Below are 71,604 nucleotides of genomic sequence, written 5' to 3'. Positions count from 1 at the left end.
ATAAATATTTAACCACAATTGAAGGCATTAATACATATTACTTGCATTATCTTATCTTTGCAGAGGCTTAGCGACACAATTGGTGCGACAAATACCTAACACAGCCATAATGATGGCCACCTACGAAGCAGTCGTCTATGTGTTAACGCGACGATTCAATAATAAAAGCAATGAATTCTACGACTTCTAGATTTGTTTTCGTTTATGGCTTGTAGCGTGATTAATTTGAGCGGCTATAAGTACAAAAACGCCAACACACATGCACACAACGCTAAAGCGTAAATAAAATGTGTGTATATGTGTTTGTGTGCGAATTAATGTGTGCATATAGTACAGGCGCGTGTGGTCAAGGAGACGTTGTTATTTAAAACATCTTAGCTACAAAGTTACTATGCAACTTTGTTGCTAAACAAATTATATAATAAAAAGGTGTGACAGTTGCAGCGCACTTCTAGGCGCTTATGAGTAGACGTTAGAAGACTGCAGAACGCTGTTATAAGAATTGTTACAATGCCGTTACCAAGGCGTACAACGAATTGAAAACTATTTTGAAATAGCTTTAAATGCTAGCAATCACACTAATTAATAGAATAGCATGTTGCAAAATGTGCGCAAAATTTTATGATTTCTTTTGTTTTTGTGCAGCAATTAAACAATCAATCAGTCAGTTAATAAACTACTTTTAAGCGTTATGGCAGGCCAACACTTGTAAAACACTTAATTTGTGCTCATAAAGTGAACTTAATAGTCCACGGCCTGGAGTGCCGCAGACATTGCTTTTGTGCAGCAAATTTATATTTGCAATATTTAATTTTTTTAAATTTTTGTTTTTGTTTTTTTTTTACTTATTATATATTGTTTGAACACAATTTTTGAATTTGTTGTGTTTAATATATTTTTTTTCTTCAGATCTATAGTGTAGGTCATGCGGCTATAATATAAATTTATATATTTATATGTATTATGCAACAAAAAAATCGCTAAACACACACACACAGACTCACCTTAGTGCACATATAAAAACTAATTGTAAAACAATTAAAAAACAAAAATTACGAAACCTTATTTATGTGTGTAAAAGTATGTACTTTGTACGCTTTAATGGTTAAAAACGTTATTTTAGTGTTAAGTAATTTAATTATTCCACTTAAAATGTTAACTATAAATTATTATTTTTATACTAAGTATTGATTGAAATGAAGCAAAATAATTGGTTGAACGTTGGTACACATTTTAGGCGCAGACATATTTATGTACATATGTCGTCATATTTATAGATAAACACGATAAACACTTGAAGTGCTATATTTAATATTTCCTACACACTCGTCGTTAAGTTTATAAGTCATATGCACTACAATTAATGCAAACAACTGCATATGTACTTGCTCATGCCATAAACATTTTAATTTGTTAAGCACATTTTGGTTAGCAAAATATTTGCTTTAATGCTAAATAATATATACTTGAAATAAGCATTAACTTTTATTTTTTGCTTTAGTTATTTTACTTGTAGATGAAATTGACCACGAACAGAAACAAACAAAAAACACAAACAAACATATTTTAACCAAATTCGGAATCGAAACAATGAATAAGGCTGCTCTATAGTTAGACTGCAAAGTAGCTCATATAAAATTGTTAAAACAAATAAAAAAAAATCTTATTAACTACTGAGTATACTATAAATATTTAATTGGCACAAAATAGTTGTAAAAAATAAGTACTAAATATAAGTTGCTGTGTAAATAGTATGTAGTCGCAAAGAGGTGTGATAAAATTTATGTTAGTTTTTTCAAGATGTCACATGAGCTGTAAGACTGCGTGGTATAGCGCCTAAAAGTAGATATGCACTTTAAATATTTGGAAACAAATAAATTATATGATACACAGTTGATTTGGCAAACTTGAACAAAAAATTAATGAAATTGCATTAAATGGTTCTCACTTAATTTGGCAAACTTAAACAAAAAAATTACCAAACATAAAAAATAAAAATAAATAAACACGTCAACATATTTATTGCAAATTAGCATACTTTTAGGCGCATACATTCTACGTGTCTGCATTAGTTGTCTTGTAAACTCATCGTCGTCCAAAAAGTCATTTACTATATATATGTATGTACATAAACGCATAACAAAACGTTAGCAAATATCGCAATGCCTTGTATAAAGTTAAGTTATATAAACAACAACAAATATATAATTATAATGCAAACATTATTAATAAAATTATTACAAAGTCCTTGAAGCACAACACTAGTGTTTGAAAACTCAAACTGCAACTTGAATTTCATATAAAAACACATACAAAAACATATATGCATATAAACAGAAATTCATAGATTGAAGTAATAAATATGTATTTATGCAATTATTATATTTTTTTTGGAACAAAATTTTAAATATTGTAGCGAAAAGCAAACGCTTGAACATATGTAAATTCCTTTTTGATTCTAATTGTTCAAAGTCATTTTGCGTCACTTTGCCACCGTTAGCGTAAGAGGATGTTCACATCGTCACCTAAAATGCAAATCAATGTATCATCAAAAAAATTGACATTGCGTGATTTATTGCTTACGATTCATTGCATCATACATATGTAAGATATAACCAATATATAAACCATTTTATAACCAAACTCTATTTTTGTTTCTGTTCTAAAATTTTTTTTTTGCATTTTAAGTGACGATTAATATTCAAAATATAAAAAATAAATTGTTGTACGCCGACACTTTGTCGTTAAGCTTGCGAGATTGCGATTTTACGTTAATTCTATTTTTGTGCGATGAAAGTTTAATGTTTTTGTAGCTGTTTAGTACAGATTTCCATATGTAATTACATAACATTAAGTATAAAAATAATTTACACACATATACATATATTTAAAAATATACACGTAAATATATCCATGTTACTTGTTTTAGTGTAGTAAGAGTTTTTCGATTTTGCTTTAAAGTAAACTTGGCTTAAAAACTATGGTAAACTGAATGAAATACTTAAAAATTAATTAATTATGTAAAAACATAAGTAAATATATAAAAATGTGAACGAGAAACACGAAAAAATATCTGTGAATTAATTTGTGAAATTGTTTATTTTACAATACATTACAACAACTGAAATGAAATAAAAGTTTTGTTTAAATAAAAACCTTTGAACTTTTATATTTTATTATTGTAGTTGAGAAAGGTTTGTACTGAGAAAACTATTTGAATTTGTTTAGGTAACCTTTTCTTGGACTATAGATCGCTCCAAATGTTGTGAGGAATTCTCCTCAAATAAGAAATATTCCCTTAAAAGAACTTTTTTCCTTTAATCATTCCATTTACACGGCCACTATAACCTATAGTGGTCCGATATCGGCGATTTTGGCACACAAACAGCTTCTTGGAGAGAAAAGAAGAGGAAGAAAGATTTTCAGATCGATATCTGAAAAACTAAGCGAGAGTTGGCATATACACAATCTATACAGATCGTCCCTACTTATTTTGTAAGATCTCTAATCTATCTTTCTTGCTGTTAGAAACTTTATGGTTTCTTTGTTAAGGGTATACAACTAAGTAACAGTTCATTTATTAAATAATTTTAATGATTTCTATTAATACGTATAATATTTTTTCTTAACTCTAAAAAAATATTTTTGTGTTATTTACCGTAAAATAATAAAATAAAGTAATTTACTTAAAATACCTACAATTCATATACATTTGACATTTCAATCGACTATTGCTTCCAGTGTAGTTGTCATGACTTCTGTGTGCAACTCTGCTTTTCTCTCATCTCTGATCGTACACTAATCGGGCAGAAGCAACAATTCATTGTTGATTGTCAATTTGCGTGCAATTTTTTTTATTGTTATTAGTGTTTATATATTTATTTTTAAACAAAATAGCTGCGATATTGTTGTGCAATTTTGAGACTACTTTGTGATTTCGTGCTACATAGATACAAGTGTAAATAAATGGACTAAAACATAAAATTGCTTGAAATACCAATGCGCAGAAGCAACAGGTCTGCATAGTACAATGACTACACAACGTAGGCAAACTTGCGCATCCATACGATCAGTAGGGCAATAAAAGGCATGCAGTTAACAGCAGCACAACAAAAACAACGCAAACAACATTAACTACTAACTCAATAACAATAGCAACATATATCAACTAATATTATTGCAGCGTATAAATTAGCCAAATTCTTCGGGAATCTAGCGTTAACGCTGTGGTGACGACGGCCACGCTAACCGCGAGACATCAGCCGCATATAGAAATATACTTGTAGCGGCGTTTGTTCGCGATAAGTTTGGAATAACATTAGCACAAGTATGCTTAAAACGAGACCTGGAGTTGTGGTTTGTTAAATTCCCGTTGTGCATAAATTCATTAGGAAATTGCATGTGCAAAAAGTGTGGTAGTGCTTCAAATCGTCTAACGATAAATGATGTGAGAGTATTGCAAGCATAGAAAATTACAGAAATATATTCTTTTATATAATATAAACAAAAGTTATTGAAAGTCAACGGCTTAACATTTGCAACCACAAGCACTTGCAATGCTAACGCTCCTCGGTGAATGTCATCTGTGGAGTGTACGCGATGAGTTGCGCATTAAATCAACCGACCTGGGTGCCTTCCGTTACACACGCAATCGTGAGGCACAGCAACAGAACGCTGAGCTAACAGCAATCGCCAAGCGTGATTACACTGAACGGCGTAATGGTGTGACGGTGCTTAAGAATAGCCGCAAGGCACCTGGACGGTTGAAGGATAACATTAAACGCTTGGAGGAATTACTGCGTAGCTATAAAATTGTGCATACCGAATGGCGTGATGCAGCGCAAGTGTTGCTGCTATTCGCCAACGGTATTATCACACACATATCTGTGGATCCTGCGACAGGTGACATATTGCGCATGGTCTATGAGAAGTACTTTGTTGGCAAGCTGGCGTCGGAAGTTATCACCGACGGTAAGTGTAGATGTACATACCATAGGCATGGAAATAAATGTGACAAACAGTTGTGCGGCGAATGTTTATCTGTGTGTATATACATATATTCTCTAATGCTGATAGTGTGGAGAAATTTGCATTTGCGCATACCCATGAGCATGCTGCGCGCATTCACACAGTTTCACATGCAATTAATGTTAATTAATTTCGCTACAACTTTGCTGTGTTTTGTTTGTTTTGCCTACGGTATTTCTGCATTACACTAGTAATACGTTTTATTGTCTCATGTTTTATCTCTGGTTTAGCATTTTTCACACGTACCCACATCGTCTTAGCCTATAATACGAATCAGTTGACGGTGGTGCATTTACAAAAACCGAACACACGTCTGCAAGGACCTGAGAAAATTAGTAATATGGATCCACGCATATTTCATGTGATAATACCAGGACCGTCAGAGCGTAAATTATCACGTCATCTAATTGTGAACAGTAGCGCGGATCTTTTTGTTATATGGACGAAATCTTCTCAGAACGAAGTTTATCCCTGGCGTCCAACAATACGTGATCAAGATAGGGCGAATATACATGTTTTCAAATTAAAGGGGTGAGTGTTAGTATGCAAGAAAGTTTGAAAATGTCACTGGCAAGTGCCGACACCGACACAGCATCCTCCAAAATTATATAACTCTGCTAAGCAGCTTTTCAGTAACAGTTCTCTTTTTTTCTATAGCATGCAGATAGAGTCCGTTTCATATTGTTGGTCTGAGAATGATCCGCTCTCCGTGGATTTTCTACGCTCCGCCGAAAGTCAAATTTTGACAGTAGAGCAAAAAGTATCGCGAAAAGGCGAAATTTCTGCTGAAGTATGTACCTATGAAATAAATGCTGGTAAAATGCAACGCGCCACAGTGACGTCAATAACAATGGGAACGCAAATATGTTGTCACGCCTTCAGTCCAGATCAAGAGAAACTATTCTTGGGTTCAATCGATCGAAAAATTTGTCTCCATGATCTAGTGCAGCAAGTTACCAAAGTCACAACGCGTATAGACATCGTAAGTAAACAAATATAACATATATAATTAAATACAATAGTATTTCATATACATTGCAGATACCCACGCAATGTGCTTGGCACTCGGATAGCAGTATTGTTATGGTAGCTAATGAGCGTGCGCAATTTCAATGTTTTGACCTTGCCCTCACGCCGGTAGGCAACCAATTGCAAAGCGAAGATGTCACACCGCTGAATTTATTGGATCTTTCACACTACTTCACCATACAACCGACATTGTTGCACATTGCATTTAGTCACAAGCCGGATTTGACGCAACGCTCTTTACGATATGGCCAAACCGATTGTTTGCTCTTATTGCACTTCGAACAAGGTCCGTTGGGTTGTTTGCGTTTTTTCGCTGGCGCCGGCATGCGTGGTGACATACACAATTCAGGCCTGACCGCCGATGTTTTGGTTGACAAATATCTAGCGCTGCATCAGCTGGAGAAAGCAGTGAATTTGTTAATGGCGATCAACTGGGAAACCTACGGCGCCATGTGTTTGATATCATTACACAAAATAGCTAATTACGTTTTCTTTCGTGGAGAGGCGAAACGCGCACGTGTAGAGCTGTTGGGAAAAGCGCTGAAGACATTCACCGATGAACTTTCCGAAGAAACAAAAGACGAGTTTAGCGATCAGGTGTTTGATTTGAAGAGACGTTTCTTCTTCTATCTGCTGCGGTAAGCCAGCATTAATAATGCATTTTAATGTATATTTAATCCAATTAATTATATATTATTTAGAAAACAAATGTATGCAGAGGCCTTTGAAGTTGCTGAAGATATTGAAGATTATGATCTCTTCATGGATTTATTCAATGAGACCAAATCGAATGTAAACTTGTTGGAATTCGCCACCGCCGCTTTCAGTCAGGCAGCGACTATACTGCACGAAGAGGAGGGGCACGGTGGCGCTGTGAACGTTGTTGCGAACGGCAATTTATGTACGAATGCCGATTATCGCTCAGAATCGGCCTGCTCACAATCAACATATTCCGACTTGCAGGTTGTGCAGCGCAGCAAGCTACAACATAACAAATACACAAAAGAACATTTAAAGAACTATGTGCCACCATTGCCATCATTTAAATCGAAAGTATTTAGTGCCGAAATGATAAAAATTAATATTCCAAAACCCGAGTTGCGCACGGAGAGTACGCAAGATGCAATACGTACACGTCCGCCACCACCACCGCCACCTTTGCCTTCGCTGCGCAGCTTGAAACTCTTACAAAGCACAACCAACACACCAACTATAAACAGCACGCTTGCTGAGCTGTCTATAAAAAGTGGCAGTGATTTCAATAATGTGGGCATTGGTAAGTATGAAAAACATTATTGTTGTAATCGCACACATAAAAATATTTTACTAATAATTCTAACTTTCTTTTGTAGCGCTGACCGCTGCCCCATCCGTCACACTTTTGCCGTGGCAACAACAATTGCCAGCCGATGCAATGGCACCAAACAGTATAAACGCACCCGCCGCCACAATGCTGCCACGGCTTACCACCGCTGGCAACAGTAGCAGTGCACACACACTATTAACCGTAAATTCAACGCACCTGCATACCAACACAACCAATTCGAATGTGATGCATCATGCCACACCGGTTGTGATCACTGATAATTCCTTGCCATTACAACAAAAACATATGCAACCGTTGCCACCAAGCGCGCTTGCGCCCACTTCAATTGCGTCCGTATCCGCGTTGCAGCCTGGTAATTATAAGCCGAAATATTATCAACATCCATTAGTTTCGGGCACAATACCACCAACTTTGGTTGTGACCACAAATAGTGAGGAACATCAAAAGCGTTTGTTGCAAAAGAAGCCAACGGCGTCAATACTATCGAATAGTTCAACACAACAACATAACGGTGCTAATTTAGTGAATGGTGGCAGTGGTGCAACGTATGCAAATGGCTTGAATAAAGAGTTGCCAAGTGGTGGTGGAAATGCACGCAATGCTGCGGGCGAAAAGAATAAAGTGAAGTTCTCGGACACGGTGCAGGTCGCCGTAGTGCCGGTGAGTGGTTGATTTCACTTTCAAAATATGACAACTAAAAAAAAATATTAAACATTTTCCATTGCAGGAGATCCCACGTAAAGAAAAACCACAATTGCCGAAACGTAATGGCTATTCGCGTCCCTTACCACGTAACATTACAAATCCGAAAAAGGAATTAGCAGATAGCTTGCCGTTATGTCATCCACATGATGAATATTTAAAAGATTTTAATCCGTTATCAGCAGGTATTTATATTTTAATTATATATATTGCGTTTCTAAAGCTGCTTCCATTGATTTCAGCCGATGAGTTACCACGTCCGCCGATAAGGTCCTCAAATCGTGATGAAACCTCAAAGTCACGCAAATCGAATAATACAACTCAGCCGGCTATTAAAGTGGTGCACTTTGGTGTTGTTTAAGTAAGCACATTTTTGCCAAAATTCGCTTTGACGCTAACGGTGCTATTCAGCATTACTTTAATAGAAGCTGTGCAGTTTAAACGTCCATTTATTCTATAAATATGTATGTAGGTTTAAGCTCTACACTCTTTGTGCCTTCTTGTAATAATTTTTCGTATACAAACACTTTGCTATAGATTTTGTTTTCAGAACATTTCGTTGCAGCATTTATATTGCCGTCCAGTAGGGAAAGCTTTAAATAGTACATTCCATTTAGATATTAGGCAGAGAATTTAGTATTTTTATTCACTTTAGTTTGTATAAATTAAGTGTTTGCTACAAATATATGCAAGTACGTTGTACCCTCCGTGTACAATTAAAACAAAACGCAAACATTTTTACAATTATTTCTTTTTGGGTCCACCCGGTCCGCCTGCTTGCATGCGTTCCAATTCGGCTTTTAGGTCTAACAAATCACGATCAGGCACATAGCGGCGCTCCTCAAACTCATCAGAGTGTTCTTGTACACTCAATTGCACACCTTCGGGCAAAGCGGCTTGCGCTATGCGTAAAAATATGGGATACACAGGTGCGTTTACATCGTTTATTTGCAGATTGCGTTCATACATTGTTAGCCTGTATTCGGCATCTACAACGGCGGAGTTAGGACGCAATCTTTGTACTTGTGTGGTTTGTGGTGGCAAAGCGTAACTAAAAATAATAATGTAATTTAGTATATTGTAATTTTAAATATTTTTATGCTTGCTCACCAATCGGAAACATCAATATCAAGGTATTCCGCAACACTATGCACGTAACGCTGGTAGCTCTCAAGTATTGGGAAATCATAACCTTTCATTTGCACGTTGAGACAGGAATATTGCGGAAATTTGGGTTTCAAGGACTGCACAATAAGCAGTTGGCGTTGGTAGTTTTTTAATATAGTTTTCTATTATTTAGTACTTTCAATTATTTACCTCTAAATAGTCCGGTTCATATACACTTCGTCCATCACTGTATTGCTGTGTTGAAGTTTTATTTAAGGAAGTAACAGCATTATTGCATAGCAGACGCGGCACAATTGGACTAAGCTGTGTAATATTAATAAAAAATTTGCAAATTGAATAATGCAAAATAAAGTGGATTTACCTTTCTTAGCATCTTGTTTTCCTACCGATTTCCACTTAGTTTTTATGTGACTTATTAAAGAGGTTATGTCATACAAATACTGCCAATTCCATTTATTTTACCCTAAAAACATATGGTAGTTGTTTACATGACATAAAAGGGGACAATGTGGAACAGCTGTTTTGTTTATTAAACAATTATGTAAAAAACGCACTAATTTTAATAGAAATTTATAAACAACTATTAATGACATTTTATTTTATTATATTGCGCCGTATTTGTGTAATTGATTGCTTTAGCACATTTCTAACAAAACTATCAATATTTTTTTCTCAGTGCATTTATTGTTTGTTTTGTTTCAACGCTATTCCCAACAAATAGTCGGTATAAAAATTGACAATTAGCCCAACTAGAACTGTCAGAATTTTTATTTTTGCTTTATGCTCTTCCACTTTGCTGAGTTTGCTTGTTGACGTCGATTTTCCGTGAAAATTTGTTAGTTGCTACAATAAATTACAATTTACAAATATTTTAACAATTTGCATTATTTTTTAAACTGTTTAATTAAACATTTTAGCGTTTAAGTGCAAGTTTAATCAATAAATAAAACAATGTGGAAAAGAAAGCTATTAATATTGGTGAAGGTGTTTCTGCTGATGACAATGCTTGCCTCAGCAACGCAGGCAAATTCTGATGCTGGCAAAACTATTAAAACGCTAACACCGGTAAGTATGGAATATATTTGCACCCATAGGAATTAAAAGTTGTAAAATATATAATTTTTGTTTAACAATAATTTACATTTATTTCGCCTATAGAATGCCAACATTGCACGCGAGCAACGTCCCTTATTGGCCAATTCCAAAATAAAAGTTCATAGTAAGTGCATTTTGATGAGTCAATAATAATAATATTTATTGAATATTTGTCTTTTTGAAATCATTAGTCGAATGCGAGGGTCGTGATGGCTTAGATGTAAATATTGAGTGGCAATTATATGAGCGCCAATGTTGGACGGACAAGCGCATGGTAAACGTCTGCTTGGCATACAACTTACACTTTGGTTATTTATATCTTACTTAAATTCACAGTACGATATTCAAAAATACGATATAGAAGAAAATTTGCAAATGCAAAATAAATCGGAATTTGGTTTCATCACCATGGACTCAAAAACTACCGAATGTTCAACGCATCCCATTTTGTTGTCGGAAAAGCAATGGCCGGTGCAAGAAACGACAGCGTCTGGCATGGCAGCATTATCACCAGAGACAGCTGCTTTGGCATCGGTCAAGAAAGCGAACAATACCAAAAAACACCCCACAGCGGTAATAAGTAGTATTTTACATAAAAAATTGAAATAAGTGCACTAAACCGTTATCTCGACAATTTGTAGAAAGAGACTCGCATATTTACTGACAATATTACTTCGTCTGTTATGAAAACAAAGTTTTAGTATGATCATAAAATATGAAGTAATTATAGCAAGAATTAATTTCGCGCGTTAGTTGTCGCTGATAAGGTTATTTATTTTATTTTTTCTAATCATATTTGGCGTATTCGTAGAATTTTATCTTATGGTAATATTTTATGAGTCAGCATATGAGCGTCTATTTTTTTTGTAATTATCACGTAGGAAGAGGAAGTAAGGGAATGTTGATAAAACTTACTTTGTGTTCGTGAACATACAAAATTTGGTTTCTGATTTCCTGTGGAATGTTAAACTTAAAGTGCGTTTAATCAGCCATATTTTTGAAGAGGTTTCATGAAGTTTATTTTTAATTACTCTTCAATGTTATGAAAGCTTTTAAAATTGTCTGCTTTAGTATAAAATTGTTTATGCGTAATTATAAACCTTTCAAACCCCTTCGCTGTTTTTTTAATAATAGATATTTTTTTATTTTATCAGCCATTGGATAAAAACATCATCACCATTGGCAGAGATGGCATTTATGAATTGACATTGAAAATTGAAGCCGTCAAAAGTTCAGAGCCCGTAGATTTTTCCGCACATGTACAACTGGACATTGTTGGACCTGATGGCGGCTATCTTTCTGCGATTGATCATCCACTCTTGGCGGTAAGTCAAACACTATTCTATATATAATAATTTTATTATTTGAAAAATTATTATTTTTTCTATATTAACAGTTCTACGGCATAATGTGCGTCGTCTATGTAATTTTCGGTATTATCTGGCTCTTTGTGTCATTCATGCAATGGCGTGACCTTTTGCGCATACAATTCTGGATTGGCGGCGTCATATTGCTTGGCATGCTGGAGAAGGCTTTCTTCTATGCACAATACTATAGCCTGAATGCCACGGGTGTACCGGTTGAGGGCGCCGAATTGATGGCAGAATTTGTTTCCTGCGCCAAACGCACACTAGCACGCATGCTTGTCATCATAATGAGTCTGGGTTTTGGTATTGTCAAGTGAGTGCACATATACATATATGTTTATGTTATTTTCAAACTTAAACCAAATTTAAACACTTGGGCAAATATGCCTAAAAATTACGCTGTTCATCAAAACACTTGTGTTTAATTATCTAATCTCTTTAAGTTTATTTATTAATATATATTCAATTCCGTGTGTAGACCTCGTTTGGGTCCAATGCTCCATCGCGTGGTTGGCGTTGGCGCGCTGTACTTTGTCTTGGCTTGCGTTGAAAGCTACTTGCGTGTGACTAGCACGAAAACCGATGAACAGTTGGTGGCCGCCATACCGTTGGCTGTTCTGGACACAGGCATCTGTTGGTGGATATTCACATCGCTGGTGCAGACCACCAGAACGTTGCGCTTGAGAAGGTGTGTATGCGTGTAAATTAGCGCTTTGAAGTGTGTTAATTACCATAACTCATTTATTATGCTAATTTTTTTGTTTGTTTTTTATTTTGCAGAAACATGGTGAAGCTCTCGTTGTACAGACACTTCACAAACACACTGATATTTTCGGTGCTGGCATCAGTGATATTTATGTTATATGCACTGCATGTGCGCAAGTCACAGAACTGTACACCAGTGAGTGCTTAATGAAAATAACAAGAAAAACAAATTAAATATATATTTTTCTACAATAGATTTGGCGCAATATTTGGTTCGATGCCGCTTTCTGGCATATACTGTTTTCGGTATTATTGTTGGTTATTATGATTTTGTGGCGTCCCACAAATAATAATCAACGCTATGCATTTACGCCGCTGCTAGATGCACCCGACGATGAGGACGATGATGGTAAGTATTATTATTGTTGTAATTTTATTTTAATTATGTATATTCTCCAAAGAGAAGCTTTAGCTAAATTCGAAATTAGAACTGATTTATAACAGCCTGTTATTGCTGTTTATTCTTTATATTTATATTACCTTTTTGTCTTTGCAGAGGAAGATCAGTTCGTCGCCGATGCGTATGGTGTAAAAATGCGCAGTTCGCATGCAAATGGCGGCACTAAAACACCACCGAATGCACAGCGCGGCACAACGACCGAAGAGGATGATCTACGCTGGGTGGAAGAGAATATACCCTCGTCAATGTCCGAACCCGCGTTGCCGGTTTTAGATTCGGATGAAGAAATCATAAATACGAGATTCGAAGTTTCGAAAATGCAATAAAGCTAGACTTTATAGTAAGAGCGAAAAAAACCAAAACATCTAAAACTATTTACATATAAGTACTAACAACAACACATACACACACACACATACCTAACAAGAGAACAGAAGAAAAATGTTGATTTGTGATTTTCAGTATAATTTGCTTGCTTATATACATTAATATATAGTATATTTTTTATATCAGCTATCACATATGCATTGTAAATGCTACATTATTTTCTTGTTAAATGCTTATTATTGATTATATTTTAAATTGCGCGAAAATAAAATTTTTGTTTGATTTAAGTGAAAGTTATAAGCAGCTAAAATATGTTTAAAATATGCACAAATTAACTAATTTAAGTTGATACTAGTTCTAAATTAGATAATAAGTTGCTAATTTTGCTTTGTTATTTTTTTTTTCAATGGTTTTTGCGGTATTATTATAAAAACTGCTTTTTCACACATTTAAAATATTTTGGATATGGTTTAGTATTTGGTTTCTTATAAATAAGTAGTTTATTTCCAAGAAATGTGTGTTTCTCGAAAACTAGTAAGAAAATTTCAATTTATAAGAAAAACAATAATTTTAACTTGTACACAAATTATTTGACGTAAACCAGAAAAATATATAAGCAACATGTAAAATAAATATGAAAACCACATTTTATACGTGTACTATTTAGATGTAAATGCTTATTAAATCATTAATAACAATTAATTTGTAAGTTGTAGATAACACTAACGCGCTGCGGCACTACATTTGTTTCTAGTTAATAAACACACAACAAGAAAGCTCTTATAAACATACATACAGTTATTCTATATGTATGTAGTAATAAACAATTACTTGTCTTTAACAATTCGAGGGCCATTATTAACCAACACATTCATAACTGCAAGCATACACATAAGTATTGTTGTATATAGTTAAGAGTTATGTAATTATTATATTTTGTTTGTTTAGTTTTTCAACTGATGCATATTTTAAATATTATATGAAATATCTAATTAGTTTATTTAGTGTGCTGGAAAAGATTTATAAATTTTTGCAATAGAAATAAAAAAATAATTAATAAATGAAACTCGCAAACTAAAGTCAGCTTTCGTTTGAACTGACGTTATATTATATAAACAAAATAAAATGAAAAATGCGTGCAATTTGTTTTTCCTAATAAATAAAATAAATCCAAATAATGTATGTTTACGCTACACTTGAAATCACATATTTTTGCTATTAAAAAAAATTATCCTTTGAATAAATTGTAGTCAAGCTTAATTATTTTATCAACAGAAAATAAATAATTAAAACAATACATATACACTCTGTATAAATTGTATCATAACAAACTGTCATTTACCTTGGCACCTGTCACCTACATTTATGTAGCGGATAACTGCTTTTAAGGCGGCATAGTAGAGTGGGTGGTTGCAGAGAAAGTCAAAAATGCAGAAAAACCAAACTTCCCGTGAATAAGTGACTTAAAAAAAATACAGTAACGGATAAAAAAATGTTGAAGTGAATTGTGACAACAAATAAACATGTGGTCCAAAAATAAATATAGAAAACAGCTGTTTCGGCGGAGTTCTAAATAATGGAAAGAGTTGACCAACGAGTTTCTTAAAGTTTTCCAGCTTATATTATTGTTGTTGTAGCGGCAGAAAATAATCCAGAAGTAATTTGAAGGAATGCTCCGGGTACGCTCCGGCTGAGTGCACACGACTGTCGTGGAAATGAAATAGCTTTGACAAGGCAATCTATGGAGTTCAAACAGACCGAGATTGATATTCGATATAGAATTACAATTTTTCCAGCATTTATAAACATAGCACAATCTTTATTTAGCTATCAACTACAAAACGCAGATTTGAATACTGTAATTAGCTAGAGATCTTACAATGCATCACCCGTTGTGGTGTTTTAAAATAGTTCAATTTGATTATATATTAAAACGATTCGGTTAAATCTATTCCGCATCAACCGTACATTCTATATCTGAAAATGCGTAGAAAAGTAGATACTTTACAGAAGAAGCGTCGAAAAAAGCGTATACCAACACAATTTTACGCTCCTGGCTGAGACAGGTAAGTCTTGACAAAAATGAATTTATTATTATTTTTTTAATTTTTTTGTTTGTTTTATTAGTGTCTTGTATAAAATTTTGCACATTTGTTTTGCGGTTTTTAATTAAATCAAATACAAATTAATACACTCAAAACTAGACATTTCAGCTGAGTTGTTGTTGGCTGTTGGTTTGTTTCGTTATAAATACAGAGCAGTGTAATAAAGTAAAGTATGTATGTATATATGTATGTATGAACGTGTAAGCGCAATACGTAAACAATAGTATATTTATAATAGTAGAAATTGTGTTAATTTTATTGCAGCTAATGCATAAACTTATAACTGTAAATACACAAATCAATCGTTTGATTTTTTTATATTAATATTTTTTCGTTTCGTTTTGTTTTTTTTTTATTTATGTATGCATGTAAATATACTTTTCTTATTTAAAATTATTGATAAATCGGCTGTTGTTCAAAGTTCTAAATACACACATACATGCAGTGTAACTTAAATATTAATAATTTTTTATCTTTATTAACGTTGACGGAGAAAAAAAAATAATTATTATAGTAATTGAGAGCAAAAAAAATATATATATAAACAAATACAAAATAGGCATTCACGTGGGTGGAAGGCGGGGGAGAGTACAAACAATTGACAAGAAGTGCTATCGCTAAGCTTTGTTCACTTTGTTCTTTTCTTTTTAGTTTTTTGCAATTTAAATGACAATCAGACTGTGGTGCATTACATATGTATGTACATATTTTGTTTACTTTTATTGGGACATATATAAATTAAACGTTCTCGCTTGGTAGTGATAATTACATTATTTTGTATACTCTCTATTAATTAATTACACATGTATGTAGCTCGCTTACCAAACTTTACTCTCGATCACTTTGTGTTTAATATTTAGTTTCAATTTGTCTTCAAATTATTTCAACAACTTTAACAATTGCTACATTTAAATTGTTTTTACTAAAAAATCACCACTACTGAACAATAATGCAAATGCTTTAGTTTACGTGTTATTGGTATGTTTTGTCCATTATATTTCGATGCGGTAATTTATTATAATTATAATTTGTATAACAGTATGTGCATGCAAGTAGGCGCCACACTCAAAAATGTGATTTAAAAACTTTCATGTGCGCGCGTATTGGCTACAAATTCCAGATTTCGTTTGCCGAGCTTCCAGTGAATATATTCGCCACGTAAGTTTAGCGCTTACTGATGCACGCACGCATTATTACTGTTGATAAAATTTTCACTGTCTTATTAGACATTCAAAACTTAGTGTGGATTATTTCTTTTTAAATGGAATTTGAGTATAATTGCATAGGATTTGTGTTTTTTCGTTTCCTTTTTGTGTGTTACTATCATTGTAATAATTATTTTTTAATTAAAAGAATTGCATCTATATGGTTTTATGCAGACTGTGCCTGCTAAGCACACTTCATCTACACTAATTCACCGTTTATTTAATCCTTTCGCTTGCTATTGCGCCATTATTTTCTGCAACTTGAACTATATATATGTATATGTTGTATGTATGTATATTGCAAACGCCAATGTCATACTCCCCCATTACACACATGCACCTCAGTTCGATTCTGGTTTTACATTACGTTTTAATATTGCCGCAGCCAAGTCCTGTTTCATGGCTACCTCCTGCCGTTGATCGGCTAACGGCTGTACGCTACGTAAGCCGTTTATAATGTCTTTCGTTTTACCGAAATATATTTCATTAAGCGTATTGCGTATTTTATTTTCCATTTCTTCAACCATTTTGCCAATGTTTACAATATGCGGCGAAGATTCACTGACATTAGCATCTTGTTCCGTTTGACGTGTCAATGAGCCGCCCAGGTTCATTGTGCCAGAACCTTGTTTGTTCGTTTGCAGCCATAACATAGCTGTGGATGTTAGTTTGTAGTGTGCCGTTCGCCCCGTAGGTTTTTCTTGTACTTCAACGACATGTATGGAATCCCAGCAGCCTCGTATCTTTTTATTGCCGTCGCCGGCCTTTTTAATTAAAACTACCGCTGCGAAACCATGCTCCAGATCCCACAAATACACCGAAGATACACCGCCTTCATAATACATTTCACGATATTGATCGAAGGCATAGTTAGCTTCTATTTCCAATTTACGTAAACGATCTGACGGCATTTGTCCGTCCTCTAGTGGCGGGTAGTAAGTGTTGGACCACGGCGATCGATACGAATCACCATCACGGTTGTAATCGCACAGCAGGTAATCTTTATTATGCTCCTTATCTTTTGCTATTTTAAGCGGTTGATCCACAGATGAGAGTAGATCCTCGCACAGTTCTGGCGCCAAATCAATCAAATCTATCAGATTCTTTTCGATTTGTTGTGGTGGCAGGCGACGCATCAAATCAAGTGCACTGTCCATTTGTACGTCCGACTGAAAGAGGCAGAAAGTAATTAACAATGAGCCGAATACCTATTACATTTTTTATAATATATTTTAAAATAAAAATTTCACTAAAAAATTAGCAAATCGTGAAAGTGCTAAAATGCTATTAACAGTACTATGTTTTGTTTTAATGGGGCTAATGTAAAGTTAGCAAGACGGATTTTGTTATGAATAACAAAGCCGTAGTTTGAACAACAACAACCACAACAATAGCAGGTATGATTACCATATATGGGCATGGTTTTTACTTGTAGTACTATTGCGCCTGCCCACTGCTTAATACACGCATTGCACCGGCACACCTTCAAGACTTGTTTTAAAATATATCGTAAATTTATAACAAGGTTATGCACTTGATTAGGAGAACATTTCGCAATATCCAGTATAGATATTAAAGTATCAAAATGCATTACTCACCATTTTGGCTGCTCCGGTACTTCGTCGTTATCTCCCTTTGCTTCTGTTTCTTTTTCCGAGTTTTTGCCTCACTTTCAACTTGGCCCTATTGTGGCAATTCACCTACATATATTTTTATTACGTTCAGTTCAATTTCGTTTAGTAAACACTTGACCAAATTATATTGCAAAACAATTTGTGTGGAATATAAAAAATTTAGTTATTTTTAAACTAAATATTATAGGGATTTCGTGTGTATTAATACGTTTAATAGGCCTTGTTTTTTTTCAAGTAGAGGTGGGCGAATGAGCAATACCTTCTGACAGCTGTCAGTTGCTACGAAGTTGTGGGCGAAGAAAAAGTGTCATAATGAAACAGGGTTGACTGGGTGAAAATAATAAAAAGAAATATAACTACAAGTTATATATATAATTTCAAAAATCGAGTTATGTATTGAAGCTGTTGTTGTATTTGTATTCTATTCAGATATAATAAGCGCTTATATAATATAGAATTCATAAAAGTTTATCTACTACAACAAAATTTAAGTTTGCGCAAATGCACTATCCTTCACCTTTCAGAAAGTTTCTTATCCGCCGTACTACCCTGTCCGTTTGACGTGTCTTGGCATTTAACCCAATTTGCCAGTATTTCCCGATCATTTGTCAAAAAACCGAATACTGGGAATCTGTCATCATCGGTCCGCTGGATCTTTTTTATTTTATTACTTCCCTGCTTTTGTACGTTGCGATAAAAAATTTCACCTTCTCTGCTGAAAAATTATTAAAGTGCCTTATTATTGGAAAATATGTGAAATTCGCGCATGAAAATTAGTGCAAATCGAAGATAAAGCAATAAAGTGTATGAATTATATAAAATCTAGTGCTAATAATTGTTGTATTGAATAAAAAATCTCTGAGAAAAATGGGCGTTAATCAAATTGTGAAAAAATAAAGAAAAATAAAATATAAAAAGTAAAGAAGCGTAGAAGAAGATTACAGTAACAACTACAATCACAGCAACAATTCCAACAACAACAAAAAGTAAAAGCAACGGCAGCAGCAACACCAACAGTAGACAGCAGTAGACGTCAGCGCTAGCGACAGTCTTTCGCACTGTAGGCTTGATTTGAAAGAGCACAAAGTGAAAGGCGATATTTTCTTTCTCCAAAGTGCAGCGTAGTGTAAAAAGGACACCTACATAAAAGGTATGTACATACATACATATATATTTGCCGATCATCCTGTTAATTAGAAAGTGTAGGGGTTTAATGTCGTTGAATGACTTGATATTTTGGGTTGACATCAGCTTTTAGACCTATGCTACTACCACATCTCTACAGAACTAATATTGGAATATATGTATATGTATGTGGTTAAAATTTTGGTTGGTATTAATTTAAGCTGCACTGATCTCATCATACCACACTTTACATACATTTTGGTGCACAAAGCTTTCCCTCAAGCATAATTTTAACCAATAGCTAAACGTAAACAAAACTCAATTAAAAGAGGCGTTGAACGTTAAAATTATTCAAGTAAGTCTGCTGTCTGCAGTCTTAATGCACATATGCACATCAGCAATTGCACTGCATATATTATACCGATTCACAAACTCCAGTTGTGTGCGCTGTGCCACATGCAGCGCTTCGTCATCTTATTACTAACCACCCTACCCAGTACATAGCTACATAGTATATATAGATGTACGTAACAATACCGTCCAAATACTAATTAGTATGAAATCTACGATATGTATAGTACGTTTGTATGTATGCATGTGTTCACCTCGATTTTTGCTAATTACGCGAGAGTTGCTCCATTCAAATCATTCAACCATTGTGTATTGTGCGCGCAACAGTTGTGCTTCTTTACATTACCGTCCGTACGCCGGAGTACCACAGGTAGTTATTTGTTTTTGCTTTTGCTTTATCTTTTCGTTGTTGTTATTCGCTGATGTTTTGTTTTTGTTTTCTTTTTTTTTGTCTGCTTGGGTGAGTTACTGGTGGTGGCTCTGCTAACTGGTTAGCTGCAAAGATTTCAGACCGGTGAATTATTACTGGTTTATTACTCGCCTTGTTGGTTTGGTTATTTGCTTCATATTTTCATTGTGAAATGTACAGATTCGGAACATTTGGAAATTAGTTACTTCACATTCATTTAACATACGTACATATTTATATGTATTTTATTTTAAATTTTTCGTTTATTGCGTGCTCTACTTTGTGCAAGTTTCGGTTTAAGTTTTGTGATCGCATTAAAACTTGGGGCGTGCGAAACGGTCACCTTAATCATCGTCGTTGTCGTCATCCATCCTGTTCACCGTGGTTGTGGTCAACACTACCAACATCTATATGTAACTTCCACTTTGATGTTGCCTATATGATTTTTATTATTGTTGTTGTTTTTTTCGTTGTGTTGTGTCTTCAACAAGTTACCCGGATTTAAGCCGCTTTTCATACACGATTATTGGCGTTGGCTGCCGCGACCGCAATGCTTTGTTTTTGCTGTGTTTCTTGTGTTGAGCATTGCCTCAGTTCATTTGCCCCTAAAGCAGCAAAAAAAAACAAAAAAAAAAACACCCGAACCGCGGCAATAATCATAATAATTAAAGCTATTGTTTTGTTGTTGTTTTGACGGAGGCTTGAAATAAATAAAATAAATTAATAATTTATTTTTAATTTGCCTGCTCACTTAAGTTTGCAGGTTTCTCGCCAACACCAGCATTTCTTTACGATTGCTATGTAGTATTCGTGTGTTGTTTATTTGTGTATTGTGTGTGTGTGTTTATTTTAGCTTTAAGTTTAAAAATAGTAAAAGCATTATTTTGCAATAATGTTTCAACCAAAATAAAAGCGATAAGACTTTTTTCTTATTAGTTTAATCGTCGACAAAATTTGCATACGACCTTGTCCTATCATAAAAAAATCGTATTGAAATACAACAATGTCAGCGGCATACTATTAGCGACTTTTTCTTCTATTTTTAAACAAGTCGCGCTCAGCAATAGCTGCGAAATTTTTGTAATCCAAATTAGAAAATGTGTTCAGTGTTTAAGGTATACAGTGAAGTAGAAAGTGTGATTTTTGTGTTTTTAATTAATACTGTTTATAAATTCGGAAATATTTTGAAATTCAACTGTTTGTATGTATGTAAAAATATTTTGTGCTAGATTTTACAATGTTAGTGATTCAGTGCAAACAAAATTGGCTATAGATTATTTTCCAAGGCAGGCCTATAATCTCCAAAGAAATTGTTCATTTCAGTCGCTATAATACAGCATCACAAACTGATCGATCAAAATCAAGTTTTGTGTGGAAAATCTTTTTATTTGACAACATAGAGCAACAAAGAGGGCATATATTTTTTTCCAAGGCAACTCTCTAATCTTCGTATAAATTGTTCAGTCCAAGGCAGCGGTATTCCAGCTTTGGTGCAGCCAAAACTTACGCTTTCGGAGAAATTCAAAAGATTTTGGTCATTAAATGTATATTTACTGCTTAAACACTGTAATTAAATACAAGTAATGTTAGAACTACAAAATTTTGACCTACTATTACCATAAATGCAAGCAGCAACGCCTTTTTGTGCTTTAATAATTATGTTTAGCGTACGTAATTACGCATGGTGTACTTTAGGCGTGAGCAAATGTGAGGTGGGCAGTCACTAACACAATTAGCCTGCAGTCAAGAGTTTTGTTTCATCATTACATACTGATTTAACTACCTACACCGACTTAGTGAGCCTGTTGTTCTTATCATTTTATATTTTAACTCATATCTTATATTTCAATTATGAATGTAGGTATGTGCTTATGTGGTTGTATTCAGTTCATGAAAAGTCAATAGTTAATGAATGTTTTATAAATTGTTTTAACTTTCAACTCAAATACAACCATATGTATGCATGCATGTATGTGTGTAAGTGCTCACTTGAGCTTGTGCTGCTGCACTAGTACGAATGTAGATAACTTATCATATCTTGGTTTTGGATTCATTTTTTTATTATTTTTATTGTTCCAGTGCGTAGTACAAAAGGTGTAAAATATTTTTTTTTTTTGCATACATACTTACGATAAATATATGGCATACACATACTAACTCATTTTTCAACTAAAAAGTGCTGTATGAAGGTTTGGCCGATTTAAATTAATGACATGTACTTCTTAAAATTACTTGCTTCGCTAATTGAGCTATCATGAGTGTTGTATATATATTACTTATACCCTGAACAGATTTTATTAAGTGGTGCATATAGCTGGGATATAAACTGACCGATCAAATTAAAACTTTTTCACTTTTCTAACCGCTGTGGCCCCTCATCTTCTTGGAGTATCAGTCATTTAATCTAAACTAACCCTAAAATTTTTACCTTTATGTTTGTTTGTGCTAATTTCGGTGAATGCTGCTATCTTTTTTAGAATATCCCCTCCTAACTGTTGCAATAATTTTTTACAAGTTTGCGCAAACATTTATTATATTTCCATACTATAATAGTAAATAACAAAAAAAAAAAATTTAATAAATTTAATAAAAAAAAAATCAAAAACAATAAACATTTACACTCTTCAAATCATCAGTGTATTTTAAAAGTGACCCTTGTGACTTGAGAAAATGGTGTGATGGCGAAGATGGCATCTGGAGATCTCTCTTTAACGAGTACGAGTAGCCAAGAAGGTTAGTAACAATTGAATTCTACAGTGTAAGACAAACAAATAAAAGAAACACAAAAAAATTACCATTTCAATTTATTTCCGTCTGCAGAAGAAAGTCCCGAGTATGTCGGTTATGACCGCACGCTTCGTCCCACATTGAATTCGAGTGCCAACACAAATGCGGCCAATTTGGCCAACAATAATGGACAAAGCAGTGGTAACAGTAGTGGCGGTGGCAGCGGCGTTGTCAGTGGCAGCACCGCTGGCGGTGGCGGCAATGTAAACAACACCAATGTTTCGAATGGCTCACAATACGAGGTGATCAAGTCATCGCCGTATAGTCCGGCTTTCATGGAAATAAGTCAGATGCGACATCAGCGTGCCGATCCATTGTGCCGTTGCGAAGAGTTGCGCGATCAGGTGGGCTACTATCAGGAGCAATATGTGAATGCCATGGCGCAATTGGAGAGCAGTGAACGCAATAAATTTATCGATGTTATGGCGGAGAATGCGCGTCTCAAGCAACAGAATACGAAATTGGAGCGCCAGCTGATACGTTTAGAAAATGAGAATGGCAATAAGTCGGCTAATGCGGCGGCGAATGCGTACTATTATGGCGACGTGGCGGTCGGACGTGGTGCCGATAATGAAAAATTGTTGCAGCAAAGTGAAAAGTTGCTGGAGGAGTTGGATTTGTGTAAAGAACACAACGTTGAATTGGTGAATGAACGCAAATTGATTATTGCCGAGCGTGAAAAGTATAAGAAGAGCTTCAACTCGACATTTGCCGAGCTGGACAATGTGAAGAAGGAACGCAATTTCTATCGTGAATCACGTGAGCATTTCAATTTAATGCGTGACACCATGGAAAAGGAGATACAAAAGTTGAAATCACTACTTTCCGAGGAGTCTAAGAAAGTTCTACTCATAACGGTCGAACGCAATCGTATCGATGAGGAGCTCAAACAGCTGCTGTCCGAGAAGGACAATGTATTGCATGAGCATCAGAAAATGTTCGACGACTTATCGGCAGCCAAAAAAGAAATTGAGAATTACAAGAAAAACGATTTATTATATCAGGCGGAGATCAATGAGTTGCATCAGGCCAATGCCGAATTGCAAAAGCGCGATCTACTCAAGTCCAACTCGTGGTCGAAAGAGTTTTCCGATAGCAAAGATGATTTCAAGGAGGTGGAAAAGTTGCGCAAAAGCCTCGAGAAGGCCAATTCGGAGGTGCAGCGCGCGCTGCAGGATGCCGAACAGGCGAAGGGCGTGCGCGATTGGGCCATTTCGCAGCGTGAGAAAATCGTACAGGAGCGCGATTCGGTAAAGTCGCTTTGCGATAATTTGCGCAAAGAACGCGACAAGGCGATCTCCGATCTACTCTCGGCCATACGTGATAGCGAGAAAATAAAGAAGCAAAAAGATGAAGCCCAAAAGAAAATCGACGTATTGAAGGAGCAAATTGAAAATCAGAATATTGATAGCACGTCGCGACGGAGCTTTCGCATGAGCACCTACGAGGCCGAAGATCTGCTCGACATTGAGTTGAACTATCATTCCGACAGCGATATCGGCATAATATTGGATGACAGCAACAATCGACAACTGGTGTGTGGCGTCACCAATAGTTCGCCCGCTTTTGGCAAATTAAAAATGAATGATGTCATCTGCAAGGTGAATAATCTAGATTGTCAGACCATGACAAAGCGCATGGTGCTAGATGAAATACGTAGCAGTGCGCCGCGTTGTAAGTTGTTGGTGTCGCGCACGCGCCACAGCAAACGACACTTTTACACCGTGCATTTGAATATGCAAAATAATATGAATCATGGTTTGAGTCTGGACACCGGCGTCTTCATTTCGAAAATCGAACCGAACTCGTTAGCTGCCTACGAGCCCGAATTGGATGTGGGCGATCGTGTGTTGAGCATTAATAACAAATCCATGGAAGGCATACACTCCGTGGACGATGTGATGGGTCTGCTGAACGATGAGCGCAACGATGCTATTACCATTTTCGCATTAAAGAATGTGCAGGATATGGGTTATGGCGATGGACAGCGGCGTATGACCACGTCGTCGGCGCAAACCGATTCCATTGATTCGATGCATCGCATGACGAGCGCCAAGCATCCTTCCAAGTTTTCGGAAATGTTAAGCATCTTCAAGAAGATACACATTTCGAAGCCAGGCACTGATGTCGATCACTTCACGCAAGAGCATGATGCGCTCGCCGAGTTGGATTCGGTGTTAAGTGAAAATTCGTCGGAGAAACCACGACGTGGTAAGCGCAGCAAAAAGGAAAAGGAAGCGGCTGCCAAGAGTATGGGTACTTGGCCACGTGCCAATATACTCAATGCCACACATGAGAATCCCACAGGCACCATAGTGCAGCAACGCGAGAAAAAGCGACCGCCCCTAGCACTCTTCACAGCCGGTCCGATAAATGTCGACAAGGAGGATGAGCGTGAGACCTCCGATGAGCAGCCGCCACCGCTGCCGCCGCAAGCTAAGCCTCAAGCGCATATGCGTAACGGCATAACGGGTGCCGGGCAAGCCATCAAAACCAATCCGCATCGCAATTCCAATCCCATACCCGCCTCGGCGCTCTTCAGCCCCACACCTGGTACAACAGCGATGCCGAATGTGAATGGCGGCAATATCAATAGCAATAATGTTTATGCCAACTACAGACACTCCGTGTATGCGGAACCGCAAATAGACAACGTGGGCCTGTTGGGTGAGCCGACTAAGCTACTAAAACGACCGGCGCCTATATTGCCGAATATGCGTGTGAAAATACCGCCCGTGCCGGACAAGTATGGCAATCAGCGTGCGCACAACTATCAAAATCGCTACTCCCTCAACATAACGCCGACGGAGTTCTACAAGACCAGCGGCCAACAGGCCCAGCAACAGGTCATACATAGCGGCACCGGTGCGGAGTTTCTGCCACGCAAACCGCACATTTTCGATATGTTGAACAGCGGCAATACGGGTATGGGCGGTGTTGGCATGCCTACAAGCGTTAGCTCTAGCAAATCGCAGCCACATCCGGCACTCTTCACACCACTGAATCTCCATCCGCCAAGTTTTGGTCGCAGCTCTTCCACAACACAGCAGAATTCATTGGACATGATCTCGATTAAGTCGCAAAACTCCATCGATTCCATATTGTCGGCGAAGAGTCCGCCAAACAGTGAATGCGCGACGATCAATCACTATCAGAAGCGTGGCATACCAATGCCGCAAGCAGCAGCTAACAAGAATGTCTCTAAGTATCCAAGTGACAGCGAGAGTATTGCTTCGGGCATTATGAGCGCCAGTGTTGGCGGTGGCGGCATGAACATTGGCGGTGGTGCTGGTGGCGGTATCGGCGTCAACAGCGTACTTTTCCATTCGAATAACATGTCCGCACCGATGCACAATCGCCACTCGCAGCTCTTTCCGACCTTCACGCAAAATTCCATAAATGCAATGCGTCAAATACGTCACTCTAGTCCGCTAACATTGCCCTCCTCACCGCCACTACACACGCATCCGCATTCTCACGGACCGCACTCGCACACATCGACACAGCAGTCTCAACATGGCGGCGTGGATACGGCAGCTAGTAGCGCGATTGGCATACCCACCAGCTCGGTGGACAAATTCGATATGGACTTTATGACGCCCGGTATGCCTATGCATACGCAATACTTGCAAGATTACCCACTTTCCACGCACTATCATCATCCACATAGCAGTGGCGGTATGCCGGGTGGCGGTGCTGGCGGCATCATCTATGAAGGTGGCACATTTCCACGCAAGAAGGATCATCAACGCTTGCGCATACCATCGAATCCGAGTGTGGCGAGTAAGAATAGTGCTGGCGTTAAGAACAGTTCCGGTTCGATTGATCATCACTATTGTGGCGTGAGCATGTCCGGTCCGCCACCATCGATGCTAATGCATCATTCAGCGATTGCTGCGGTCGCAGCGAATGGTGGCGGCAGCGGACGCGGTTCGCCGATGCCGCAAGTGCATGTCGAAGTGTTGAGTCATGGCGGTAGTAAGCGTAATTCGAATGCGCCGTCGGATTTTTTATGCCCTGGAGACCTTAGAAGAGTCACGATCGAGAAGAGCGACAAATCGCTCGGCATTACCATACAATGCAATAACAATGGTGGCGGCATCTTTGTATCGACTGTAGCCGATAAGAGCATAGCCACGCGTGCTGGTCTTCAGGTGGGCGATCAACTCTTAGAAGTTTGCGGCATAAATATGCGATCGGCTACAAATGACATTGCGGCGAATGTGTTACGTCAATGCGGCAACTCGATAACCATGCTGGTGCAGTACAATCCGGAAAGTGAGTACAAAAACCCATTGAGTACAAAAAAATATTATATTTCTATGTGTGGGCATTGAGCATTTGCAGGGTGACGTTCATTTTAATATTTTTTTACGATTCTCTCTGTTTAAAGTTTTGAATTTGTCACACATGCGATCTTAAACGTGTGTTTTTTTTGTTTTCAAAGCGGTCGAATGAGGTTTGATCCTCAACTAGTATTGTTTTTCATCAAATATTTATCTCCGTATCATATTTACCAAGCCTTAAGTGATCATTTTATTGATCTGTAATGTTGTAAAGATATTTCGAAAAATTTCGGTACCTAACCTCAAATTGATCACTATGATCATGAATAATTTTTGGTACTATACCTTATTTCCTTTAAAATTTTTAATTTTTCGATCGTATTTATCAAGCCTTACGTGATCTTTTTATGGATCTGTAATGTTTTAAAGATATTTTGAGAAATTTCGGTAATCTAACCTCAAATTTTTTACTATGATGACGTATAGTTTTTGGTACTGCGTGATATTATTTCTTATTTCCTTTAAACATTTTAATTTTTGAACTTTTTTCGACATCCTTTCCATTTATGGCGATCTTCGTGTATTTTGGATCGCGTTCCCGATCGTTGTTATTATCTTTACCGTTCTGTTCAAATCGATGACGATCGTTGTTATTATTTTTACCGTTATAAACAAATCGGCCCGATTATTTGGATTACTTTTACCGTTATAATCAAATCGATCCTGTTTCTTGGTATTCTTTTTACCAGTATAATCTAGTCGATTCTGATTTTCGATACTTTTTTCTTCTGTTAAAATTTTTTTTTTCTGTTAAAAATGTTTAGTTGTTTTGGAATCCTATTTTTAAAAGTTTTTCAAAATTTTGCTTTTGGTGTTTCGTTAAAATAATCGAAAGTTTTTCAAAATTTTAATTTTTTGTTTTCGAAAGTTAATAAGTTTTTGAAAAACTAACGTTTTCAAAAAGCAGTTTGTAAAAGCAAGTGTTTCAAATATTTTACTTTCAACATTTACATACATATGTGCTCGTGCCACCTGTTTCTCTGAAATCCCAAAATGCCACATATTTTTTTAACACTTTTTGCGTTTAAGAATTTCACTCTGGCGAATATGACGGCACCAATAATCTCGAGACTGAATCTCCAGTTAATCACTCTGGCTCGCCCACACCTCGCAATTCACCACGACCACCGGTGCGCACCATGATGTCCTCACTACCACCACTACCAATCTCGGCACCCACCAGCAATCCATTGGCACAACAGACGAACATAATACCACAATCGAGCTCATTGATCTCAACACAATCGATCAAGGATCAAAGTTTTGCCGATAGCCTGGAAAATCAATCGGACATGAGCAGCAGTCAGGATTTGCCCTCGTCAGCGGCAACCACAACCACCACAGCCTCAACCACATCGACAGTGTACGAGGAGGAAGCGCGCTATGTCACCCTATGCATGGATAAATCGAAGAATTTGGGCATCAAGCTGTTCGGTGGCAACAAGGTGGGCATCTTCGTGCATGACGTACACCCCGGTTCACCGTCCGATATCGCTGGCATACGCAAAGGTGATCAGATATTGGAATACAATGGCGTGGACTTGCGTTGTGTAACGGCCGAGCAGGCGGCCAATGAGATATCGAAGTTGACGGACACTGTCACCTTGTTGGTGCAGAATAAATTGAAAAGTGAGTGCACAAATTGTAGTGTCTAAAGCGCGCACAAATTATATTTTAACACATTCCAACAAATTTCCGTATTAACAGAATTAAAGCAAATTAAAGACAAGACAGGTGATTCTTTTTATATACGCGTCGGTTTCGATCGTACCGGCGAGCTGAATGATGGCGACTTGCGTTTCGTCAAGGATGAGGTGCTCTATGTGGACAATACGGTTTTCAATGGCACATTCGGACTGTGGCGCGCTTGGAAATTGGATGCAAAAGGCCACCGCAAGGAGTGCGGCATTATACCGAGTCAAATGAAGTATGTCAACGTGGCTGCAAATAGCAAAATTTCTTGATTTTTTTATATTTTCATTTCACAAATGCCACCTGCTTGCTTTTAGAGTGGAGGAAGAGCTGCGCGCTGGCGAAGTGGTCGACTGTGAGGGCGGCACTGCACGACGTGGCAGCACATCGGCGCGTCGTTCGTTTTTTCGTCGAAAAAAGCACCAGCGTAGCTCATCACGTGACTCCACCGAAATTGCCAGTTTCAGCAACACACAGCTAAGCTTCTTCCCGGACTCGGGCATATTGAATGATGACGGTGGCATATTGAGCTATCAGCGCGTGGAACGTTTGGATTGTGAGTAGCGCGCTTTATTAATTAGCATTGAAAGTGCTAAAAAAGTTTTTTAACTGATTTTTTGTCATTTATATTATGCTGCAGCACCTGTACGTCGGCCGTTGCTTATAATCGGTCCGCTATCGGAGCGTGTTATGGAACGTTTGACTATTGATTTTTCGAATTTATTCAAAATGTGCGAAGTGACCACAATGGATTGCTCACAAAATGCCATGGAAGAGGGCTTACAGGAAAATATTTTCGTTGACTATCGCCGTCGTGGCAATAAATACGAGTGCACCACGGTAGAGAATATAAATAATGCATGCAAGAATGTGAGTAGCTTTGCTTTTTAATTGTGAAACTGTGGAAAAAGTTGTTGTGCTACTGTTGTTGTAACAAAGTAAAAGATATCGGCATGGTTGGCAATAATTTGGTTGCCAAATGGAATCGGTTGTAACGGTCACAGATACCCCATGCCCTATTCCTCTCCTTTAAATGTTAACAACCAATCTAAATTCACCACTAATACTCAGTCTTAGACACTTTTCATGCATTTTGGTAACCTAACCTCAAAATATAAATCGTTAATCTTAGCTTAGACACCTAATATCGCATTCTTCTTCGATAAACGCTAACAATCAATCCAAATTCACTACTAATACTTAGGCTTAAACACTCTTCATACATTTTGGTAACATAACCTCAAAATATAAATCGTCAATCGTGGCTTAGACACCCAATACTCCATTTTTCTCCATTAAACGTTGACAATCAATCTATATTCATCACTAATACTCCGCCTTAGACACTTTTCATATATTTTAGCAAACTAACCCCAAAATATAAATCGTCAAACGCGGATTAACGACCTTTTCTACCACAAAATTTGAAATTTTTTTTGCAACAACAACTTCATCAACACAGAGTTTCAACTTTTTTTTTTAACCTAATTGCGCAATTGATTAAATTTTTTCCGCCCATTGAAGGATCGTCGTCACTGCATTTTAGACATATCCCCGTCGGCCGTTGAACGTCTACAGCGCCTACAAATCTATCCGATTGTTTTGCTCTTACGCTTCAAATCGGCAAAGCAAATACGTGAAATACGTGACTTTGGCATTGATAAAATATCGGCCAAGGCCGCCAAGGAAATGTACGAACGCGCATTAAAACTCGAAGCAGACTACAAGCAGTACATATCAGGTGAGTGTTTGAAATTTGTTTGACATGTCTATAAATATTAATATTTGTTATGTTCTCTTACAGCTGTTATACCGGGCGTTAGCATCAAGCACATGTGCACACAAATCAAGGATGCTGTGGATAAGGAACTGGATAAATTGCTGTGGGTGCCTGTAAGCGGCTAATTGTTGATGCCGGCTTCGAATTGTAATAAATATGCACTTGTATGGCATTTAGGTGTACTAGTATAGTGTAATACGCACATTATGATTATTTAAAAAATTTCAGTTGATCCAAACTTTTTTTTTGCAATTAGTGAGACAGCGGACAATATATTTTTGTCGATTTTAAGCTTTTTTGTTGGCTTAAATAATTTTTTTTCTGTTTGTTAAGCTTAAACTGCGCTGCTTGGTGAAAATTCTTTTATTTTTCGCTTAAATTTTATTATTTTTTTTTTAATTAAAGTAATTTTTTTTAAATTAAATTAATTTTTTTTAATTAAAATATTTTTTTTTATTTATTTATTTTTTTTTAATTAAAATTTTTGCTTATTGATTTGTAAATAAGTTTTTTTTAATTTTCAAACTATTTTTTTTTAATTATTAAATTTTTTTTGCAATTTTTAAATTAATTTCTTTTTTATGTTTAAATTAGTTTTTTTTTATTTTTAAATTTTTTTTTTAATTTTAAATTAATTTTTTTATTTTTAAAATTTTTTAATTTTTATTTTTTTTAATTTTAATTTTTAAAATTTTATTATTTTTTTTTAATTTTTAATTATTATTTTTTTTATTATTTTTTTATTATTTTTTTTATTGTTTTTTTTTATTTTTTTATTATTTTTTTTATTATTTTTTTTTATTTTTTTTATTATTTTTTTTTATTTTTTTTATTATTTTTTTTATTTTAATTTTTATTTTTTTTTATTTTAATTTTTATTTTTTTTTTATTTTTATTTTTTTTTTTTTATTTTTTTTTTATTTTTTTTTTTGTTTTTTTATTTTTATTTATTTTTTGTTTTTTTATTTTTATTTTTTTTAAGCGTCATTCGTTTAGACGTTTTGTATTACTTTTTTTCCCCGTTTCTTGTTGTGTTTCGTCCCTATATCTCTATCTATAGATAACTACTTTTGTATTAACTAACCTTCTAAGAAGTATTCACTTAGTATGATTTGCTTTTAGCTTTTATTAGTTGTTAACTATTTACTGTAAACTACAATTACACTAAACTACTTATTATTGCTTTACATTTTAGATTAACTATGTTGCAACAACAACAATGACAAATATTATTTTTCAGAGAGTGTCCAATAGCTTTTAGTTTAAACGCGTAACGTTTTTTTTTAGTAATTTTTGTTTATATAAATTTATAATTAATTTTAAATTGCAAATTTGTATTTGTAAAAAATATGACACGCATTGCTCGGTGTGCTATAAAATTACTTAACTTTTGAATTTCATCATATAATTTTCAAATTTCCTTTCTATACACATATCTATTGTACATTTTCTGTTTTATTTTTCCCATTGAGCGCTCATAATGCGCATAAAACGAAAAGTATTTCGCCTCTTTATTATTATTATTATTATTTTTCATTACATTTCTTTTGTGTATTCTAAAGCTGTATTATTATTTTATTTTATTCTATTTTTGCTGAAATATTTTCCATTTATTTCTGCGAGTCTATTTATATTGAAATTTTTAAGTACGCGACGCTAGAAAAAACTAAAAACATTTAGCTACTAAGCACAATATTCGAAATTGTAAAATAGCAACATACTTTTCAGTATGTCTCTAGTTAAGTAAGCAACGAAAATAATGTTAGTTTTAATTGTTATATTTTACTACAATTTGTTGTACTAAGCGGCGCTTTGTGCAGGCCAAGCCTGTGTCAAATGCCTAAATTATTGTTTTCAAATCGCTTTTTCTTTTTGCGCTTCAAATTATGCTAATTTTACAGGGTTACAGGGTAAAACAATATTATAATGCAATTTTTTTTATAAACATATACTTTTATTTACTTATAAACATGCATTACATATTCATTTATACATATCATATGTAATATAAAAAAGTGAAGATATTTTATATACTATATATAATACTTATGAAAAAATATTGGTATTTGCTAAATGATAGTAATTATGTATGTGTATGCGTTAAATGCTTTTTCTAGTTTTACTTTATATTTCAATTTTACAGTCTTATTTATAATTTAATCGAAAAATTATATATATATTTAGTTTACTAAATTGTAAATGTATTATAAACACAATTATATGCATATATTTATTATTTACAACATGTTAATATAACCAAAATTATAAACAGAAATTATGTTAAAATTAAAATTAAAAAAAAAATTATTTCACTAGCCTTATAAATGAAAAACTTTTATTTGAGACTTCAGATTTGCACAAAAACTGGTATTTTTTAATTCTATTTATAAAAAATTAAAACAATAAAAATATTGAAAAAAACTTTACTTGGTACTTTTTATTTTATTTCATTTGTTTAATATTTTCATGAAATTTAGTTATTGTTTTTTATATTTAAACAGATTCTAGATATATTCAAATATACAACTGCAAAAATTTTTCAATATAAATTATCGGCAAGAATTTTTTTATTTTTTTATGTAAAAATATAATATTAAAATTTGTTTTAATAAAAGTAATAATTGGTTTTAAATAATAAAAAAATGTTAAAAAACTTTGTTAAAAAATAATACATAAACGTTATTAAAAACTAATATAAAAATAATAGAATAGAAAATATTTTATTAAGTAAAATATTTTTTATAAAATAAATTTTTATAAATATTATTGTTTTTATATTTTACACAAAATATTTTTTTTTTATTCTTAAAAAACAAAATAAAACTTTTTTATAAAATTTTTTTTTGTATTTTTTTTAAATAAAATTTTTTTTATAAAAATAATATATTAAATGAAAATAGTTTATTAAAAAATATTTTTTATAAAATATTATTTTTATAAATATTATTATTTTTATATTTTACAAAAATATTTTTTTTAAAATATTTTCTTAAAAAACAAAATAAAACTATTTATAAAAAAAAATTTTTTCTATATTTTTTTACACAGACAATTTTATTTTTTTATAAAAATAATATATTTTAAATGAAATGAATAATTTAAAAAAAAAATATGAAAAATATATACTGAAAACTAGTACGTAATAAAAATATTTTATAAAATATTTACTTGAAATATTTTATAAAAAAAAAATGAAATATATAATTATTTTTACTATTTTGCTTTTTTTTGAGAGAATAATTTTAAGTAAAACATTTTTTCTAATAAAATATTAGTTAATTAATAAGAAATTTTAAAATAAATATGTAATAAGATATACTGTTTAATAAAATTAGCTCTTTTTTTATTTTGTGCTAAAAAAATATATATAAAATATTTTATAAAAAGATAAATAAATAAAATAATATAATTTAATATAAAATAAATAAAATTTTATACAAAAAAAAAATATTTTATAAAAACAAAATTTTATTTAATTATTATTTAAACAATATTTTATAAAAAAATTTACTGTTTTATTACTATTTAAATAATCATTACTTTTTATATTATAAAATATTTTATATATTTTGTTTTCAACACAAAATAAAGAAAAATATATTTTTTATTAAACTTTTTTTATTTCTTTTAAAATGTCTTGTAATTAACTAAAAGTAAAAAAATAGTCTTTATTTATAATATTTTTTTATATATTTTTTATAAGAGACAAATTTGTGTTTAGAAAAATAATATAAAAAAATTGTTTCAAAAATTTTATTTTAAAAAGTTATTAAAAATATATAATAAAAAATAATACTTTATTAAAAAAATATTTACTTAATAAAAATAGTTTATTTAAAAAAAACAATTTTCTTATATTTTTTTTTTACACGAAATAAAAATAAAAAAAATATATATTTTTTTTATTAACTACTTTTTCAAAACTTTTTATAATTCACAATTTTTTTTGTTAATTAACTAATATTTTTTTTGAAAAAATATTTCAATTAATAAAAATATTCTCTTTAAAGAACATAATAGTGTTTTTTATTTAATATTTTTTGTATATATTTTTTATATCACAAAGAAATTTGTTTTTATAAAAATAATGTAAAAAATTAATAAATAAAAATGTTAAAAAAATATAATTAAAAAAACATATTAAAAATATATTATAAACAAATTTTATTAAAAAGTATTTTACTTAATGCAAATATTGTATTAAAAAAAGCCATTTTTTAATAAGTTTTTTTAATTTGTTTTTTTAATTTTTTTGTAATATTTTTTTAAATTTCTTTTTAATTTTTTTAAATTTTTTTTTTTAATTTTTTTTTTTAAATTTTTTTTTAAATTTTGTTTTTTTAATTTTTTTAAATAAAATTTTCTTATAATATTTTTTCAACACAAAATAGAGAAAAAACGACGTTTTATCAACTATTTTTTTCAAAATTTTGTACTTATTTTTATATTTCTTGTAAATCAATTAAAAAATAAAATCTATTGAACTGTTCAAGAAATTTTACTCTTAAGTAAAAGTTTTGAATGCAAAACTTGCTTATTATAGGCTTAAAAAATATTATATAAAAAAATACGAAATATTTATTTTTATTGAAACAATGAAAAACTTTGCGAAACATGTGGCCTTAGAAAGTTAAAACAAAAATGACTAAAAATTATTCTAAGCGCTTAGCTACTAGACAATTTTATTATATACCATACATACATATATACATACATAAAAAAAATATTATAAAAAGTGCATAAGTATATATTACTATATATTTATACTTGTAACAAATTGTATACAACAATAAAATATATATACTGCATTGAAATATGCTATAATATTACTTATGAAATGCATTTTAAAATGTATATATTAAATACAATAACAACAATAACAATTAGGCATTTTATGGATTTGTAATATTAAAAAAAATATATATATGTACATATATTTATATAAATGTTGTTATTTACAAATGCGAAAACTTTGTCGTATATGTTCTAACGGTAAACAAACTGATGTAGATTTTATTCATGCGCATGAAAGAGACAATGAATTTATTATTATACATATATACATACATACATACTTATTTTAGAAATGCATTACAATAAATTAAACTTTTTTGCAATAAATAAAATTAAAAAAATTTTTTATAAACTTGTTTTATTCATTTTTATTTTATTAATAAATTTTTATTAATATTTTTAAATTCTTTTTTTATTAATATTTGTAAATTCTTTTTTATTAATATTTTTTTTTAATTTATTTTTATAGAAAAATATAAAAATAGCTGTTGTCTTAACGAAAGATATTTACTCTGCGGCTGTCATATTGATAGTATGTTCTATTTATAGCACTATCAATCGTTTTACATGCCCGACAATGCCAACTCTACCAACACATCTCAATTCAACCTTTTCGAAACCGCTTTTTGACGCCCCACTTCTTTTAAGAAATTGCTTGAAAAATTTGTGTATAAAATTCAAAAGCTTTGTTGTAATTTTTATAAGGCATCTTCGCTCTCCGCAACTATATAGAATGACGATTCGAACAAAGAACTGGTATAAATGAAATGGACTGCTATAAACGAGTAAAAGGTGATTAACAGTTAAATGAAGTATCCTCATATTTTTTGTAATGAAAAAGAGAATGATCAATCGAGCAAACAACTGGTATAAATCAAGGAGACTGGTATAACCGAAAAGAAAGTAGGTAACTAGTCTAATAAGGCATTTGCATTCTCTTCGAAATCAAAGAAAATAAAGACAAAGACAAACGTATTGAACAAATCACAGGTATAAATATAATATACTGGTATAATCGAATAGAATGTATTTCTACCACTTTAGAAAAAAAGAAAATCGACACAAAAGACAAATGAATTGAACAAATAATTGGTATAAATCCAATGAATTGATATACTCGAATAGAACCAAAAGGAGAGATTGGCGAAACGAACAAGCAACTGGTATAAATCCAATGGACGGGCATATTAGAATAGAAATTGTGGGATACCTAATTAGATTAGTATCTTGTGTAGTGAAATAGAAAGTAGTGAATAAAAAAGAACAACTGGTATAAATGAAATAGTTTGGCATAATCGAATAGAAAAGGAGTATAACAGTTTAATAAGAGCTGGATGCGCTTTTATAAAGAAGTAGAGAGCGACATATCGAACAAGTAACTGGTATAAATTAAATAGACTGGCATAACCGAATAGGAAACGAGTATAACAGTCGAATAAGTAACTGGTATAAATTAAATGGACTGGCATAATCGAATAGAAAGCGAATGTACCACTATAATGAGGCACTCGCTTACTTTTTGCTAACAAAATAGATAGTGATGAATCAAACATACAGCTGGTATAAATCAAGCAGACTGGTATAATCGAATATGAAGCGGGTATTTAAAAAAAAAGAACTTTTTTCAAAACTAGAAAAATTACATATTTTACACGCTCGACTAACTCCCACCCAAATTTTCATTATTTTGGAAAATATTTGAAACATCGTTTTTCATTACCCTCTGTACTTCAATAGTTTTTAGCATTAAACAATTTTTATGGCCACATATGTTTATTATTTATTTATAAATACGCAACGTTATAACTAAAAACTTTAGCATACAATTTTTATTTTATTAAAATTTCCAATAATTTTAATCCATTTTTATTATAATATTTTACGAGTATATAAATAATAATATTTTCAAAACTGAAAAAATAATGATAAAAACATTTTTATCTTTACTTAAAATATTTTATGCTATTTCCCTATATTTAATTTTATTTACACTTTACATATATAATTAGACTTAAGCAAAGTGTGCATTTTTCATATACATATGTACCTGCATACATACATACGCACCCGCGTGGGCATGCGCACACTCTGTCTTTAAGTATTCAAGGTACATTCGCTCGTGGTAAAAACTTCGTATTCGCAGCGCTATATCACACAACTATATTTACAATTGATATAACGGCAGCGTTTGTTTTCCTAAAAACTAAAATTATGAAAATTACGAATTAACAATAAAAATTTCGACTAGCTGCAGAAAAATATGAACAAAAACTTAAAAATATAATATTAATAAACAAAAATTAATTAATATATACTTACAACTACAAAAATTAGAATAAGCGAACAATATTGTTGTAATTTAAACGGAAATCATACTCTGGATTTGCTGAAACGGAGTTAAGAAACTAATGTTTTGATTTTGCTTGAACTCTGGGGCTGACATTACGAAAAGACTGCAGGAAATATCTAGAGCAGGGGACCACCGAAACAATACAGCATCTTTTGTGCACTTGTCCTGCATTGGCAAGACTACGCTGTAAGCAACTGGGGTCCCCACGGTATGAAACACTGAAGGAGGTATCGATAGTGAAGTCGTAGAGTCTGTTAAAATTCGCGCCAAGCATTCTAAAGTGAAACTAATCCTCTTGAACCTAGCAACTGAACTCCATCTGATGTCGCAAGAGACCAAACTGGTCTATGCGTGGCTTATTGGCCTGCCGGATTAACCTAACCTAACCTAATTGAACCTTTTAAAACAGGATTAGTATTTAAATTTTCGGTCATTCCTCCCAACTTAACAGATTAGCACGATCATAAACGCTTCATTTTTCGTAAGTTGGACCAGTCCCCTTGAAGTTTCGGAACTCTTGACGAACAAAAGCTATATTCAACGAAGTATATCGTAGTTTTCGGAAGAGTCAAAAAAGGAACTCTTCTGGGTAAAAGAGTATTAAGGCAGGCCAGCGTGGTTTTATCCACCTCTAGACGCTTGATTAGCTGATTCAAAATTGAAAAAAGATAACTACTTAGTTTTTAGATATGTTTTTTCGAATCAAAATGTTAATACAGTGAAATCTCTCATAGGACGACATTGGCAGGACAAGCCTTTCTGTCCGGTTAATAGAATTGTTCGCTTATTAGATCGTCCTTAACATCAAAAAATGTTGGGATCGAAGATGTCCGCTTAATAGAGCGTTCGTTTAATAGAGTTTTCACATTACTTAGGCCTTCCGGAGATTAAAAGAAAATATCGAAGACTGGCGATAACACCGGGTTTATGGAAAAAAAGGCTCAAAACACTTCTGTAGAGATATTCAAATGGAAGAGATCCGGAGATCGTATTTTTCTAGGAAATATTTTGAGAATGAACTAGTTCAGTGTTCGTCTGTTCTTAGTTAGGATACTCCTTATCCAATTCAGGTAAGACATTTCCGAAACGTCAACAGAGGCATAGATTTCACACTTAGCCGATTATATCTAACTGTCTGAGTTTCCCAATTTTCGTGTGTAATTATAGAATTTTTTTCTTTTAAGCAGTCGTTATTCTCTAAAGGTCTAACCTCACATTGCCCAAGAACTCAATCTGTAAAGTTACATGGCATTAGAATAAATAAGTCCGATTTAGTCAGCTCCAGCTTTCAGTCATCAATTAACTAAACCTCATCTAATAACAAAGAATTCGATTAGCGCAGTCATACAGAACTCACTTTTCTCAAAAACTTAAAAAAATTTCCTCAGCAAAAATTCTAATAACTCTGTTTTTCTTTTTTCAGGTCTTCAGAGTTGCTCTAAACGCAGTTTTGGTAAGTAAGCTCAAGTTATACCTATACCTCCACAAATTTGCATCCAACATTTTATTGTCACTTCCCTTACTTTTTACTATTCAAACCACTTATTTTCTGAGCTAAGTTTCCACTTACTTTATACTGAAAACCTTAACTCCTTCCAACAAAACTCCAATAAATATGATTTCATAGAAACTAATGAATTTAGGCAGCTTTTGCTACTGTCTTTGTTGCCATCACACACTAAATCTAACCTTCATAAAAATCGAATTCATCCTTCGGTCGGTACCAATCCTCGGTTGCATGTTCGTAGATCGCTTGTCTCACCAATCGCTCAGCAACATCAAGCGGATGTTGTGAGTGTTGGTCTCCCACCGATTCCATTGAATCTTCGGCTTGAGCGCCATCATTATCATCGTCGAAATCGCTTTCTTCCGCCACAGTCTCAAAATCATCCATACGTTCGGAACGCGGACTACGCGATGTGGCGCGAAACTCCGATGGTATGCCATAGCATTTACAGATGCAGCATGAGGGAAAACGAAACCAATCAGAGAAAATGCCGCGACATTCATTGTGCGGATCGTAGGCTAATAAACGATGTAGCCGATATTGTTGTTCACAGCGGCAACCCTCGCGACAATACATCTGCCGATTCTCATGCGTACATTTCTCCCAATGCACATACTGCTCGAAGGGGTAGAGATTTAGGAGAGCCAACACCTCACCGCGTGTGTTGTTGGCCCAAAAGGGCGCGACCACCTCCTCCTTTACGGGACAGGCATTACTGGAACGAAGAAATAGTGTGAAGATAAATGGAGATTAAATTTTTATGGGAAATTTATTTTGGGTGGTATCTGTGTTGGATGGGTTCAGGAAGCTCTGTTTTGAAAGTTTAGACAAAAATCTATCAGAAGTGGTATGAATATTTTATTACCTACCATTTCTGCTTGATTTTAATCTTGTTCTTTTGATTGTGTTACTTAACAATATCTCTCATTGGAGTTTCAATAGATTTGTAGTTTGCCCCACACGATGTTTTTTACATGTCGGGTAAACACCCGGAAGTTTTTTCTATTCAGTCTACTGATACTGAACTAGTAGAGGAAATATGAAAGTCACTAAAAAGGATATACAATGAAATTTCCTAAAGATCTGGCAGGCGGACTGGCGCAGGATGGAACGCTAGGATGGGCATAAGAAACGGAACACCTCCTCTATCCAGATCATACCTATCATACTAAGAAGGTCTATGTGTGGTGTGACAGTTGGCCAATATAATCTAGCCTAACCTTTTCCATCCTAGGAAGACAAGTTTTAGATAAACTGTCTACCAATTTATTTTTGACCGAAATATGTATCTCGACCAAATGTGGAACTATTTTTTTAGGACGGTAAATGATGAAATACATGATACTTTTAAAAAAATGATTTTTTTTAAATAGAGCTTCGTAAACTAAAGTGTTGTATTACTATTTCTCATCCCGCACACTATTTTTCAACCACCCCTTCTAAAATTAAATTTAATAAACTCGACGACGACTTTAATTGCCATCTAATTCCATTTATCACAATATTTCACTTACATGCCGCGCATATTGGGAGCCGGTTTCACCTCTTGCTTGAGCGCATCTTGATACAATTGACCGTCGCGTAGCACTGGTTTCGTTGACGCAGCCGCTGCAGCACTGACTGGTGTAGTCTGCGCTGGAGTAGCTTGCGGTGCTCGTTGTGGCGCTAGCTGTGGTCTCTGAATTTTCTCACCGGCAAGCAGTTCCGTGTGTGGCGCTGACGGTGCTGCCTCTGCACCGGTTGTTGCAACACTTGGTGCGCTTGTAGTCTTAGCAGCCGAAGATAGTTCGGCTTGTGTGGATGTGAGCTTTGTTGCGACTGTGGTTGGTGGTGTTTGCTCGACTGTCGTCGCTGCTGCCGGCAGTTCGGCTTTATTCTCACCGTTAAATTGTTGATTTTTGTTTTTAGTCAGCTCGTATTTCAGCTGTGCGTTGTTTGCCAATGTTGCGGTTGCCGTCGCTGTTGCCGTCACGGTTGTTGTGACGTCCGTTGCGGCGTTCGCGTTCGTAGCGCCAATGCTTGACAGCGTCGCCCCATTATCGGCGTCCGTTGTGACGTCTGTATCGTCGTTCGCCGCTTTCAGTGTTTGTGTAGCGGCGCTGTTGTTGTTGTCGTACACGGGTGCTATTGCCGTGGCGGTTTGTGGACGTTCACTTTCGTTGGTTGGTTTTGATTTTAATATCGAACTTTCTTTTATGCCGCTCGTATCGGCATTTGTTGGCTGCGGTTTATTCACTTGTTGCAGTTTGAGTTTTTGTGATGGCTGTTGGCCAGGTCGTTGACGTTCCACTTGTGGTTTCAGTTGTTGTTGCAGTGGTGTGGGCGCCACCGGCGCCGGTGAGGCCGGTATTGCACCGGCTGCCGGTCGCATATTGGTTGCAGGTGTGGAAACCACCTTTAGTGTGGTCGATATGGTGGCTGTCTCGGAATTATTTCTTTCTTCAGTCAATGGTTTTTGCATTTGTCCGAGTTGTGGTGATTCGATGATCTGTATGTTGTCGCCGATGTGCATTGCCGCGTCCTGTAGTGTAGGGATTTCATAGACACTATTCGATGCGAGATTACCATCGTCTTCGGGTATTGCAAGTATAGTTTCTTCGTGTAATATCAACTCTCCAGGTTGTTCTACATTTTCCACTAGCGACGGCGGTTCTTCTGTGGTGGTTGTTGTGGTCGTGCGTCGGCGTAACGATGAATGTGTCGGTCTATTACGGTTAACATAAACATTGACACGCCGTCTATGTCCACCACCATTTGAATTGCCGTTAATTCTACGTCTTAATGCGCCGTTCGGAGGTTTCACTGGTCGCTCTTCGGCTTCCATTTTCGCTTCCACTACGCTAGCCTCACTGGTTGTACTGCCAGTTTCGTCTTTTATTTCGTCCGGCGCGGCTGTTGTTGTAGTTGTTGTTGTGGAGACCGGTCGAAAATGCGGTTCCATCACTACATCATTGTTTTTAATACTACCATATTCCTCCCGCGGCGCTTGCATGTATTTAGCCGCGCGTGCTCTATGCGGCTCCTTCGAGTAACGTTCGGCGGCCACTTCGACATCATCTACATCGATCTCGTTGTTGAGTATCTCATCGCGCAACACCGAAATATGTTTCACATCACCATACATGCGTTTCATGAGTCCATGGTTTTCGTGTACGAAACGACGTACCGCATGCCAAGGATATGCCGAACCGGGTAGATGACAGTAGGCTTGTCGTGTCAGATCGCAAGGTATGGTGGCTAACATCTGTGCTCTGCCACGTCGCGAAAGCTTAGTTCCTTGTGTGCTGCACGAGTTGGCGGAATCAAAACCGAAACCCGCAGTTTGTGCACTGATGGCGACGATGAAGACCAAAAGAAAGATGATATTTGTCTGAAATGAAAGACGGAATTTTAATATTAATAAACTATAATAGCTAAAACTTAGTACTTATTCTCTACATACAATATAGTGTTTAAAAAATCGGGGCTACGGAAAGTATTCGCTCGATAAAGCCTTAGAGCGTGTGGCTAGAAATTGTGGAACGAGCGGCTTTCATTGGGATCAGAAATGACTTCAGACAACACTAAACGCAAGATGCATTGCTGCGAAGGATGATGTTGTACTCCGGGAAACTGGACACATTACGGGTCCCAGAGAGAGACATACTGAAAACAGATAAATCATAGATCAAGGCAAAGATTGAAGTGAGAATCTAGGCGATATTGTTGTTCAAAGCGATAACCAAAGTGCATTCTGCTCGAAGGGGTAGAGATTTAGAAGGGCCAACAGCATGGCACTTAATGCTAAAGCCGATGAGCTTGTGAGAAAAGATGCCCCGGACACTGAATCTATGGTTTTCGTGCGAGCTCAACAAGCGTTGGTCAACAACTAGGGTTGCGAAAGTCTTCTAGCTCAGCTAAAAGATCCATTGAAGTGCTATCTCTTAGAAAGGCTCACATCACAACGATGATAAGCGTCCTAACTGTATAATGTCCCATTGACACTTACGCGACTAGACCTTAGGTTTGGAGGATGTTTTCGCCAGGCTAAGGTTGAAGCATCTCGGTTGCCATGCTTCTTACGAACTCGGCCAATTGGCTGGAATTGATATTAGCCGCCTTAATTAATTTGTGTCAGGTTCTAGGCGTTTTATCGATATGCAACGGTCTTTTTGATCCAAACCTAGGAGTTTTAGTCTTCACAACGGACAAATGTCTCTAGCAGTCCAAGTGGGATTATTCGTGGCTTCACGAGAAATCAGCTTATTTAGCTAAGATAAGATAAATAGATGTCTCTCCTCAGTCACAACGACCTACTTAGCCCCAGTATATTGTAAAATTCCCATATACTGCTAGATGCTAAAGAGGCGATGTGATCCCTATTTGAAAACATGGATCAAAGGGGCTTTATTCTGCGGCGTCAGACTGCTATGTACTCAATTAGCAGATGTTCTGGAGTTTCAGGTTTCCTGTCGCAGAACTGTCAATTCGCACAAGAAGCTAGGCCCAGGTTATTATTGAACTTACATTGGCCAGTGTAGAATACGACATGTTGTCTGAGTTTATCCCTAGGGAGGTTGATTACATATTTAAACCTGCTGAGTTTGTAGCCACGCATTAGCAACTTTGCATGACGCATGCCTTGGAGTTGTTGCCAATATGAAGACCCACAGCGATGAAGGGTTCAGGTCCTACCATGTCAGTAGTTGTTGCAGAGCGGGCGAGCTCATTAGGCTGTTCATTCACGGCAATAGACTGTTTAGCCGTTTTCTACACTCCTGCACCAGTGGTGATTTGGTCTCGTAGGCAGATATTGCTTTAAGTGCCGCTTGACTGTCTCTAAGTATGGTCACTTATGGCAAAGACCTCTGCCTCAATAAATACAAATCCGCTTTCACAAACTCGTTAGTAAATTAGCCTCAACTAAGATGCATGAAATGGAAAATAGCCAAAAATATAATTAGCCAGCGTGGGATGATTGTTTTCAGCAAACTTGTACGTTGATTTACTACATAAATTTTTTGTCTGGTTTCAAGAAAATGCTTTCAGTATTTCATGCACTCAAAATGCATGAAAAATTTACGACTTTTTATAGCCAACTCTCTATCATTCGAGAAGAGATGTAACCCACATCTAGTCAAACTGAAAGTAAACACGAGTGAAGCGACTTCCTACCACAGGCGCATGAAAAACGAAATGAGCAGAATGCGAGAACAAAAACAAAAAGTCAGAAAACCGCTCAACGAAATGAAAAGAGAAATGCGTCAATCAAGCAAGCGTCGAAGATCGCAAACAAACCGATCAAGCGTTTCCAAGCCATTTCAATCATCTCACCGTCAACGTTACCCGCAAAAAGCTTTTATAACGACACAAACAGCGTCACTATTGCAACGGGCCGGCTGAGTGAGTCGCATGACTGGGTGGGCAGACATTAGTCGACATTATCAGACGGGTACACCTCACAGCATAGCATGTTCATTGGCGGCAGCAGGTTGGTTTCACTTGCGGTTGAAGTGAAAAGAGCGAAAAAAGAATGAATGAAGTAAAAAGTCTATTGGGAAAAGTATTGTCTGCTATTATCGCCATTTGCTGCACTTTTTCTCAGTTCTTTTTTCATGCTACGCGCCCATCACATTCTTGCTTTCTAATAATGTTTTTGTTGTTTGCTGATGGTAACAACTTTACGGTAAAAGTTGTAGTTGTAGAACCAAGTGGTGCAATTGATGATATTTTTTTTGTAATGCTAGAAAATATTGAAAAATTGGTTTGACCAAATGCTGTTAAGTTGAGAATTCTTCGCTGAATGTATATCCATGTCCGTTCCGGCTCATGAGGGTGGTATAGACAGCGTTTAGATTGAATGTAGATTAAGGTTAGTTTAGATGGCGAACAGCAGCCAGTTAGTACTCCTATAACTATTGAAAAGTAAACCGCATTGAGAACGAAGAGCTTCCTATACCCGTTCCGATTTACTCTTTCTCTGGGCCAAAATAACCTTGCGACGGCACAGCGGTACCGGACCGCAGGAAGCCAACGGAACTCCTAACCTTTCCCATTCATCAGTTATTGAGACTGAAGCTCCTATCCCAGTAAGCATCAGCCTTACAGTTTTCTGCAATATCGCTGTGGTCAGGCACCCACACCAGACTTTAGTTATTTTATGACTATAACTAAATGCTAGACATAAGAGGTCTAGACGCCTCTTCACTAGTCTTGATCATACAGTCAGCGAACTCAAGGCCAATATCGCTGTCGGAGTGGATAGTCACCATCCGAAGGAGGCAGCGCTCAACCTATTGGAGATGTTTAATCATGGAGGCTGAATTTACCGACCGTTGTGCCAAAGATATCTTTTTTGCCCACTCGCTAAGCACGATTTTGACATCGTGGCGGGGATAGCTGTCATAGGTGCGCTCCAAGCTCTCATAAAAGACATCTTTGGTCAAATCGTCCTTCTCTTCCGTCGGGGCGTGGCCGCAAAGCGATATGTTAAAAATCTTCGCTTGAGGAGGGTTGTGGTTAAACGTTCATCAACCAAGGTGAATACCAGGACTCGGCGACGGAGTCGCTCCCACCACGAAACTCACACCGAAATTGCGCTCCTTTATATGGTAATAAATGCCACAGGGAACTACTCGTCTCAGTCCTTGTCTCGTCCATCGCACTTCTTGGACGGCAGTGCTGTCAGCCTTTAGTCTAATGAAGATATCAACCAGCTGGGTAGTGGCACTTTCCCAATAAAGGGACCGGGAATTCCAGGTGCACGTCCTTAAGTCGTAGACCTAAACACGTTTGGGGGTCTCTCATCCGAGACTGTTTTCTTCTTTTCATTGGTACTGTTTTTTACATGGCGGATCGCACTACCCCGGAGATGAGGATGTTCCGCCTTCCCACTTTAGATCGCCTTCAAACGGATGTTCTTTGGCTACCCAGAGGATACTTGGTCTAAGACCAGAAGTCGGGAGCAGCTTTCTGGCCACTTCCACGTGAATGGCACTCAGTTTATTTTTTGGGAACGGGTCACTATTTCAAGAAAAGTATGGTCCACAAGCTGTTGTATAGACACCGATAAATCCTCAAAAAGAGTGTGCTTTATGGATAGAGGTAATCATTAGTGCCTGAGTTAGAGGATGTTGATGTGGTAGAACATTGGTTCCAACAAGATGGTCGCTAAATGTCATACAGCAATTATATTGAAGGTCAAGGTACAATCAATTCATTGAAGGTCACTTTGGGTGAATGGATAATCTTGCGTCGTGGACGTTTGACGTATCCTCTCAGATCGTGCGATTTAACACTGCTGGACTATTTTTTTTGGAATTATGTGAAGTCTACGCAGATAAGCCTAAGACAATTGACACCTTGTAACAGATACCACATATCTAAAATACACTCTGTAATATCTATAAAAAATGCTCCTGTGAGGGGTGTTATAGCTCCAATGTACCCAATGTACCCTTGTTTTTAAGTACTTTCATACTTAATTATGACTCCATTAAATTTTTTATTTTAATTCCGCGATTCATATCTCTTTGAACTCCCCATTTTGGTAATAATACAATTGTTTCCAACAATTTCCAAATTTTTCCCATATAAACCAATCAAAGCCAATCAAAGCATATCTCTAATTTATGGTCTCGCTTTTACTTTTCAATAAAACTTTTCCATTTCCCCATACTTTTATGTACGTATGCATACTTGTATGCAAATATGTTTGTAATCAATATAAATGTGCTGCATAATTTCCATGTCGATGCCCTCTAAATGCAGTGAAAGCTTTTCAAAGCGCAACGCGGCTGAGTGATTGTCTATACTCGCTGACCGGACGGCCGACTGACTGCCGGATATACGCTTCACCTTCAACAACATGGCAAATTGTACATAATGAAAGTGGTTTCAGGCCCTGCAGGAAAATAGGAACAATGGCATGGGGAAGAAGGGTTAGTTCATGTGTATAAAAGCAGTATATCCTAGTTCTTGACATCTTTTATAAGGCTTAAAGTTAGTTCTGAAGGACTTGGCTTAATTGTTTCTGTGTTTAAATCAAATTTTTAGTGATAACAGGGTCTTCAAGAATTTTTATAGTCGTTTTACTTCCGGGGGGGTTAGTTATCACTGGGCGGTCTTGAATTAAAATTTCCTTATATCTTTGCTTCTTACTTGGTCGAGCATCTTGTTTTATTTCTGATGAATGAGAAGCTTTTGCTTGAATATGTATGTCTAGAGATTTGTCAGGGTCTTTCTTAAAACAAAATTTTGTTTTATCTTAGTTTCAATAGTCCAAATAGAAGGAGATTTTCGTGGACTATGCACAGTGGGTGAGAAAATTTTGCTTAAAAAAGTATGTTTAGAGGTTTGTTAAGATCCATTTTAGAAAAAAAATATTGTCCCTCGTCCTTTTCCGATTTATCCTGGTCCAAGATAATCTTGCGACTGCAAAGCGGTCCAGTAGCAAACCACAGGAAGACAACGGTTCCCCCCCGTTCACATACTGCAGTTATTGAGACTGAAGCATCTGTCCTAGTAAGCTAGTAAGTTTCCTGCAATATAGCTGTGATCAGGCACTCACACCAGACTAATCATAAAGTATCTGAACGCTAGACATAAGAGGTCTAAAGACCACTTCACTAGCCTTGAGCTGACTGTACAGCGAACTTAAAGCCAATATCGCAGATCCAGGAACTTTTTAATGCATTTTAGTACTAAGTCAATGGGAGCTAAATCCTTAACATTCCCTTTCCTTGATTTATTAAGCTCTCATCTTAAGCTAAAAACCTGTATTACTACATTTCCATTAGCGTTTCCTACAGGGTGGCTAGGTATTTATGCCAGACACTCAAACTTATAACGCTGCGACTAAATTAATGTATTATTGCACAACAATGTATAGTTAATGCATGCATTCCAGCGACACCAACCTATGTCACAACCAAATATTATATAATACAATAAAAAAATATTTTTTTTCACAACGATCGCAGACTATTAAAATACTCATAAGATTTGAATATTTTAAGTAGAGAAAAATAAATGTTAAAAGCCAGAAGATATTCGTAAAGCGACACGCTAAATGAAAACTAATAGAAATATTAATTTTTACAAGCAATAATAACAATAAAAGACGTGAAGACACACCGGCAGCGTCACTGCAGCTCATATGCGAGTTTACTGCTTTTGTAGCTATTGGTAACCGGTTGAAAACTGCAAATTTTTTGTTTTGTTATAATTTTATGCATCTTTTGCCGCTTATGTCAGCACAGAAACCTAAGAGCAACAACTAATATTATATTTTGCACAACATGGACTTAACAGCTAATAGAGATGCTGTAAAATTATATTGATATGGGGGACTAAAATCACTTTTCTATTTCTAAATTAAGCGGAAGAGTTGAAAAACATTTATATAGGAATTTTTCTTTAATTATGTAAATATGAAAGGTCCATTTTGAGGTTCCTACTTTTTTAAAGAAAACACAGAATTTTCAAATTTAATGGAAATGTTTATTATCATTCGGAAGAACATTTTTTGGCATTTTTTTTTTAGAATATTTTTTCTTTCTAATTTTGTCTGCGGCTCCGCCTCAGACGGTCCATCCGTTGAGTTCAATTTATAATGACTCATTCGAGCATTTCGACTGGTAACTGGCGAATGACACGCGTCATGTTTTGTTCCAAGCCCTGAATGGGAACGTGATTGTCTGCATATATTTTAGACTACCCACAGGAAGAAGCCTAAGGGTGTGATATAAAACCATCTTGATGATCAATCGACCCGCCCAAAACGTGAAATTATCTGCTCACCGAAGTGCTGCCTCAATAAGTCCACTCATTGATGGGATGTATGGGAAGTGGCGCTGTCTTGTTGAAACCAAATATCGCCGAGATCGCGAGCTTCGATTTCAGGCATCAAATAGTCGGTTACCATGGCGCGATAACGGTCGCCATTGACGGTTACGTTCTCACCGGCATAGTTTTTAAAGAAATATGAGCCAATGATTCCATCGGCCTACAAACCGCACCAAACTGTTGTTTTTTCAGAATGAAATGACAGCTCTTGAATTCCTTCAGTATGCTCTTCGTCCCGAATGCGGCCATTTTGCTTGTTTACGTACCCATTGAGCCAAAAATGGGCCTAATCGCTTAACAAAATTTGGTTTGAAAACGTCGGATATTGTGGACATTTTTCAAGAGCCTATAGAACGAAGCGATGTCGCTTGGGTGGGTCGAGAGTATTCAGTTCTTGCACAAGCTGTATTTCGTAAGCTTTCAATTAAAGATCGCTGCGTATAGTGCTCAAGTCGTGCCGAGTTGCTGGGAACGGCGCCGAGTCGAGTCTTCACGGTCTTCTTGTAAATATCCAGCTACGTCTGCTATATTTTCTTCACCGTGTATTGGACGTAGTCTTTTCGGCCGAATATTATCCAATAATGAATGTTGGGTCTCAAGATGGCTGATGGTGTTGGGAATAGTACGGTCAGTAGGCTAATTATATTGACCATAAGTTGAAACACATTCATTACAGAACATGAATTTTCGTAATAAAGTTAAAGTATTTGTTCCTCAGGCGCAAGTTTTTCCATTATGAGATAATAATGACAATAGTCGAGTGTGTCGGCCAATAGGAGAGTAATTGTGATCCATTAATAAAGGGTGATTTTTTAAGAGCTTGATAACTTTTTTTTAAAAAAAAACGCATAAAATTTGCAAAATCTCATCGGTTCTTTATTTGAAACGTTAGTTTGGTTCATGACATTTACTTTTTGAAGATAATTTCATTTAAATGTTGACCGCGGCTGCGTCTTAGGTGGTCCATTCGGAAAGTCCAATTTTGGGCAACTTTTTCGAGCATTTCGGCCGGAATAGCCCGAATTTCTTCGGAAATGTTGTCTTCCAAAGCTGGAATAGTTGCTGGCTTATTTCTGTAGACTTTAGACTTGACGTAGCCCCACAAAAAATAGTCTAAAGGCGTTAAATCGCATGATCTTGGTGGCCAACTTACGGGTCCATTTCTTGAGATGAATTGTTGTCCGAAGTTTTCCCTCAAAATGGCCATAGAATCGCGAGCTGTGTGGCATGTAGCGCCATCTTGTTGAAACCACATGTCAACCAAGTTCAGTTCTTCCATTTTTGGCAACAAAAAGTTTGTTAGCATCGAACGATAGCGATCGCCATTCACCGTAACGTTGCGTCCAACAGCATCTTTGAAAAAATACGGTCCAATGATTCCACCAGCGTACAAACCACACCAAACAGTGCATTTTTCGGGATGCATGGGCAGTTCTTGAACGGCTTCTGGTTGCTCTTCACCCCAAATGCGGCAATTTTGCTTATTTACGTAGCCATTCAACCAGAAATGAGCCTCATCGCTGAACAAAACACGCGCGCGAAACACATTTCGAACCGAACACTGATTTTGGTAATAAAATTCAATGATTTGCAAGCGTTGCTCGTTAGTAAGTCTATTCATGATGAAATGTCAAAGCATACTGAGCATCTTTCTCTTTGACACCATGTCTGAAATCCCACGTGATCTGTCAAATACTAATGCATGAAAATCCTAACCTCAAAAAAATCACCCGTTACAACATCAGGCCGTACACCTCGACAGTGATTCGCCAAATCGCCGAGAGCTTTGTTAGAAGATTAATATGCATCTACTTTATAGTCCGGAACTGGCATCAAGTGCTTACTAACAATTCCTGTGTATGGCGAAACATTTTGCTAGTGAAAAATCCTTAAGGGAAGCCTTGTGAAAATCGATTGTCCCAGTTTTTTACCAATAGGAATGTTTCCATCAGAGTGACATTTTGGAAATTTTTCAAAATGTCAAAAAGTTATCGAACAAAATGTTGTATGTATGTTTGACCTAAATCGGATCAGATTTACCAGACCTTATATGTAGGGTTTCTATAGTACTAGTCATATGAACTCCATACACAATGATCCTAAATCCACTGTTGAAAATATAACAAACACAGACACGTACATTTATTTGTTCGTATATATACAGATATACATAAATTAGAGTAAACATAAATTTCTATGCACCCATAACTCCACGGTCGTTTTACTTGTCAGCTGTTAGCTGTTAGTCGCTAGTAAAAGTGTTAGATAATCCATACAAATTTCTTTGTTCCGCCTTAATTAGCATTTTGATTTATGTATTTATGTGCAAGCGACATTTGTATAATTGTTTTTGGACCTCCATCGTAATTATGTTAATCGGCTTTATTTTTCCCTTTTCGATTTATGTTGATTACTATTTTTATTGCGCGCATTTTATGGAAATGAAAAGTGAATATCTGCACGTTGATTCACCTGTTGGCTTATTATTTATTGTTTATGACGACGTTTCGTGTGTCTTTGCCAGCTTGAAGTTAATGTGATAATTTTTTTCTTGGTTTATGTGTAAACTTCAAAAATTCCACGATTGTGTGCTTTGTGTGTATTATTATTAAAGTTTCATAAAGGAATCTAATATATATTTGAAGTTATAACCGAATGATTTATGATTTGATGTGCAAAATAGCGTAAGTTCAAAGAATTTCAATACTAGATGATAGAAATGACTTAATAGGACTTAAAGTGTATTATGTTAGATAATTAGTTAGGCAATTTAGCGGTCGTATTTAAAAAAGTATTTTATTAAGGGGAGGCTGAAAAATATTTAGCATTTTAAGGAAAGTCGCAGTTGTTTGCTGAAATTTGTTTTTATTATTCAACATATTTGCCATCGGGGGCGTTACACCGATTATTGCTATCTTCAAACTTTTCGATATATTTTTTGTAGAACGATGTGTCTTTCCCTTTAAAATATTTCTCAGTTTCGTCTATTATCTTTTTATTCTCGCGAAATTTATTTTCCAAGAGCATTATTTTGAGATCTGAGTACAGGAAGCGGCCGCAGGACATCAAAGCCGGAGAACGCGATGATCACGGAAGCATATTGAAGAAATTTGGTTATCGGTTTCATTTATTTGAGTCACGAAGAATTTTGATCAACTTGACAGATTGGCAATTTTGTTCTTCAAATTCTTCAAAAACTCTATGTAATGTTATGAATGTCAAATGGGTTCGTCGTATTAGATGATTACGTCATCAGTTTTGCACAGGCACTGTTAAACACTGGCACAGAGGTCAGAGCACACTTAAATTCCAATCGTTAGGCATGCTTTCGTCCGTCCATATTCTACAAAGAAGCTTATGCATGCTCCTTATAATTTCTTCGCCGCCGCATTGTTGTTCTTCAGGCGGGTAATTGCTATTCACACTTCTTCATGGTCGATCCCGCTGTTTTTTCTCCGCTGCGACACGGCACTTCTCATCGTAGCAGCTGTTCATTTGCATTTTCCGAAAACCAATGGTTTCGGTTGTAGCTGTATGTAAGGAGCTTAAAATGCAGTCCCACAGTTCTCTTATACCGAGTTGTTGATTAGTACTAGTCGAGTCGTAAGTCGTTCGGCTGTCTGTTGTGATTACAGCTTCTCGCAGGCGGGCACGTCTCTTGGCTGCAACAAGATAGTGGTCCGAGTCGATGTTACGACCTCGAGGTGTACGATGTGGTTGATAGCTTTTCGATCCGGAGACAGCCAGGTAGCTTTGTGAATTTTTCTAAGCTGGAATCTAGTACTATAGATAACCATATTTCGGTCCCCAGCGAAGCCGATCAGCCTCAAACCATTTGGAGGCTGAATTTACCGAGCGTTGTGCCAAAGATATCTCCTTTGCCCACTCTGGCGTTAAAGACACCAAGCACTATTTTGACATTGCTCCAAGCGCTAATAGAAGGCATCTTTTGTCATATCCTCCTTCTCTCCCGTCGGGTCGTGGGCGCGAATCAGCGATATGTTGAAGAACCTCGCTGTGTTGTAAATTGTGGCTAGACTTTAATTCACCGGGCTGAATGCCAGTACTCGGCGACGGAGTCTCTTCCCCACCACGAATCCCTCACTAAACATGCTTTGCTTTATATGGCGACTGTAGTAAATGCCACAAGCAAGGACTCGCCTCAGTCCTTTTCTCGCTCATCGCATTTCTTGGACAGCGGTGATGTCAGCCTTTACTTTTACGAGAACATCAACCAGCTGGGCAGCGGCACCTTCCTAATAATGGGCCGGATATTCCAAGAGCATGCACTCAAACCGTAATCCTTAATGCGTTTGCCATGGTCGTCATCAAAACGGGGGTCACTCATCCAGGCTGTTAGTAATTTTTCATTGGGAACGTTTTTTACGTGACGGATCTCAAACCCAGCGCACAACTCCTTCTCACTTTAGCTCGCCTTCGAACGAATGTTCTTAGGCTACCCAGAGGATACTTGGTCTAAAACTGGAAGTCGTGAGCTTGAGCCATATGTATAAGAATCGTTGCTTGCCACTTCCAAGTGAATGGCAATCAGAGAATTTTCTTCACTTGCGTGAGATTCTACACATGACTCGTTTCTTACTTGTTTATAATTCGAATCGAAGTTATAAAACTTAAAGATTTTGATTTTTGACCAGATCAAGGGAATCCATATTTTTGTGTCTTTGATTCTGTGAACGACATGATTTATTATTTTTTTTTATTATATTAAATGCCTTTTCAAAAAAAAAATCCCAAAAAATCGAACTTTATCTGACTTGCCAATGGATATAACCCCTTAAAACTTTCCCAATTTCAATATGTGGCAATTACATATGTAGATATGTAAGTACCTTTGGATTTTCCCATTTCCTTTTCAAGTTTCCTTTCATCTCTAATGATGCATAACGTTGCATACTCATTTTAATTGTATGTTATTAGATATAAATCGCGCTTTTTGGTTTTCCAAGTTTCGGAAATTGCTCTGCGTACTTTCATATATTGGTACATATGTATGTGCATATGTGGTATGTGCGTACACCGTGTCTTTAATTAGTTATTATTAATTTCCTGTGATTACCAGGTTCTCCTTATGATTTACAACGAGAAAGCGAAAGTAGTAAAAAGTAATTAAGTTTTGTGGTTTCTTACTTTCGTTTGTACTTCATTGTATGTATGTATGTATGTATGTATGTGATGCGAGGAATGCAATTCGATTGAATGATGTGGCTACTTATACATACATAATTGGTTTCATAAATGCACAATGGCCTTATCGAAGTATCTATGGAGTGGCATTACGCCGAAAAATTATTTTGAAAGAAAAAAAGAAAAGAAAATTGATCAAGATGGCTGGCTTTTTTAAGATATGGAAGCAACGTATGCTAGGCATAACGTTCATGAAAACAGGCGCAGATCCACCGGGGAGGAACTACTCTGGATCCGCCCTGCATGGAAATTTTAGTAGGCGAAAGCTTTGGGCTGTGTGGATAGTACGAGATTTTCTATTTCATCGGTTCATCGTGTCAGAAATCTTTAAAGAGGAATAATTGTAGAAATTTTGCTCTAAATTCTTTAGACATCCAACATATTCTTTGGAGTTCTCCAAATGCCGGTTTTTCAAGTTGAAGAGGTATTTACCGCGGTTCAGACCTATTTTCTACGAAAAAGCAAGTTTACTTTGCGAACTTTTCCAGTTGTCCGATCTCGAATTATTGCTCGCTGGAAGGAAATGTAGCCCCAATGAAGAGGTACCCTTCGAGACTCGGGACTAGTTTATCGAAAATAGCAACTTTACTTTCGAAAACTCACAAGGACGCTATAATTGTTCTATCGTCTTCGATGTGGGTGAAAAATGAACTCTATATCCATTCCGTTAATTATAACCGTAATGTGTATAAAATTCTTAAACAGCGTACAACATTTTGCGAAAGTATAAAAAATTCATAAGCAGACGCTAAGTGATAGGCAACGTGCTTTCCACAAATATTTTCCAAATTGCTAACAGCAATTTTTCACTATTTAATATTTTGCACACAATACAATTTTACTACAGTTTTACAACTATTTTACAATGCTTTTATTATCGCGGCTCATTAAGCCCCACATTGATGCAAAGAGCGGCACAAACAGTAGTTGCTTATGAGCCGTGACGCTTCTTTTCCCCAATGACCCATTTTTGCAACAAACAAAGCCACAGATACATACACACACACATTCATACACGTGCATTCGTTTGCGATGTGAGGGGATTGTCGTATTTATTAAGTCAACAGGCTGCAAAATGTGACTGTTAAATGACAAATGTCGCCACTGAAATCCTGGTGCATGCACAGGTGAATGGCGCATGGATGTGCATATGTGTGTTTATGTATAAACATTTATATGTGTAGAAGTGTCTATTATGTATTTAGTTGAGTGTATATTAAGTCAAAGGCCGTGGCAAATTATATTTGTCAACTGAGCTGACAGCTCTTCTTGTTGTTTTAGCTGTTTTTTTTATATTGTTGTTGTCGTTTGCGGCTTAAGTTGACATTTGATAGCGGAAACTGTCTTTTTTTAATTTTTTTGGAAAATTTTCTAAGTTGTCATGGTATTTTCAACTAGTTGTATTACGCTCCTTCGTTCTATCGTCCCAGAAACGTTAAGGCCAATGTTTTATTAACAAACAGAAGACTACTCTACTTTTAACAAGCTTCTCTTGATTTTTTAATTTTTTTAACACCAAATTTTTTGTCATAGACAAAGACAGTTTGTAATCACTTGTTGCCAGATCCGGACTATAAGGTAGATGCATAAAAACCTCCCAACCAAGCTCGAGTTTCTGGTTATTTATTTCCTACAGAAGTACCTATTGTTGACAGTACAGATGTGAATTAAAAGTTTGGCCGCATGTAACAGTTCACAGTATGCAGATAATTATCTATCAATGCCATCAAGCCCATACAAAAACCTTCTAGACCCTCAATTCTGACTTGGCCACCGTTTGTGTAGTCTCCCACTCCTGTTTTAGTTTGATGCTGTTATAATGACCCACTTTCCATCACCAGTAACCTTCTGTTTCAGAAATGGATCAATTTCGTTGCGATTCAGCATAAGGTTTTGAGTTATCTATAACCCTATATTCATACTCTTGCAAGCTGTTTTTACAAATTATAAAAGTTTTGTTGAAAATTAAGATGTTTTGCAAGCCTTTTGAATGGCCTCTACGTCTACATAACGCTTTCCTTTCATGGACAAATGCATTTTTTCGAAACGGAAGAAGGCGCACGGTGCCATATCAGGTGAATACGAGGAGTGGTTAATGGTTAAAATGTGATTTTGGTCAAAAAATCCGTCACAAGCGTCCTTCGAATATTGGATTCTGAGCTATTTTTGGACGTCAGTCAATTTATGCGGAACAAACCGGGCACACACCTTTCGTAAGCCCAAATGTTCGGTCAAAATGCGATATTGTGTTTGGGTGGTATTCAATTCCATTTCAATGAATTTCAATGATGATTTCGGCTGATTTTTGATGAATTCACGCACAGTTTCTATGGAATTTCCGGTGATTATGGATTTTGATTGACTCACATGTTAATCGTCATTTAAGTCCACACGACCACTTTGAAAACGTTGAAACCACACGTGCACTCTGCTACGGGAAAGGCAATCATCGCCATAAACTTGTTTCATCAATTGAAACGTTTCGGTAAAGGTTTTACCAATTTTAAAACAAAATTTAATGTTGACTCTTTGTTCGAAGCTCATTTTAGCACCGATAACAAAAACGCAATGACTTCACTTCCGATCAAAGAAATGTCATGAATTTCTCACTGGACAATCGATAAAGATAGCAGGTTCGAACGCACCAGTCGGCAATCAGATGGCGCCTGGGGCCTGTTTACTTTGGAACGCACCTTGTATGATTGGCGATGGTTCCTTAATGAAACTCAGAGATCATTTTACTAGTAAGTGGAATATAAATAGTACGTAGTATTGACAAAAATGTTCGTTCGGGTGCACCCGCACTTAGCCATTCCTTAGTTGTTGTGTTCAGCTTTGTTTGCTGTTACAGTAACTGGACCATAAACACTAAACACATTTTCAGCTGCTGGGTTACGTTATATTCTTAACCGAAGAAAACTCTAAAATATATCGTGTTTACTGTTTGTTGGTATGAATCTCTGACGGAGGTTAAAATAATAATGAGTCGGGTAATAAAGAAACTGTTTAAGAACTGCTTTAGTACGAAGAGTTGTCTTTCTAAGGCCATATGCCGTAACCCGATAGCACTTATATAACGCGTTATAAAGATTACTAAAGCCATCTAATTCTAGAACGCAATAGTGCATTTATTTTTATTAGACCTTATATTTGTTCTTAGAAAATTTTCTGGTTAAAAAAAAAAACATAATTTCTAAGGCTTTACGCTTCAATATTAAATAATGGTATTTTTTATATAAGAAATGTTAAATTAATCGAATATTTTTTTCAATGAGAAGTGCTCCACATACTCTTGGTTCTAAGAGCGTGAATAATAAGCAAGATATGCTAAAGGCCACTAAGAAGTCTTGCTTCATAAAATTTTCACATAAGAATTATTATTTCCATCTATTAAAATTAATTTGAATTGTTGCGGTTGCACCGAAGTCATAATACCCTTCACAAATGCAAAAGACTCCATGCAAAAAATTGACTTTGATCGTTCGGCTTGTATGACAGCGGTATGCTATAGTAGTCCAATCTAAACAATTTCTTCGGAGATTGTATCGTTGCTTTGGGCAATAATCTATGTAAAATTTCGTGAAGATATCTCGCCAAATAAAAAGTTTTCATACAGGGATATAATTTTGATTGTTCAGTTTGTATGACAGCTATATGCTATTTTGGTCCAATATCGGCGGCTTCAACAAATAAGCAGGTTCTTGGGGAGAAAAGATTTCAGATCGATATCTCAAAAACTGAGTGACTAATTCGTATATACATACATATATAGACGGATGGACAGACGGACAGAAAGAGGTACAAAATTTCAGATCGATATCATGACGAAATCAACTGAGCTCGTGACGCTGATCATTTAAGCAAACGAGTATATACTTCATAAGGTTTCCAAGGTTTCCTTCTGGTTCTTACAAACTTCGTGGTGAACTTAATAAACCTTGTTCAGAGAATAATAAAGTTAATAGTTCTTTAGTGTGCTTACTTATATAACTTTCTTTAAACCAATTGTACACATACTGACTCTAAAGAGACTTTGCGTCTCTATCAATTGTTTATATTACACAATTGATATATTGGGTAGTCGAAAAAGTTTTTCGTATTTTGTCAATAGCTGTCGTTCCAATCGTATATCTGCTACCAAAATCACATTGTGTCATACAATATAATGTTGGAAAGGTGAGATTTTAAATTTCATGTAACCGAAAAAAAGTTAAATTCGCACAAAAATGGTTACGTAGCTCGCTTCCGTTCTGGAAATTTCGAAATTTTGATTTACACTGACAGAATAATGCCTCTAGCGGGAAAATGGCAAAAAGTGGTCAACCATATTTATTTATTTATTAGTATAAATATAAAAAAGTAAGTACGAAAATACTTTTTCTTCTTACTTTTTACTTTTTACCAATATCTTGACAACAAAAGACTTAAGAAACGAACTTTTTCTATTTCTGAATATTTTTATAGTGACTTCATTAAAAGACCTTTTAAACATTCAAATTTTGTTGAAATGCAAATATTTCGTTAACTTATATATATAACATAACTGTAAAGTAGTATATATTGCATTTAGAAATTGATGCAAGCTTTCCATTAACGCTTCTCTCTGTGATTTAAATAAATGTGTTAGCATGTAAACCAGTAATTGCTTTCCTAAAACACACAGCTGCTCAACTGATTTTATTCTGCTGCGTTGCCAACAACAATAACAACACAAACAGCAACAGCAGCGTTGCCGCCATCATCTTAAACGCCATTTCAATTACAAATCAATTGAATTGATGTTGTTAAATGAATTATTTATGTGCGAATAAGGAGCAGAATATGCACGCCAGCGACCCGAAGCAGTTATAAGTACCCATCTCAATGTATATATACATGTATAGGTATGTGAGTGTGTGTGTGCAGTCGCCAACTGGCTGTTACACTTAGCCAAATTTAGTAATTCCAGCAACGAGCAGCTGGTGAAATTTTATCTGCGCTGTCTCAACCGAAATGGCAACTAAGCGCAACAACAACAACAACACAAAAGCAAAAGCAAAGCGCAGAACATAAAACAAAAGAGGAAGCAGCAAAAAGCAGGCAGTAGTTGTTGTTTAGTGTGGGAAAAGCCAGAAAGAAAGGTTATTATTAGAAATGTTCGCAGAATCTTATTGAACTCTTTGAAATCGCTTGATCTACAAAACGTTAATGGTCGTTTTGGTTAAACGGTCCTCAGCCGCGCTTGTAGTGAGCACATAAGTGGCAGTTAAGTGGCAGCTAATACTTAAGTGAAATCAGCTGAATGCACATTTAATTGTGTGTGTGTGTGTAGTTGTGAGTGCGCGACTTATTAATTAGCGGTACTTTAACTAGAACGGTTAGAGTTTTCTTCGCTGCAATTTGAGAGTTGGTTGATGGAAAGAAAGTTTAGAAAAAGAAATACAATTGATTTTTCGTGGAAAGTGGCGTTTGTGTGGATTTGCAACAAAAGACTTAGGAAACGAACTTTTCCTTATTTTGGCTTATTTTTTGCTGTATTTTTGAGAGTTTGAAATGTTTAGCGTAAATTTTATATATTTATGTTAGTAGGTCGTGGTTTAAAATTTGTAATTTAAGGCGCTGCCAAGCCTCTAATTGTAATATAAGTACTAATTATTTATTTATGTATATATGTTTGTTAGTAAAAGTGCTATCTTTAAATCAAAACAGTTCCAGATATTAATACTCAAGTTGGATTTGTGTTTAGAGTGGGTACATCTCATATATTTGATGGAACTGTTCACTAAACTTCGTATGTACATATATGTAGATAATATACTTCATGAGGTGGTTACGAGGCAAAAAGCTTTGACTGAGCATCTACTTTCGTTGATAACTGCGGTATACAAGTGGTCTTCAAAGCAAAAATATCGAAGAATTGTCGCCATCAGCTTTATTTTAATATGTGGTTTAATAAGAAAATTAAAAAAAAAAACTTTAATAATGTATTGTATGTACCATATGTACTTTGACAGTCTAAAGCAAGAAAACCCGATAACTTTGCCTGCATTGCTGCAAGAATATCCTTCACAAATAAAGAAGCTTCCATACTCCGGAACTTAATTTTTATCGAGTTTGTATGGCAGCTATATGCTACAGTGGTCCGATTTAGAAAATTTCTTCTCACGCCATCGCGTTGCTTTGGAAAATAACCCATGGCAAATTTTGTGAAGATATCTTTTTAAATTAAAAAGTTTTTCGTACAAGAAATTAGTTTTAATCAGAAAATTTGAATCACATTAATCAATTTCTGAGGAAGTGTTTTGCTCGAAAAATCCTGGAAGCAACTGAAACTGCCTTTTTCTCTTCTTCTCTCTTTCTCCGAATCAGAAGAGCGAGAAGAACTTAAAAAGCCACTAGAAAGAAGAAGGCAGCGATGAAAAAAGTTATAAGCATTGAGTAAAGGTCGTGCAGTCATCGAAAACGTATCTCATGCGAGTTGTCCATTGATCTCTATTAATGAGGATAACATCGAAAAAGTTAAAGAAATAGTGCTTGAAAATCGTCGTGTTGGTTTCAGAGGGACATCAGAGAATCTCAAAATCTTTTATGGATCGATTCAACCATTTTTGGTAATATTTTGGGTACGAAACGTGTCAATGCTAGACTCGTACCAAAAGATCTGATTTTTTGTCAACACGACATCGAACAGAGATTGTAAAAAAGATGCTAGACAACGCAGCTGAGAGCCCTACATTAATTATTACTGGTGACAAAAAGCTTTTGAATATGACGTCCAAACTATCTAACGATCTAGCGAATAGCGCTCCAAAAATGCGCTGAAACTTAAAAAATCACATCAAAGTCGGTCAAAAATTGAGGAGATACTCGTCGTTTTCTTTGATAAATGTGGTGTGGTTCACCATGAATTCGTTCCTTTGGGTTAAACGGTCAAAAAATAATACTTGGCTGTTTTGAGTCTTCTTCGTGAAGTAGTTCATCGTAAACGACCGGATTTTGTAGGCAGAAAATTCATTCATTTTTCAACAAGATAAAGTGCCGTCATATTCTTCATTGATTGTGACTATTGTTTTGGCTAAACATGAAACGAGAGTCAGTGCTCAGCCAACGCATTCGTCTCCCTGTGACTTTTCAGTTTTCGAATTTGAAAAAAACCGCTTTATCATGTATTTTGAGTACATTGAATATAATTCAGAGGAGATGAAAATTTGATTAAGCAGGAAGATTTTAAAGGATTTATATTAAAGTGAGTCAAAATTTAATTTTTTCAGTCCTGGTCAAATTTGATCAGCTATCGCTTAATTTTGCTTACCATTTAGTAGCACTGTTAGAAGCATTAAACGCTTATATAGAGATAGATTGACTTCACTTTCTTTTCTGAATGTGAATTGGGCATTCTTATCAGTTTTGAAAAGGTTTTTATCTCTAATATATCTAAATATAAAAAAAACCCGAATGTGGTTTTAAACTTACTAACTTGAAGTTTAGATTCAATTCAACATAAGAGAAGAGGTCTGTATTTATATTCTCCAACTTCTATTCTAGTGAAAATAATATTTACAAAGAAAGGAGAACAAGTTGTTGCTGGCATAAGAATCCATGGTATTGTACTGGAGGTTTAATTTTGAAAATATGTAATTAAATCAAATATTTGTCAATCTAAAAATAATGAATTTTTCATTTCACATTTTACTCAAGATTATAATAATATAATACAATTCTTTTAACTTAGAAAACTTGCTTTTGTTTAGAAATATTTTTTTTATTTATAAACTGTTTTTATTCTTAACATAATTGAGATATAAAGTATCCTATCTTTTAATTTGAACTAAACTGGGCACAGTGTGCTAAATTTTACTTAAGTCGGTACAGTAATTTAGGAGTTTAGTCCGGACAAAATGTGACAAGTAATGTTTAAATACATTAAAGCGGGTTAATTTACAGGAAGCCAAAGAAAAAAGAAAAATCTCGTATGCGGGAAAGGCTCTACGGATAATTTTGAACAACTTTGCTTCGGTTTTGAGCCAGCGATTTTTAAGTCGAAGTTTGTTTTAGAGATCATACAAATTTGTTAAAAATTTTTTGATATATCCAAATGTATTTTAATACGTACTTAGGTGTGCTTTGATATTCTATTGATCTTTTGTTGGAATCAGTCAGATCGAAGAACTATATCACATATCTCCCATTCAAGCGATTATTCAGATTTTTTCAACTTCGTCTCAAAAATCGCTGGATCAAAACCGATTTTAGGCGGCCCAGAGGCCAACTTGTTCAGATTGATTTGTAGAACATTGTCTGCATACGCTTTTTCATAGAAACATCGATCCACTCTAATATTCATATATGTAATGATATTTTTTATGAAATAATTTTACTTGACATAATTAAAAAACCGCCTAAAGTTAATATCACACGAAGGCCTGAAAGCGAAATACGCCAACAATAATTCATTATAACTTTTCTACACAGCGCTTGACCAAAATTTAGGCAACAATTGCTGAATTTCGCAAATGTCACTTCACTTTTCTTAGCCGCGCCATAAAAGCGGCGACTAGGAAGTAAGAAAATAAATAGAATTTCAAAAATATTGTTAATTATGTACGCACAGCTGACTCAGTTGGCGACAGGCAATTTCACTTCCCGACCAATTTACACCGCCTGGCGACAATTGCAACACGACACGCGCTTGTTCGCTAGCAACACGCAGCAGAAAACGTTAATTTTGGTGGCTTCCAGCGATTTTGCATACCAATGTTTGTTTTTGTTATATTTGTATGGTAGTTAGTGTTAAAAAACGTAATAATAATAAATAAATAAAAGCGTTATAGCAAAAACAAAAAAACCAAAAAAAAAAATCGAGCCGCAAGAGAAATGTGTCAAATCGTTTAACTATTCAAAAAGGCGAGCGCACCAAATATTCCACGACGATTTATGCTCTACGCGCCACACATATAACACGTACATACATATACACATACACACATATATACAGATACAAAGTAATGTAGTTGAAACGTGAAAAAGTTTACTCTCTTTTGCTCAGCGCTGTGCTGCGCCGTCAACTCCCCTTCCTTCCTACCGCTTACGGTAATATAGTGATTTCATTTATTTTTTATTGTTGTTGGTTTTGCTTTGTTTTTGGTGCGTAAACACTCCACTTTGGTGTTCATATTCGCATTGCCAAAGAAAGTGAAACTTTTTTGTATAAACAACAATGGAGAAATACTATACTCACGGACGGAATATGGAATATGTGCATGTGTGAGCGATAAAAGGAGTGTAAAGGCGAAATAAATGGGAAAAAAGTGAAAAGAGAAAAGAAAAATAAAGTAGAAAAATATGAATATTTCAAAAAAAAAAAAAATAATAATGAAAACGATTGCGTAGTCATGCGGCATAAATGCGGTTTGCTCTTGCTTTTATTGTTATTGTTGTCATTTTCCGTATTTTGTAATTTGTATGCACGTGATTCATTGCATGGCCATAAGCTACCTGGGTACATATGAGTTTTTGAATATTTTACTGCAGTAAAATTTATTTTTGTGGCCGGCAATGGCGCCCATAAAATAATACAGTACGGAGCAAAAATATGAGTTCGGTGACAAATAGTTAGCTATGAAGATAATATTTTATATTTTTTATATATAAAATCTTAATTTTCGTGGCTTAAAGTACAGCTTAGGATTCAAAAATTTTTTTTAATAAAAATTTATTATTTTACTAATTTTCACAAAATCTGTGTTTTTGTGACTTAAACTACATTTCAGTCTGGTTGTGAAAGAGGACACGACGAAATGTCTTCAGTCATCAAACAAACAATCATCGCATTCGCGAGTTGGCTTACATGTCACTATTGACCGTTATAACTCTGAAGTTGTAGATAATTTTGTCTGTCTTGGAACCAGCATTAACACCAAGAACAAAATTGGTCTCGAAATCGAACACAGAATCATTTTCCTTTCTTATATAACCTGAAACCTAACACTTTATGTCAAATCTCTTATTCATATCACATCAACATAACCGAGTCACATGGCTACTGACTAGTCACCCAGCCGTTTCTGGTTGCCTTTCTTTTATAGAGCCAGCAGCCAGAAGCTCAACACTTCAGATCACAAAAACACATTATTTGAAATCACGTCAACTCAACTATGTCACATGGCTACTAGCCAGCTTCCTGGCAGTCTTTCTTATATAGAGCCAACAGCCACAAGCCTTGCACTTCACATTACATTATATCACCACTTGATATCACCTCGACTGACTAGCCACCCTGCCAGCCTTTTTATATAGAGCCAGTAGGAACTTTGACTTCAGATCATAAAAACACATTTGAACACATCAACACCGAGTCACATGGGTACTAGCCAGCCGCCCTCGCAGCATTTCTTATATAGAGGCGGTTAGCTGCCAGAAGTCCAGCATTTCAGATCACATAAACACATCTTTAGACAACATATTAACTCAAAACCGTGTCACAAGGGTACGAGTATTTGAGATAAAGACTTCGCGGAAAATTTATGGTCCTTTGGAAACGGCGAGTACCGCAGTTGGTGGAACGATGAGCTATACGCGAAAAACGAGGACTCTGATTTAGTTCAACGAATTAAGAAACAGCGGCTGCGCTGACTAGGTCATGTTGACCAGATGAAAGAGAACACTCCAGCTTTGGAGGTTTTCGATTAAGTACCCGAAGAAGAAACGACTGGTAAATTAAACAAGAGTAGTAATAAATTCAATTTCTCCTTTTACTCCCAAAATGAATATTAAAATTTTCTAAGATTCAAATTTTAGGCCTTTTTTGAGGGTTCTAGACCGACCTCACGACTTTAAACTTTATAGCCTGACTATTCCAATTCTGTCTACTTGTTTTAGATGAAAACTAAGAGCAACTAATTTTTGATAAGATATTTTAGCAAAAGCTTCCGAAAGATGACGCTGTTGTAAAATGGTTCAAAATTTCATATTTTTCATGGCTATCTATCCGAAAGCATTAATTATGAATTTTAGTAATTTGAATAATTAACTTAGCTTCAACATTCAAAAGAATTTGTATTAAATATGAGCTTTTAAAAATTTTTGGGAGCTTAAGGGGGTATTCTAATTTAGAAATATGAAAAAATCGATTTTTTTTATTTTCAAAGTCTAATTATTCAAGAATATGTCTGTAAGAGGTTTTTTCTAGAAAAAAAAAAATTATTTTCGGAGATATTTTTTTTCGAAACAATCATTTTCAAAATTTATATACCATATGTCTGAAACTATCACTATCTAAAACCTGCTAGTTTTTTAAATTTTTAATATTTTTTTCACTTCGAAAATGACTTTACATTTATGCTTCTTAACTAGAATAACCATTTAAAGCTTTTTTCTTGAAAATAAATTAAAGTTTTATAAAATAAAGTCATTCGAAATTCTTTCAAAAATTTTTTTTGCTAATTATTTGCATCAAACAGATTTCAAAATTCTCGCAATACTTTCGAATCAAAAAACATATAAATATAAAAAATTATGCCCATTAGGCATATTCCCACAATACATACATACACAGTTCATTTAATTGTTATCTTTATCTCTTATAAATAATTTACTACGCTCAACAGCTCACTGCCGCCATTCACTCAAACACACACACACACACACATAACAAACGAAAGACTTAAGCCACAAACTCGCTTTCAATTAGGCAAGCCACTTTTATTCTGTTACATTCTCATTCTGCCGCAACCAACAAGCGCATGCGCAAGCGCGCCGTGGGAACTTTTGTGTTCGTGCGAAATTCGCAAAATATGTTTGTTTACTTACAATTAACGTTTTCGAGATTTTAAATCGCTTATCCATATTTATATATTCCATTGTGCCGGCCGATTACTGTGATTACCGCTGTGCTCCAGCTGTTGACGCTGTCGGGTGGCTGGCTTTTAATTATTATTGCTTTATTATTAACACTTTCTTTGTGCAAATGCACCTTTTTCAGCTAAGATATTGCAATTGTTACACTGTTTCGTTGTGTGTTCACTTGGACGTGTTGCTTTGTGTGGTTCTGTGCTCTAGCTGCAGGCAGCCAATTAATTATAGATTGCACGTATTTCACTTTGAATGAAATAAACTGTAATTATTATTAAATATTTTATTATTGAGAGGCTTGTTTGGTATTTTTTGAAGGGAAATTATTTGTATTTATTTTAACTATTAGCGAACACCAATTTTTTATATTTTTGAAAAGTTTATGAGTAGCAGACTTGAAAATTAAATTAAATTATTATTTGTTTTCCTGTAATAAAAAAACAAATTTTTAATTTTTTGTTTTTTTTTTCAATTATATATGTTTTTCGAAAGTATTGTTAATATAAATATTTTAACAAAAATTATTAAAAACTATAACTAAGAGCTCTATTAAAATTATTACATGATTATCTCTTCAAAATTTTGTATTTTAATTTTTAATTGGCAAAAGATAGTTTTTTTGGTTTTTTTTAAATGTTTTGACTAATAAATATTATAACGATGTATACTAAAAAATAATAATATTTTTATTACTAATTCATTAATATTTTAAGAATTTTAGTATTATAATTTTTGTAGTAGAATTGTTAGTATATTTAGAATTCGAAATTTTGTATGAAGATTAAATATTTTTTTTATTTTTTTTTTTAAATTTTTTTTTTATATATTTTTTTTTTTTTAATTTTTTTTTGAAATAAAAATTTGTGTGTGGATTTTAAGTTAAGTTTTTTTATCATATGTTATGGAATTTTTGTTTAGATTTTTGCATATAGATTTTTATAGAACCATTTTCCTTCAATTTATAATACTTATTATTAATTAATTATTTTTTTCAATTTTTTAAAGTTTCTTTAAAAAATAAGCTATTTTGGTTAAATAATTTTAATATTAATATTTTTAAAATAATATATTTTTTTTTAATTTATAAATTTTAATTTATTTCATTATTTCATTGTTTTCGCTAAAAAAACAAATATCTTTATAGAATCCTTTTCCTTCAATTTATAACACATATTACTAGTTTTGTATTAATATTTTAAATAATAATTTTTCCAAAACATTTTTTTAAGATTGTTTTTATAATTTTTTATACTTTTTGTATTTCATTATTTTTCTCTAAATTTTTTATTTTATTTTTTATAAAATAATGATTTCAAATTAAAAATTAACTTATTCTATTTTATTTTTTTTATAAAAATTATGATTGTCAATGAAACATTTTTTTTTGATTTTTTATAATTATTTCTGCGTTTTATTCATTCTTTACTTTTTCTAAATCTTCTTTAAAAAAAAGAATTTCAGTTACTTTTATATATTCTTTAATATTAATAATTTTAATATATTTACTTTATTACATAATTTTTGTCTATATTTTTCATTTTATTTTATTTCTCTATTTAGTTTTTAGGCCTACAACTTTGCTTCCGCCGTTTTCCAATAGATGTCTCTAGGGTCAAGCATTGGTCGATTAAATCGTTTTATATCGATCTTGGACATTTGTGTCAACATTAACCCAACAAAATATGAAAAAAAAACTTATTCTCAACAGAAATTGTCACTTTTTGAGCCGAATTCTCGACATTTGCGGGAAATTTTGCTTTTCTTTTTTAATTCCAAGAAAAGTGCGGCTGAGGACCCGTCCACGCTTTACTGAGGCTGACACATACATAGATAATACTTTTACTCTACTACTTCCATCTATATGATTTCTATTAGGTATTAAAAATATATAGAATTTTTGTAAAGCAACTTGTGTTAGTTTACAAAAAAATGGATCATAAAGCATTTCGTGTATTAATTAAGCATTGCTTTTTGAGGGAATACTTTTGGACCGTTTTTATATAATAAAGCCTAAAAATTAAAAAAACGGCGGAAGCAAAGTTGTAGACAATATTATTTTGATATAAAAATTATGATCCTTAAATAACACATTTTTTTAATTTTTATAATTATTTTTGAGTTTTTGTTTTTGGCGACAATTTGACCGGGTTTCGTTGTTACAAGTATATCAATCTCATTATGAATAAATAAATAGATATTTATGTTTTATACGCAAACTAGTACCCAGTTTTAAAGATATCGATAGCAAATTTTGTCACATATTTTTCTCTCTGAGAAACTGTTAATTTGACGGAACCGCCGATATCAAAACACTTTAGCATACAAACTGAACAATTAAAATTAAGTTCTTGTATGAAAATTTTTTTTAATTGACGAGATATTATCACGAAATTTGGCACGAATTATTTTTCCAAATAACGGTATAATCTCCAAAGAAATTGTTCAAATCGAACCTCTCTACAGCATAGAGAGATAATTGTCATTTTATATATCATTGTATGCCATAAAAATTACGCCTGTGAAGGGTATTGTGGCCAAAGTTAACGTTTGTTCTTATTTATTAATTTGCATCCTATTTTTTAATTTATATTATTTTTGTTTTAAATTTATGTTATTTTTCTTTTAATTTGTATTATTTTTATTAATCATTTTTTTGACAGCTTTTTTTGTTCGCAGTTTTGCCTTTCAAATTTGTAAGTAAAATATTTTTAATTTTTAGTATTGCTTTTTTAATTAATTTGTGTTTTTAAATTAGTACCTTTCCTTTTAATACAATATTTCTATAATTTTTTCAACTCCAGCTGACACTTTTGGTCTTTTAAGTCTATATTATTATTTTATCATATGATTATTTCTATTTTCTCAACACTGCATTAATTATTCATAAATTTAACACTATTATTAATTAGATATAAATTAATTTAATTTTTTCTTTATATTTGTTAAATTTTCGCTTAAACTTCACTCTTACTTTACCGTTTTCTCGAAGCACTTTATGCACTTTTCTCACGTGCAACAACACTTACACAACAAAATATGAATTTCACCAACTTTGTTATATTTCTAAATGCACACATCGCCTCAGCGCTTAATTGTATTTCACTGCAACGCACCACACACATACACACACACCGTTGTATGCGTGCGTACACATGCGCAGATATGCCACCTTAATTCCCTTTTATGAGTTTTTAATTTATTTAACGTTGATACTGTTGTTTTTGCTATTGCTGTTGTTGCTGCTGTTGCCGTTTTATCTTCGGCCGATTTATATTTCATGAACACTTCCTGCTAGCAGTTCACAGAATAACTAAATGGCAAATGTAGTACGCGACGCTTGGCTAAGTAACCGAAAGCAAAAACAAAACAAGGCGAAGAAGAAAATCACGTTCACACGCTTGGCACTCACGTTTACAACTGTGCGCCGTACCAGCGGCGAAAACATCATCAACACCGAATGGCAGGCAGCAGGCAGCAAGCAGCAGCAAACACCAAACGCCACCAAACCAAACAGCGCAGACAGACCATAAGCCATAAAGCAAGTGTGATGGCAGCGCTGAGTCAAAGCAGAAGTGGCTAAAGCGGCAGCAGCAGCAGCAGCCAATAAGCCAACATGAAAGCCGCGCGCAGAGCCAGACTCAGACTCAGGCGCAGTGTCTCAGACGCGCGCGGCTAAGTTGAGTTAAGTGGCAAGAGACAGTTAAGTGAGCGGCAGCGGCTAATGTCAAACAGTTGGCAACCACCAAAGCGGCAAGTAGGTGGTGGATGGCGGGCGGCGCGCTGCTTTTGCTGATAGCGTTGGTAGCGCGCCACCAAGCACGCGCGCTGTGCGGCAGGCGGCGGGCGGTTGTTAAAGAAGCGCGCTTCCTAATGCCTGAGAGCGCCTTTGTGGGTAGGTGAGTGTGCGCAACATACTATATATATTGCTGTGTGTTTACATTGCCGACTCTGTTGCGTGCGTTTGTGTGTGTGTGTATGCGCGCGTTTCTGGCGTAGTGTTAGGCGCTCGCGTATAACAGTCACATTTGACGCCGCCGCAAAGAGTGCCGCTGGTGTCTTCTACTACTACTACTACTACCGCATGGCTTTCCGCGCGTCTCCCACACATCGCCATCAGACCAATGCTCGTCTGCAATTTACGCGCTGAAGTATAACTTTTTCTTATTTATTATTCGCGGCGGACAGCTACGACAGAAATCTACTGAAAACAAACAAAAACAAAAAGTTACTTAAAGAAGAGACTACAACAACAATAAAGTGCTAGTGAAGAAAGGCAAAAAAGGAGCGAAAAGGTGAAAAGAGTAAAAACAACAAAAACAAAAATAAAAACAACGTTAACAGGCGTGTTGTTAGCGCCGCTGTAGCTTTCGAGCGATGAGCGATTTGCCACATTTGTATGTACACATGGATTTGTTTAATTGTTGGTGTTTTTGGTTGTTGTTTTTGCTATTATATGTTTGTAGATGTATTTATGAATTTTGATAGTACTATTTCTATTTTACTGCTGCAAATACTATTTTTCTTCAGTTACTGCTATTTTTCGACAGCAACTACTAATTTACTACTGCTACTATTTTTCAGTATTACTAAAACTAGTTTTTACTTCTACTACTATTTTACCACTACTACTAATTTTACTCCAGGTTTTTTTAATACTACTACTACTGTTTTGCTAGAACCTACTACTATTTTTTCTTCTGCTATCACTATTTTACTACTGCTACTATTTCTTAGTACTACCAAAATGAGTTTTTACTTCTGCTACTATTTTACCACTACTACAAATTCTACTCCTCGTTTTTTTAATACCACTAGTACTATTTTGCTAAAATCTACTACTATTTTTTCTTCTGCGATCACCATTTTACTGCTGCTCCTATTTTTCAGTACTACCAATACTATTTTTTCTACTACTATTACTTCTACTACTATTTTACTACTACTAATTTCACTCCTTATTGCTTTTAATACTACTGCTCTCGAAGTTGTGGTTTTGTCATATCTAGCTCTGATATTTAAATATTGTTATGAGCAATTTGCACATTTGTGAAAACTCCAAATTCAATACTACGAAATTTTTAATACTTATTATGAAAGTTGCTGTAGTTATAGTTCTCTAAGTGTTGTTGTTAGGTGGTGATTTATGCTATAATGAAAACATTCGTACAATTTCAATATTTTAATACTATTTTCTACTACTTTTTTGTCTACTACTATTTCTACTACTACTTTTTACGTTGTTTATACACCCATTTAAAACATGTGCTCTTGCTCCTATAAATAATTTGACTATTGTGCGAAAGTAGTCAGAGTTGATGTTTGTCCAACAGTACCACCAATTACTACTATTTTTTACACTAAGGCATTCTACTACTATTATTATTACTACCATTAATACTAATCATCGTTATTATAATAAGAGCTTCTGCACTTTTCTAGTACTATTCAGTACCCTTTTATTTTGTGTTTGTTAGCCTTACAAATACTACCTT

The 71,604-nt window shown here is 34.9% G+C and overlaps 7 protein-coding genes across 10 annotated transcripts in view; 4 read left to right on the top strand and 3 right to left on the bottom strand.

The window, feature by feature from the left end:
• Window positions 1–2,678, top strand: part of LOC105227805 (mitochondrial carrier protein Rim2) — a 33,183-nt gene extending 30,505 nt beyond the window's left edge. For both annotated transcript variants that reach the window (XM_011207323.4, XM_011207319.4), the window contains exon 7: window positions 64–2,678. In XM_011207323.4, the coding sequence (XP_011205625.1) occupies window positions 64–190 (127 nt within the window). In that variant the 3' untranslated portion in view covers window positions 191–2,678. The remainder of the gene's footprint in view (window positions 1–63) is intronic.
• A 1,100-nt stretch (window positions 2,679–3,778) lies between these two features.
• On the top strand, window positions 3,779–8,813 carry LOC105227803 (WD repeat-containing and planar cell polarity effector protein fritz). Its single transcript, XM_019990876.3, has 8 exons — window positions 3,779–4,971; window positions 5,259–5,559; window positions 5,686–6,010; window positions 6,070–6,695; window positions 6,759–7,333; window positions 7,410–8,044; window positions 8,112–8,271; window positions 8,329–8,813. Exons 1-8 carry the CDS (start codon window positions 4,557–4,559, stop codon window positions 8,445–8,447), a joined length of 3,156 nt encoding a protein of 1,051 aa, XP_019846435.2. The 5' UTR covers window positions 3,779–4,556; the 3' UTR covers window positions 8,448–8,813.
• On the bottom strand, window positions 8,699–9,731 carry LOC105227804 (39S ribosomal protein L48, mitochondrial). The gene is made up of 4 exons (XM_011207318.4): window positions 9,576–9,731; window positions 9,404–9,517; window positions 9,197–9,330; window positions 8,699–9,137 (listed from the first exon to the last, which is right to left on the bottom strand). Exons 1-4 carry the CDS (start codon window positions 9,585–9,587, stop codon window positions 8,831–8,833), a joined length of 567 nt encoding a protein of 188 aa, XP_011205620.2. The 5' UTR covers window positions 9,588–9,731; the 3' UTR covers window positions 8,699–8,830.
• Window positions 9,732–9,899: 168 nt separating this feature from the next.
• On the top strand, window positions 9,900–14,485 carry LOC105227802 (transmembrane protein 87A). Of its 2 annotated transcripts, XM_011207316.4 has the most exons (11): window positions 9,900–10,049; window positions 10,132–10,279; window positions 10,373–10,433; window positions 10,501–10,583; window positions 10,646–10,882; window positions 11,464–11,634; window positions 11,706–11,989; window positions 12,155–12,364; window positions 12,457–12,577; window positions 12,637–12,790; window positions 12,938–14,485. In XM_011207316.4, the coding sequence occupies exons 2-11, from the start codon at window positions 10,166–10,168 to the stop codon at window positions 13,165–13,167; spliced, it is 1,665 nt and encodes a 554-aa protein (XP_011205618.2). In that variant the 5' UTR covers window positions 9,900–10,049; window positions 10,132–10,165; the 3' UTR covers window positions 13,168–14,485. The 2 variants fall into 2 exon arrangements, with proteins under 2 accessions (XP_011205618.2, XP_011205617.2); XM_011207315.4 differs by having other exon boundaries at window positions 9,992–10,279.
• A 780-nt stretch (window positions 14,486–15,265) lies between these two features.
• Window positions 15,266–18,386, bottom strand: LOC105227798 (F-actin-capping protein subunit beta). Of its 2 annotated transcripts, none has more exons than XM_011207310.4 (2): window positions 18,077–18,386; window positions 15,266–17,647 (listed from the first exon to the last, which is right to left on the bottom strand). In XM_011207310.4, exons 1-2 carry the CDS (start codon window positions 18,077–18,079, stop codon window positions 16,820–16,822), a joined length of 831 nt encoding a protein of 276 aa, XP_011205612.1. In that variant the 5' UTR covers window positions 18,080–18,386; the 3' UTR covers window positions 15,266–16,819. The 2 variants fall into 2 exon arrangements, with proteins under 2 accessions (XP_011205612.1, XP_049309725.1); XM_049453768.1 differs by lacking the exon at window positions 18,077–18,386 and adding an exon at window positions 17,886–18,028.
• A 262-nt stretch (window positions 18,387–18,648) lies between these two features.
• On the top strand, window positions 18,649–30,961 carry LOC105227799 (disks large homolog 5). Its single transcript, XM_049453748.1, has 9 exons — window positions 18,649–19,262; window positions 22,634–22,730; window positions 22,818–27,062; window positions 28,160–28,759; window positions 28,838–29,057; window positions 29,140–29,378; window positions 29,463–29,692; window positions 30,347–30,563; window positions 30,627–30,961. The coding sequence occupies exons 2-9, from the start codon at window positions 22,676–22,678 to the stop codon at window positions 30,725–30,727; spliced, it is 5,907 nt and encodes a 1,968-aa protein (XP_049309705.1). The 5' UTR covers window positions 18,649–19,262; window positions 22,634–22,675; the 3' UTR covers window positions 30,728–30,961.
• Window positions 30,962–39,228: 8,267 nt separating this feature from the next.
• LOC105227800 (protein spaetzle 4) lies at window positions 39,229–69,684 on the bottom strand. Its single transcript, XM_029550900.2, has 4 exons — window positions 69,089–69,684; window positions 66,071–66,374; window positions 40,768–42,623; window positions 39,229–39,968 (listed from the first exon to the last, which is right to left on the bottom strand). Exons 2-4 carry the CDS (start codon window positions 66,119–66,121, stop codon window positions 39,431–39,433), a joined length of 2,445 nt encoding a protein of 814 aa, XP_029406760.2. The 5' UTR covers window positions 66,122–66,374; window positions 69,089–69,684; the 3' UTR covers window positions 39,229–39,430.
• Between the last annotated feature and the right edge of the window lie 1,920 nt (window positions 69,685–71,604).

The sequence above is a fragment of the Bactrocera dorsalis genome, chromosome 1 (assembly GCF_023373825.1).
Source record: "Bactrocera dorsalis isolate Fly_Bdor chromosome 1, ASM2337382v1, whole genome shotgun sequence".
Lineage (NCBI taxonomy): Eukaryota > Metazoa > Arthropoda > Insecta > Diptera > Tephritidae > Bactrocera > Bactrocera dorsalis.
The sequence above is the reverse complement of the archived record's forward strand: the minus strand, read 5'-3'. Positions and strand labels throughout refer to the sequence as shown.

Bases quoted from the DNA above. Each gene is read 5' to 3' on its own strand.
- LOC105227804 (XM_011207318.4), bottom strand. The intron at 9,331-9,403 runs GTAAATAATTGA...CTTATTGTGCAG, and splicing joins ATGAACCGGACTATTTAGAG to TCCTTGAAACCCAAATTTCC. The intron at 9,138-9,196 runs GTGAGCAAGCAT...TATTATTTTTAG, and splicing joins GATATTGATGTTTCCGATTG to TTACGCTTTGCCACCACAAA.
- LOC105227799 (XM_049453748.1), top strand. From the start codon at position 22,676: ATGGCGAAGATGGCATCTGGAGATCTCTCTTTAACGAGTACGAGTAGC. The intron at 22,731-22,817 runs GTTAGTAACAAT...TTCCGTCTGCAG, and splicing joins GAGTACGAGTAGCCAAGAAG to AAGAAAGTCCCGAGTATGTC. The intron at 29,693-30,346 runs GTGAGTAGCTTT...CGCCCATTGAAG, and splicing joins TAAATAATGCATGCAAGAAT to GATCGTCGTCACTGCATTTT.
- LOC105227803 (XM_019990876.3), top strand. From the start codon at position 4,557: ATGCTAACGCTCCTCGGTGAATGTCATCTGTGGAGTGTACGCGATGAG. The intron at 6,696-6,758 runs GTAAGCCAGCAT...TATATTATTTAG, and splicing joins TTCTTCTTCTATCTGCTGCG to AAAACAAATGTATGCAGAGG. The intron at 7,334-7,409 runs GTAAGTATGAAA...TTTCTTTTGTAG, and splicing joins TTTCAATAATGTGGGCATTG to CGCTGACCGCTGCCCCATCC.
- LOC105227802 (XM_011207316.4), top strand. From the start codon at position 10,166: ATGTGGAAAAGAAAGCTATTAATATTGGTGAAGGTGTTTCTGCTGATG. The intron at 11,990-12,154 runs GTGAGTGCACAT...TTCCGTGTGTAG, and splicing joins CTGGGTTTTGGTATTGTCAA to ACCTCGTTTGGGTCCAATGC. The intron at 12,365-12,456 runs GTGTGTATGCGT...TTTATTTTGCAG, and splicing joins AGAACGTTGCGCTTGAGAAG to AAACATGGTGAAGCTCTCGT.
- LOC105227800 (XM_029550900.2), bottom strand. From the start codon at position 66,121: ATGGAATATATAAATATGGATAAGCGATTTAAAATCTCGAAAACGTTA. The intron at 42,624-66,070 runs GTAAGTAAACAA...CTTTCATTTCAG, and splicing joins AAATCTCGAAAACGTTAATT to ACAAATATCATCTTTCTTTT. The intron at 39,969-40,767 runs GTAAGTGAAATA...TCTTCGTTCCAG, and splicing joins GCTCCCAATATGCGCGGCAT to TAATGCCTGTCCCGTAAAGG.